Below are 72,089 nucleotides of genomic sequence, written 5' to 3'. Positions count from 1 at the left end.
AAGTGTCGGGCCTCAAATAGAAATCATCAACAAACTCTTCAATGGCCTGCATATGAAAGCAACAAATTATTATACAATAATCGGAGGTTATTAAATAAGTCAAACTGTCGAATATACTATATTCGGAATCCTATCGGTTACCCAAAACACCCGATTTATGCAAATGAATGTACACAGTTTACTGAGTGCAAAAAATGATATAATCGGAAGCTAAAATATATAGTAAAACAGCCGAATATAAATAACCGGGAGATAACTTTAATCGATAAACATCCGATTTTCAAGTTTTCGGAAATTTTATTTTGAGGCCACTGTTATATTCGGCAGTCAAATAATGTTAAACTATTACCGATTGTAAAGGATAAGAATACTGAGTTTTGAAATTTTTTGGGGAATTCGTTTTTGGGGCCATTCGGGGGTAAATAACTCTACATAACTACCGAATGAAGATTTTTTTGGAAAACCAGTTTGGGGTTTTTTCTCATATTCGGCAGTAAACTACTATCTTGGAACTACCGAATATACATATTTGGTACTCGTGTGTTATATTCGTAAGTTTATTCGAGAAATTATCTACCGAATCTGGATAGTTCATGGCATTCAATGCATGCAATAATCGGTTTTTCTTGTTTACAAAAGCACACAAACGCATGCAAATCGAGTATTTGAGTTTCTTAACACAATACCTGTGTTTTACATGCATCGTTAGCTTCAATATCAGGCGATTCTCCATTTTCTTGCATGAAAGGGTCGTCTAGGTTTTCCTCTCCACAAAAGTTTGTATCATTCAACATATACCCCAAATCGTCTTCTCTAAACGGTCGTGAACCCTCAACATTTTGTTCTTCGCCATGATTCTCACCTTCTTCTTCATATCCATCCATTTTTGTAGTGATAAATTGGGTTTTCCCTTTTTTTCTTCACATTCTTCTCTATAACTCTAACAACTCAAAAATGAAAAAGAAATGGAAAAAATGAAACAGAGATCATTCTAATACTGCACCGACTACAATCGGAAGTCAGGGTAATATTTTGGCTTCCGATTACAATCGGAGGATAACAATGTTATCATATCCTCCGAATATATAAGGGTAATTTCTCCATTACGAATTACGCGAGATAAGGGCTGGCTACATTTTCCCTTTGGGTGACCTTTTTTGTTTTATTGTTGGCCCCTAAATCCTTTTGAGTGGCCCCTAAAAACGGGAGGTTTTTTTTGCGATGAATTATTGAACCAAAAAAGGTGAAAAAGATGATTTTTATTGTTCTTTTGTACATTGTACATCAAGTATGTAATCTTGACGGATTTGATTTCAATCAACATTAATTTGCAAAGCAGTTTATTATAGTTGTTTTGAAGACGTTTTATTCCCTTGTTATTATCAGTATAAACTTATTAAAACCGGGTTTTATGGAGCTTTCCAAGCTTTTTCCAGTTCACTTCTCACGTCAGTTTGGGAAACGCCTAGATCCAGTGGTTGTTCCTGATTTTTATGTTGGACTGAGAAACATTATCTAGTTTTTAAGATGCACAAAAATGACCAAGGGTGTTTGATGACGATGGTGTTTCATCATTTTCATCCTCAGGTGCACAAGAATGATCACTCTTTTGTCCCAAGGTTTTTAAGCTAAAAACGAAATATTCAATATTAATTTTCTACTTTTTCTTTTTTCTAAAACGGGCAATCATTATCGGTCCAGTACATTTTTTCCGAAGAGATTCCTAAATGAGATGGAACGTGAGCGGGAATTAGGACTTTAGGCCTCCATAAGAAGGAAGATAATTTTTTTAAGCAGTCAATTTGAGCAAATTTACATGATTAACTTGATCCCTGATTAGCAAAATTTGGTCTCCCCGTAACAATCCTCTTTACTTTTATAGCATTGATTTTGTCACTGTCACTAATAAAATTTGACCGTCTGATTTTCTTACATAATTTGTAAATGGAAAATATTTTGAATTTTTGCACTTGCTGCAGGGCTGGGCCGTTTGTACTGCATGCTTGTCATGGTTGCGGTTAGATTGGCTCTATATGGTTAGGCCATTGTACAGAGTTCATGTATATTGTATGTTTAGCCCCCTTCTGATTTGGTTTGGTGTGTATGAATTAGGGTGCTATGGAATTTCATGAGAAAAAACTTGAGTAAAAAGAAAGAAAGAAAAAGACAACTAAATAAGATGAAACCGTAAAGAACTGGATAATGTTTCTCAGTTCGTAAAGAAACTCGCTTGAACGGGATAGCTTCCCGCAAAACGGTGCGGTATAGTATTTGTCTAAGATAAATCCACATATAAACTAAATAAAATAGATCGCAATATAATTATTTTTTCTTTAAAGGAAAAGGGGAAAGCTCAATATTTCATAATACATCAAAATTGAAATACATGAGATATTACACACTAATAAATGGGTCGGGATTGGGTGCACAACGGTCGGTCGGTTCGGTTATCAGGAAAAACCGCCGACCAAACTGCATATACCGGTTTTGAATTTGAAAACTGAAACTGGACTGTTGAAAAGTCGGTTCGGTTTTTTCACGGTTTTATGGTTTCGCCGATTTAAAACGGAAGAAAACAACAACAAAATTAAAAATACAACCCGAAACTTCCTCAATCTTATTTCACCATTCATATACAAACTTGGAATTTTATTCAATCTACGACTACAACAATTAAAAAAACAAAGTTCATACACATAAACCATCTCAATCTTATTTTACCAGTAAAAATGTTTGAACTTTCAACTGTTCAATCTGTGCCTTCAATCTGGTTCTATCATAAGCTTCTGATTTTCTTTAAAACCATCTAGATTTGTAACAACATATAAACACAATTAAGTTCTCTTATAGAAACCCCGTCTCTATAACAATATATAACATCAATTTGAGAAACTCCCAATTAAACCCTAGGCTTTAATTATCGTGAGAAATCCAAAATTGATTTTCGTGAAAGAACTTCATCAAAATTAAAACAGAACTGAAATAGTAAACTCAAAAATAAAAGTAAAGAAATCGATTTACATTTAACACTGAATCTTCTATTAATGGTGATTATTTAGTAAAACCCTACTTGCATGTCAACTGATTTATGTAAAAAGAATCATCACTAAGCATCAAAGTAATCTGATAATGTTATTTATTTGTCTCGTGATGATCACGGTGAATGGTAAATCGTGACGGATGATAGTGGTTTACTGGTGTGGTGGTGGTGACTGCAAATGTGAAGAAGAGAAGAAAAAAAGAAAAAAAGAGAGAGTAGTTTAGAGAAAGGGGGTAGTGACTGCTCTGTTTTAGGGTTTAGATGAGTTGATATATAGAGTATGATGGAGAGCCAGGATTAAAAGAAAATTATAAATCAAGGATAAATATTACATCGATTTATGCGATCGGTTCGGCTCGGTTTGAATACTCAAACTGAGGATTGGACCGAATATCCTACGGTTGCTATTTCAAACTGTAACTGACGGTTAGATGGACGGTTCGGCTCGCTTTGGTTTAAATTTGACCGATTTCAGTCGGGTCGGCTCGGTTATGTGTATCCCTAGTCGGGATCCCTTTAGCAAAATCAAAATTTGTAAACCGCCAGATTTTGTATATCTAACAGTTTTCATTTTTGAATGACATAGCAGTTAATTTCTCTTCTAATGAGTGTTTGGCTGATACAATAATAACTTGGACCAAACCTAAATATATTAATTAAAGGAAAGAAAAATCGAAAAATACGTAGGAAAAAACCTAAATATATTAATTAAAGGAAAGGAAAATCGAGAAATACGTAGAATTTTTTTTTACCGTATCTGAATATACTCCTTCTAGTTGATTGGATCGAACATCTTCTTCTCATACTCTAAAAGTATGGAATTTATCCCCAAGTCCGTTTTACAATGAACGACAATCAATACACTCATGGGTATTATCTTGTGGATGGTATCTATCCCAAATGATCAACATTGGTCCAATATTACTGTCAGCCCCCTGCCAGCGAAATGGTTCATTCATACCAGCATTCTGACAATCGTCAAATGGCGTTGAGGAAGGAGGAACGGGATTTTGGAATTTTGAAGAGGAAGTTCGCTATCATTTGTGGGCCATATTATGGTTTAAGTCATCGTAAAATGCACATGACTATGCTCACTTGCATAATTCTACATAACATGATAATTCAGAAAAATCGTCGTGATAAGGAGTGGACTAACTATGAAGACGGAGATTTCATTCCTGAGATTCAACCGGAAAGAGATTTTCCTCCAAGAAACTATGGGCAAATGACTAATTATATTCAGAATCAGAATCTGTATGAGATGTTAAGTGAAGATATGAGAGCAAATCTTTGGGTAGAGTATGGAAGAGTCGGTAGGCGTAAATATTAAATTTTATTTTATGTATAAGATTATTAAGTTTTATTTCATGTATTAGTTTAAACATTTAGTCGTTAATTTATTTGTAGTAATTATTTTTAAGAAGAATGTAACAACATGTCAAATTAAGCAACTTTTCATCTCAAATCAAAATTAAGTAGAGGGCAACAACATTTCAAATGAAAATTAAACATTTCAAATTATAATTAAAACTAATATATCATTTCAAATTAAAACAAATACATACTCATCATCCTCATCATCATCACCAACTGGGTTGTTATTAATTTCAACTCGTTGTTCAATCTGTACTTGTAGCTGGTCAAATTCGAGTTGCCACAAATGTTTTTGTTGGGCATTATAATTGAAGTGCCCGCTTGAAAAATGTTATGCTTGTCATAGTCATTGATAAATTTTTCTTGAGAAAGTCGACTTTTTTTCGTCTCTCTGTTTTGAAATTTTCTATCAATCTCTCTTTGCTTCTTGACGGTCTTCTGATGTTCCATAAACTCCACCATGTTAAAACTATCGGAGCTTCCCCATTCTTAAGCTAATTTTCTAGCCAGTCTTGTTATGTTTCTTTCTAATGTTTTTTCTTAACATCATCACTATTGAGAAATAAGTTGACATTTGGGTTTCTTGGGGTATCTGCTGAAGAATTTGATGGATCTGGTGAATATAATGAAGAATTTGGTGTTAAGGGAGAAGAATTGTATGATGACCTTTCAGGTACTTTTTAATTAGCTGCTAAAATGTCTGGATTATATTTGTTCAACACTTTCAAAATATGATAACAACTTTCAAATTCAAATTTGTTTACATGCTTGCGTTGCCAATTTGTATGACACTGTTTTTCCATATCAACATCCACAAGACCACTCTGCTGGCCTCTCTTGGCTTGCATTATTGCAACAATATAAGATGCGACTTCCTTATTGATCGTCATGAAGCATAGTGTCAACCTAGCATCACGGTCATTAATATTCATAATTTTCTCTTGATATCTCAAAAATATGTTTTCCGGCCCACATGGTGTTACCATGTCGTTGTGCACCATCGATACAATCTTGGGTAAAATAAACATAATTACAATAAATACATATTCATCTCATTGATATTGAATTTTTCACCCCGGTTTTTTTTCTTTACCTTTGCCTTGAGATTGAGATTGAAAATCCATATTACAAGAAATTAAGAAGTGTAGAGAAGGTGTGGTTAGTTTATCTTGTTTTAGATTAGAAGATTATTGAGAGATTTAGAAATTCTGGTGTGATTTGAAATGATTTTGAAGTTTGGTATTTATAGTGGGGGAATTTCTAGCAGTTAGATGCTGAGCTGTCGAACTATAATGAAACTGATGAGCGCTAGCAAGACGAGTATTGGCGTTATTCTGACCCTCGAGCAATGGACATTTTATCACTCGCTAGATACTCTGTCATGTATGCTTACATGGTGTATTTGACACTTGGCACATGCGTTGGCCACTTTGCTATACCCATAGTGGGTGCTAAAGTGGCAAACTATAGAGTTTGACATGTGCATAGGAATAACCCTTATAGAAGTTATCAAATTACACGGGGTTATTAGCCTTTATTTCCAAATCCCAACCATCCTTCATTTATACAGAGTTTGGTAACCCTCAGTGAAATTACGTAATAAGCACATCTATCAATGTGCATGGTAGCTTAGTGGATACAATCTCCGTCTCAGGAAAAGTGATACTTTTATTTTTCAATTTTACCATTTTCCTGGATGCAGGTAGTCTTAACTAAATCTTTTGGAAATATCGAAACATCATTTGAGCTTTGCTCATGAATTGAAGGTCTGAAACAGGGAGACAAAGAAAGGAAAAAAGGAAACATGAGAGATGGGGTATCGAGGACCAAAAGAATTGACCGGACTCTGGAGAGATAAATACTTTGGTCAAACTTTATATGGGTCACGGGTGATCCAAATTTTTTAAAGTGCATTGATCAGATCACCACCATCAAATTTGACAGATGCAACAACTATATTACACTGTTAGAATTATAAAATTTAAGCTTGTCAATCGATCCTTCCTCACAAAAAGGATAAGTTCAAAAATATTAGATTACATATAAGTAAATTTTAGCCGGTCGTTTTGTATATCATAATGTCTTGTCTAATCGATCGAAATGGGTAGCTCCGGCCGACCTCAAGAAAAAATAAAAGTACCTTAGATGTAAAACAACAATGATCCTCACATTACAAAGAGAAAATATTATCAAAACTATGCAAGAGACATGGAGGGCCTAACATTTATAGTACCTGGATGGATTGGGATATAGCCAGATTAATCGGGATATACAAAATTTAAACCCATTCAAGGTAATGTGCTAAGGGATGTCTAAAAGATGCTAAAAGATCAAATTGTCCTTATTATTTTCATTAAACCGTAAAACTAGGTAAAACTCTCATAACTTTCCCACTAAATTATAATTTTAAGATTTTAATTTAATAAAACCAATAACTAATTTTGTTTTTATCTATACCATTGATTCAAGTAAATGTGGACGACCGAGATTCTTCTTTCTCTTTCACTGTATTTCTTCCCCACCAAAAACCGGCGACTATATTCTTCTTTCTGTACATCATAAAAATCTCGAAGCCCAAATCTTGTTCTTCCCCCCATCCAATCTCTTCAAACCCATTGAAGAAACAATCCATCGAAGTGAAAACCATAATCGCGCTGGTGGATTCAGTATCGTATTAGTTGAATCTGAAACAAACATCAATTGAATTTCTGGATCTGAATCAAATTAGGGAAAAAAGGGTTCTCTGCCATTGATATTGATGGTGAAGGCTGGTGATTGATGAATCGTTTCTTGTTTATATTAATTCAACTCAAAAATATTCATATAATAAAATAATAAATTTTACATAAAAACTTCATGATCATTCATTAAACTGAGCAAGTTCAGCTTTCAATTGCTCAATCTTTAATCCCATTGATCTCTGCAAAGCCCCCTTTCCTTCTCATCCGATTTCGCCATTAACCTATCAAATTTATCCAACATAACTTATACAGCATCACGATTCACGAGCAGCTTCAGCTTCATCATTGAAATAAACAGTCTCTTTTGATTCTAAATCTAATTCTATATCTTCTCTAACATCCGAAACTTTCAGATTTATCTTATCAATCTCTCTATTCTAATCGGAACTTGGTTCATGAAATGGGTTTTAGGAATTGAACTGAATCGAGGTATATAAGTGTGGAATTCTGAAATCGGGGATGAATTTGGGTTATCAATGTTCGAATCTGAGAGTAATGAGATGGGTTTTGATTGTTTGGAAAATGGGGTTCTTAAAAAGAGAAAGTATTGAAATTTGATTCATTTATTTTCAGAAGAGAAGGGGAACTGAGAAAGACGAGTTTTGTTTTAGCGTTCATGAATGGGGTTTCTCATACGCAGCCGGAGGCAGAAGAAGAAGAGTAGAGTTATGCCGGTGGGATATTTAATCATGACCATAGGATTATTAGTTTCAGTACAGCCGTTGGATTATAAACTCAATTTTATTTATTTATTGTATAAAATTAATTAAACGTCAAACCCAGTCAATTACGGTCAACGTTGGTATTTAGACCAAACGCAAAGGCTGGATAAATGTCAGACCAAAATCAGTTTAGGTCAAAACTTGAGTACCAAAAACCAAATAACCCACTAAATTAACCACAAGAAAGTGATCAATTCAATCGGTCATGCTCAACATAAGAAAACACAACTAAACAAATCATGGAAATGATCAGTTCAATTGATTATGCTCAATCATAAGCAAACTTATGGAGCAACACAGTACATACACATAGATATGGTTCGGAGATCGACCAATACTGCGTAAAATACAAGGATTCATTTTATCTTTCATCACTGTTTGCATGATGACATATATCAGACTTTAATCTTTGTGAAACAAAAGTTTTATCCTTTCTTTTATCAAAACAATGACAAAAAGGATTTTAACTTTTGTAAGTCAAAAGTTCATTCTATTTTTTATCAATAAATTCATATCAACATAATATAGATAACTTTTGAACGGGTACGGGACAATCATAGTTCACGGATGCAAACACACATATCCCATAACAATTTGCATTATATAAAACCATAAAGATTAAAATTGCAAACATCATCTTCCAACTAACTTAGAATTTAAATTAATAAATCTAAAAACATTGAAGATGAAAACGTTTGGAACTAGCTATGTATAATCACAATAATGGCTATTTCAAACCCTAGTTATTCTTCTAAACAAAAACAAGAATAAAAATTCTTATAAGAAGATTTACTATACATAATCACAGCTCTTTGAGAACCTCATACCTTTCAATGAATCCATCATAGAAGGTATCACTAATTTCCTTAATTCTATTGACTGTGGAAACTTCATGTTGGTGTGTTAGGACACAAACTTATCAACAACCCGAGCAAGTTGTCTAGCCTTGACACAGTCCATGATGAACTTCTTCTGATTCCGCATCAGAATGTTCTGATTAGCAAGGATTTTGTCCTGACCATCTAAGAGTTGGTTTATTTGCAGTTGAAGATTTGCAAACTCGACCTTTGAGTCATCATTAAAACGAGTTAAGTCCTTGACAGATTCATCAATCCAGGAGTTGTGTTCTTTCCTTACAAACATCTTCTTCAGAACCAGGTCTTAAACAGAATCACGTCCACGAGTGTCCTCCTCCATGTCAATACACACAACCTCTTGATATTTTGTTGATTTCTCCATATAATTTTTGAAGGGATGGAACAAAACAATGTATATGAACATATATATGTAACAAGGAGAGACTTCTTGATAAGGAAACTCTATGAACTCGTTTAAACAAATGGAGGGACACGGACGTTCGTGGACCGGTTGCAAGGTGAGACGGATTAAGGGAAATCCAATAAGGGGAAAACAAAAAGATGTCTAAATAATTTAAAGAGAAAAACTTCAAATTAGAGCCTGAGATTGATATCAAAATCAAAAACTCGGAAAGTTAATGAAAATACATAAAGTACATACAACTAATCTTGAGATTCCCACAATTATCATCCTTGCATCTCTCAAGATAGATTCAAGGATGAGATTACCTCGATTCAGGTAAAGGAGTGAGACGTAATCCCACTATGAATCATGAGAGAAGAGTTGTACATTTCTTTAGAGCGTTTAAATTGTGTATTCCTTTCTTTCCGTATATTATAACTTATTCCAGAAGAATTTGTCATAAACTTTTTTAGATATCCATCAGAAGGATTTTTCTGAGGGCCAAGTCTAGGTCCTCTAGAAACAGGTTCCAAAAGAGAATAGAAAAAAGGTTTCCGTCTTCTTGACTTAGACTTACCAGACACATTCTTATAAGTGCAGGAGCTATGTTCGTTAGTGGCATGGGAGTTTATACCAAACAGAGGAACATGCATCCTGTGATGATTTCTAGAAGGGCGATCATCCTTATAATAATTCTGGTTTTCTGTAGGAAAGAAAATCACTGACGAGAATATCGGACGACTTAATCCATTGACAGTATAGAGAAACAACTTTCGAATATGTGAGATTTGTTTCTTTCTAGCAAAGCAATGAAGAGATAGTGATTCCTTTTCCCACAGAAGGAACAACATTGTGGATTAGAGATCAGCATGTCTTGACCCTTAACTTCTTCTGTCACATGCAAATTTTGCAAGTGATTCACAGAGGAAAATTCTTTGGAAGAACTTTTCTTCTCACTAGGTAAATCTTTGTGAATATCAGAAGAAGGTGTAGAAGATGACTTACTCATCAAAACAGAGTTTTCCTTTTTCAATGTGTTACACTGATCTTGGGTATGACGAAGACATGCAACAAGTTTCTCTTTTTCAACACGATAACTGTTTATTTATGATGAATGATCCTTGATTAGACGTTCTTCTCTAGTCGAGTCTTCTTTAACAGTATTTTCAAGCATACTAATCTTTTCACGCTGTAGAGTAGTTTCTTGAGCCAGTTTATCGATACTGTTAGAGAGAGATTCAATGAAGCAGTAGAGTTCACGTTCCCTTTCAAGAGTTTTCTCAAATTCATCAATAAGATGATCATTCGTTTCTTCAAGATTCTTGATTTTAGAAGTTTGAACATCAATGACTTCAGCAGATTTTTTTAACGTTCTGGTGAGTTCCATTTCTGATTCTGACATGATCTCACAAATCTTGTTTTTCCCTCGGGATTTGGAAGAATATTTTAAGGAGTTATCCTTTAAGGCAAAAACAAGATTTTGGTGAAATCAGAAACTTTGGAAGACATATCAATATGCGTTAACTTAAGAGATACTTTTTAGGTCCTCCGAACAAAGATTGCTACAAACACATACTCATAAGGTCTTTAACGTGTTTGCCTGCTCTGATACCAATTGAAAATGCGGGGGTTTAACAACCACACCCAACAATTCGTTTGGCAATCTGAGAGGAATTACTCCAATACACTTTCTATAGAATCAACAAAACAGTCAGACTCAATCTAGAGTAAAGTATATCAAAGAGTATAATATCTCTATCTCTCAATTACATTCAAGCAAATGGAAATCTGCGAGTCTTGATTAAATCCTAGAGAGATAACTTGGATGGTACCAAAGACCAATATCCAAGTGTCAATCAATGTAAATAAACAACCAAAGGTTGGATATTCTAATTGATTGATCTAACGCACAACCTGTGATATTTCAATTATATAATAAAATATAATGCGGAAATGAAATAACACAGACACCGGAATTTTGTTAACGAGGAAACCGCAAATGCAGAAAAACCCCGGGACCTAGTCCAGTTTAAACACCACACTGTATTAAGCCGCTAAAGACACTAGCCTACTACCAATTAACTTCGGACTGGACTATAGTTGAACCCTAATCAATCTCACACTAATTCAAGGTACAGTTGCCCTCCTTATATCTCTGATCCCAGCAGGATACTACGCACTTGATTCCCTTAGTTGATCTCACCCACAACCAAGAGTTGCTACGACCCAAATTCGAAGACTTGATAAACAAATATGTCTCACACATAAAAGTCTATAGGAATGAATAAATCTGTCTTCCACAGAAATACCCAAGAGTTTTTGTTTCGTCTTTTGATAAATCAAGGTGAACATGAACCAATTGATAAACCGGACTTATATTCCTAAGAACATCCTAGTGTTATCAATCACCTCATAATATTCTAAATCGTATGATGGCGAAACTAGATATTGTGGAATCACAAACGATGAGATGAAGTTTGTTTGTGACTACTTTTTTATCTTGCCTATCGGAGAAATAAATCTCAAGCCAATTGTACAATTGTACTCATATGATAGAAAAACCAAGATCAGATCACACAACTACAAGAGAAGTAGTTTCGGTATGGCTTCACAATCCCAATGAAGTCTTCAAGTCGTTAACCTACGGGGTCTCGACAAGAAACCTAAGGTTAAAGGAGAACAGAATGTAGCTATACAACTAGTATCACACATGAGGTGTGGGGATTAGGTTTCCCAGTTGTTAGAGTTATCTTTTATATAGTTTGCAATCCAAGTTACCTTGGTAAGAAAGCATTCAATAATCACCGTTAGATGAAAAACCTGATTCAACCAAGCTAATATCTTTCAACCGTTAGATCGAACTTAGCTTGTTACACACAAATGAAATGTACCCTCATTTAGGTTTATGAACCATACCTAAACGTGTACACTCATCTTGGCTCATCAAATAGTTAACCGAGGTTAGCCACATGGTTACTCTCATATTAACCTTATTCATCTTATCCATAACTAGTTCAAATGATTCAAATGAACCTAGTTAATGAGTTGTTCAATTGCATATAAGACACAATCGAAATCAAATCTATTTGATTAACTTGAATTAATCATGAACATTATAGGCACGATTTGCAAAGATTGCATTCCTTAAGATTTAAATGTTCAAGTTCATGAACTGACCGATTTAAGAAAATAACCAGCTTAAGTATGTGTATAGGTATGCGTACTTAAGCAACCGGATTTGAGTTTGTCAAGTTTCCAAACTCAGCAGAAATTTTCGGTTGGAAAACTTACGCCAGAATGCGTACGGGTACGCACACTTAAGGTGGCCAGTTTAGGAGTTTGTAGTTCCCAAACTCAGCAGATATTTTCAGTTCGAAAACTCCCTCTAGTATGCGTACCGGTATGCATACTTAAGGTGACTAGTTTAGGAGTTCGTAATTCCTAAACACAACAATTATTTTCAGTTCGAAAACTTCTACCAGTGTGCGTACGGGTATGCATAATGGTCTTGTCCCCTTCACCAATTTTGTATGCACACATATGCATACATTCGGTTCCCGGTTTATGGATTTATACACTAATGTGCGAGCACGCTATATATGCTTATATCCAAGGATGGTTATCTCATTAACTCTTAATTTCAATCATTGAAACTTTCTTAGAGGACGTTATATATTTGTTGTTCATAAACTACTTTCGTCAAAGAGATTTTCAAGTTATTGAAATTATCAGAATGAAACATTCCAAGGAAAAATCAAATGATTGTATCACACAAACCATGTTAGATGTAACTCGGCGATTTTCATATGATCTTATTCGTACTTTCATCACGAATGTAAGATGAACATGGCTAAAACGAAAGCTTGCCAACACATATTTCGAGAAATATATAAGCGAGATAAACTCAGCTCGAGATCTCGAATGTGTATAATAGAAAACTATATCGTAACACGACTTATGTCTCAATATAGGAGATAGAGAAGAAATAGACTTTCCAAGTGATAGATGAGTTTAAGTATCCACATACCTTTTGTTGATGAAGTTCCACAAGCTCCCCTTAGTAGTTCTTCGTCTTCAAATGATGAATGCCGAGAGATCTAAGCTCAACTACACTATCTATGTCCTAGTCCGAGACAACTATAAATAGGCTAGAAATCAAGACTTATAATTTTGATCACTAACATTGACAAACATGCTTGAGATAGCAAGGCATGCGAGTTCCACCGAGGAATGCTCTAACAGATAGTATGCGTACTGGTTAGTTTTTAGAAAGTCCGGGAACCTTGTACGCATACCGGTATGCGTACTGGCGTGAGGTTCAGGTCCTCGAATTTCTGCTGAGTTTGGAGGTGTGTGTACCCGTTTGCATACTGGCGAACCCAAACTTAGTCCGGCCACTAAGGTACGCGTACCCGTTTGCATACCTGAGTGGATAATGTTCTAAAATCGATTTGTTCATGAACGAATACATTTATATAATAAGGAATGAAATCTTTTGCAAACCGTGTCTATAATGTTCATGACTTGATTCGAGTGAATCAAAATTGATTTGGCTTCAATTGTATCTTGTATACTTCTATGATAATATAAACAATTGAACAACTTTATAACTAGTTTCATTTTTTTTATTTGAACTAGTTATGGTTAAGATGAATATGGTTGATATGAAAGTGTTCATATGGATAACTTCGGTTAACTATTGTTGAGACAATAAAGGTGTACACGTTTAGGTACGGTTACCTGTATCTAAAGGAAGTCACTTTTCATTTGTGTGTAACAAGCTAAGTTCGATCTAACGATTGAAATATTAGCTTGAGTCTAATCAGGTTTTCATCTAACGGTGAATATTGAATGCTTTGTTACCAAGGTAACATTGATTGTAAATCCTGATTTGAAGACTATATAAAGGAGAACTCTAGCAACCTGGAAACCTACTCCCCACACCTCCTGTATGATACTAGTTGCGACTAGAGTCGATTCTCCTTTAACCTTAGGTTTTTCCAAAACCCCGTAGGTTAAAGACTTGAAGACTTCATTGGGATTGTGAAGCCAGATCCAATTATTTTCTATGTATTTGCGTGTTTTGATCTTGCTTCTTTCTATCGTGATTGAGTACTATCTTATCTAAGATTTGCTCGAGATTAATCACAAACATCTTCATCTCATCGTTTGTGATTCCACAATATCTTGTTTTGGTACCATACGATTAAGATTATTGTGAGTTGATTGATATTTCTAGGATTTTCTTCGGGATTATAATTTCAGTATACCAATTGGTTCATATTCACCTTGATTTATCAAAAGACGGAACAAAACTCATAGGTTTATCTATGGGAGACAGATTTATCTATTCTATTGACTTTTCTGTGTGAGACAGATTTGTTTATCAAGTCTTCGACTTTCGGTCGTATCAACTCTTAGTTGTGGGTGAGATCGGCTAAGGGAATCAAGTGTGTATAATATTGTTGGGGTTCAGAGACTAAGGAGCGCAATTCTACCTTGATCAGTGTGAGTTTGGTTAGGGCTCAACTACATTCCAGTCCGAAGTTAACTTGGAGTAGGCTAGTGTATGTAGTGGCTTAATACAGTGTGATGTTCAAATCTGGACTAAGTCCCGTGTTTTTTTTTGCATTTGCGGTTTCCTCGTTAACAAAATTTCTGGTGTTTGTGTTATTTCTTTTTTGCATTATATTTGTTTATATAATTGAAATATCACAGGTTGTGCGTAAGTTCAATCAATTGTGAATCCAAACTCTTGTTGTTGATTAAATTGATTGACACTTGGATATTGGTTTTTCATACCGTCTAAGTTATTTCTTATATTCAATCTGGCTCGCAAATTCCTATTTGCTTGATTGCATATTAAATTGAGAAATTGAGATAGAACTCTTTGATATACTTTTCTTAAGATTGAGTCAGACTGTCTAGTTGATTATCTTGAAAGTGTATTGGAATTGGTCCATACAGATTGCTAAGCGAAATATTGGGTGTGGTTGTTAGACCACCGCTTTTTCAATTGGTATCAGAGCAGGAAAACACGTTTAAGACCTTATAAGTTTGTGTTTGTAGCGATCTGACTATATGGACAATATTGTTATCTCAATAAATGCACCACCAGATCCAGGGATTTTAGAATTATCTTCCATGACTGATTTGATAAAATCTGTAGAAGAAATTCTTTCTAACCTCCTCCGGGTTTAAAATCCCTAAAAGTGGTTTCAGGGCTTGAAAAGAAACTTGAAAGCTTATCTCTTGATGTTGAGTTATATCTCCAGAAAGAGAAATAATCTCTTAATAAGCTTAATCAAGTTATGATGAATAATGTTCATGTTGAGGTTGATGTTGATCTTCTTATCAGTAAGGGTATTCCCTCTGTCGCCTATGTCTTTGACAATTTGGATATAATTCAAGAAGTATATAAACCTCATCTATCAGTTAGATCCATCTCTGAACTTAACTGTGTTCATCAGTCAAACCCTGATGCACCTTCTCAAGATAATGATGCCGACTTCTCTTATGAGAAAGTCAGGATGTCTCTTTTTATCAAAAAATTTTCCCCGTACAGTACTGAACATTATCTGCAGAGACTGTCTCTTACGAGTTGTACACGAAGAAGTCAGGAATACAAATTTTCTTGTGTCTTCTTAAAGTTCTTTGAAAAACTTGTAACAAATTTTCCTTGGGTGTGCCTCAATACTGTAAGATGTAAGAGAAGTTGGAAAGAAGCTCTCTATTGGTGTCATGGTGTACAAGACTATTTCGTCTTATGAGATCTCAAAGAGTTTCTCATGAGATACTTGTTGTGTTTTGCCTCAAATCTCTTTTTCGTATTTTGGTTAAATCAAAATACGATGTAGTGCAAAATAAACGAGTCCTAGTCTGCACACGTTTGGTTCACATTCTCTGAACTCATAACCGTTATTTGTTTGAACCGCGTTCCAGAACTTTCTTAGTCGGTTCATGTACCACCATTTGAAACGTAAAAAGAGGAATAACTCTATTCGTTATTTTCACCTCTTCCATCTCAACAGTTCGAGAACGAAAAAGAAAAACCCAAGGTTCGGATACCATCATCTACCCTTTTCTCTCGTTTCTTAACCATTGTGTGTTTAGTTTGTTCCATTTAAATCAGGAGAAGCTTTTATGCTATGGGTTAAGAACGAATTTTGTGTTGGTCATCGTTTCGGAACTTCAGCATTTGCAACAGTTCAGTTATCCAAGTAAGTCTCAAATAGCTAGAGTTATTTATTTTCTCTTTTCTATATCAGCATGTCTAGAAGGAAGTATAACAGTGGTGCTAGATCAAGTAGAAGAACTGCGGATAGTGATGATGAATTTGATGATGATGATGATGTTGGTATAAATGCTCTCCAACCCTATTATGATCCATCCCTTCAAATTAGCTTTACTAGTCTGTTTCTAGGAACAAGTATGTCAAGTTTCTTAAAGGTAACTTCATTACAGAAGGAGTTTATGATCGAACTTTTCAAGAACTAGAGACTCACCAGTTCATGAGTCAATATCAATGGGCTTATATTCATGTTGTCCTTGGCTCGTCTCATCCTGAGATGACCTGTCAATTTTATGCTAACATGCGTGCATCCGACAAGAACAATTATTGTTTTAAAACAATTGTTGGTGGGACATCGTTTAAGGTAAATCGTAGCGTGATTGCATATTTTCTAAATCTATCGCTTGATCGCTCTTTTATCATTCCTCAACCTGATCATCTCAGACCATCTCAGAGACAACTATCTGAAATATTGCTAAACAGGAGTGGTTCTTGGACTGGAAGCAAGTTGTCTGTCGATAGCATAAGCTTTCATTTGAAAGTTTTTAGCAAATTGGCTGTTGCAAATTTGATTCCAAGCACGCTTGATAAGAATCTGTGGAGCAGGACCCTTGCCGAGATGATTCGCTATCTTGTCTCTAGTGAAGAGATTGATTTTTGTGGCCTGATTTCCGTCAAATGATTCATATGGTTTTACAGAAGAAAAATCTTGGGTTTCCATATCTCATTAGCAGAATCTGCAGTCACTTTGGAGTTCCTCCTGTTAGTACCTGCATTGGTCGTGCTACTCCTCTGTCTCAGACAGACTTCAACAAAATGAAGAAACCTTCCAACCCTGAAACTACCCTTCATGAAAGAATTGAGTGCTTGCAGGAACAACTGAACTGTGTTTTGGGAGTTCATCCTGAACTGACTGAACCTGTCTTTAAGATTGCTGAGAAATACAATCGCAATCATGCATGGTTAAGTTTCTTCATTTTGTATTAATTGTCTTTTAATGAACTTCTTTTGTTGAATCTATTAAGCTATTATTCTTAATGGTTGTAATGAATTTGATGGTATTTTAGCCTTGAATGATTTTATCTTTCAATTAAACTGCTAAATGTGTTAAATCCATAAGAAGTTCAGCTAAATATTGTCAAAAGTTAAGTCTTTCATATGTCATTATGCAAATATTGGTAAGAGATTGAATGAACTTTTGTTAACAAAGGTCAAGCCTATTATGTCATTATGCAAATATTGATGAAGATAGGATGAACTTTTTTCTACAAATATTAAGTCTATTATATGTCTCTATGCAAACATTGATGAAAAATAGATTGAGTCTTCGAATATTCCGTAGTATTGGGCTTTCCCTGATCCACATCTTTGTGTAAATGCTGTGCGGCTACGTAAGTTCTCTTATGTGAGCATTTCCAATTAAATTAATCATGGGTTCTCTTGTGGTTAATTTAATTGAGTATTTTGGATACAAATTAATGTTTCATGTGATTTGTTAATGTCCAAAGAAATCCTTCTTTTCTTGTGAAATTAAGGTCGCTCTTGTTGTTCTTTCGAGAATGACATTTTATGGGGGAGAGTTCTTAACTGAACTTATGTTTAATTGCCAAATCTTTGTGGGGAGTGCGGTTTTGGAATATTGTAGGAGTTTTCTTGTATCTTTATAAACTGTTTGATGAATACACTAGTTTCGGCTATGTGAAATCATCGAAACAAAGTTGATATGTTCTCTTTTGGTCATGAAGTATCTTTATGGAAATTTCATTAGGATCCCAATAGTTTTCGTACCTTAGCCAATTTATATTGACAAAAGGGGGAGAATTAATGTGTGGTTCACACTACAAATACATATGGTTTACGGATCATTATGTAAGGCGGAGTGTTTTTCATGTGAGATGAAGTATTGACTAAGGGGGAGTGATACATATCACCATAGTATTGTTGTCAAAGTTGTGATAAAATTGGACTTTGATGTTGTGTAATAATACTATGAAAACACTGTATAACAATGATTGAGAGCAACTTTTTTCTCATTATCATAGCTACGGATCTTCAACAACATAGATGCTGAGTTAAACACGTTCAGAATCACTACAATACTTGGAAGTGACGAAGATTTTGAGTAATGTTGAAGAACCAAGGAGATCAAGTATTTGGATGAGAAGCTACAAGTTTATTTATTTTTTAATCCATATGTATTGATAGTTTTCTCAGTAAAATTGACAAAGGGGGAGATTATTAGAGCACTGCTCGGTCGAACTCGCAAGCGTTGCTATCTCAAGCTTGTTTGTCAAGTTTAGTTGCCAAAACTATAAGTCTTGTTTTCTAGTCTACTTATAGCTAAGTTTCGGATTAGTAGTAAGTGTAGTTGAGCTTTAGACTCCACGGCGTTCATCAAATGAAGACGAAGAACTACTCAAGGGAACTTGTGGAACTTCATCGAGAAAAGTTATGTGGAGACTTGAATTTATCTATCACTCAAAAGTCTATCTACTATATCTCTTATTTGAGACAAAAGTTGTATAGCTATATAGACTTCAATTATGCACATTTGATATTTCGAGCTGAGTTTAACTCACTTACATATTTCTCGAAATATGTGTTGGTAAGCTTTCACTTTAACCAAGTTCATCTTATATTCTTGTCGAAAGTCAAAAGATGATCATGTGAAAATCGCATTGTAACATCTTCCTTGATTTGTGTGAGACAATCATTTGATGTAGACTCAGAAAGTTTCATATTGATCATTCGATCACTTGAAAATTGCTTTGAAGCTAATAGTTTGTGTGAGACATCTATCGTCGTCTTCCAAGAATGTTTCAATGGTACGTGAAAATGAGAGTATAGAACAAATGGATTTAAGCATAGTATGCGTACTTGCATATATGTAATCCAAGTCCCGGAACCATAGTATGCATACTTGTATGCGTACTGGTTGGTTTTGAGAAAGTCCAAGAACCTTGTACGCATACCGGTATGCGTACTGGTGTGAGGTTCAGGTCCAGGAATTTCTGCTGAGATTGGAGGTATGCGTACCCGTTCGCATACGGGCGAACCCAAACTTAGTCCGACCACTAACGTATGTGTACCCGTTTTTGAGTGGATAATGTTCTGAAATCGACTTGTTCATGAACTAATACATTTATATGATAAGGAGTGCAATCTTTTGCAAACCGTGGCTATAATGTTCATGACTTGATTCGAGTGAATCAAAATTAATTTTGCTTCAATTGTATCTTGTACACTTGTATGATAATTAAACAATTGAACAACTCTAGAACTAGTTTCATTTGAGTCATTTGAACTAGTTATGGTTAAGATGAACATGGTTGATATGAAAGTGTTCATATGGCTAACTTCGGTTAACTGTTGTTGAGCCAACAAAGGTATACACGTTTAGGTACGATTACCCATATCTAAATGAAGTCACTTTTCATTTGTGTGTAACAAGCTAAGTTCGATCTAACGGTTGAAAGATATTAACTTGAGTCTAATCATGTTTTCATCTAACGGTGAATATTGAACGCTTTGTTACCAAGGTAACATTGATTGCAAACCCTGATTTGAAGACTATATAAATGAGAACTCTAGCAACTGGGAAACCTCATCCTCACACCTCCTGTGTGATATTAGTTGCGACTAGAGTCGTTTATCCTTTAACCTAGCTTTTTCCAAAACCCTGTAGGTTAACGACTTGAAGACTTCATTGGGATTGTGAAGCCAGACCCAACTATTTTCTCTGTAGTTGTGTGTTCTGATCTTGCTGCTTTCTATCGTGATTGAGTACTATCTTCTCTAAGATTTGCTCGAGATTTAATCTCCGATAGGCAAGATAAAAAGTAATCATAAACATCTTCGTCTCATCGTTTGTGATTCCACAATATCTTTTTTTGTTACCATACGATTAAATTAATTATTGTGAGGTGATTGATATTTCTAGGTTGTTCTTCGGGAATATAAGTCTGGTATATCAATTGGTTCATGTTCACCTTGATATTTCAAAAGACGGAACAAAACTCATAGGTTTATCTGTGGGAGACAGATTTATCTATTCTAAAGACTTTTCTATGTGAAACAAATTTGTTTATCAAGTCTTCGACTTTGGGTCGTAGGAACTCTTAGTTGTGGGTGAGATCAGCTAACGGAATCAAGTGCGTAGAATCCTGTTGGGTTTCAGAGACATAAGAAGCGCAATTGTTCCTTGATCAGTGTGAAATTGGTTAGGGCTCAACTACATTGCAGTCAGAAGTTAACTTGGAGTAGGCTAGCGTATGTAGCGTCTTAATACAAAGTGGTGTTCAAATCTGGACTAGGTCCCGGGGTTTTTCTGTATTTGCGGTTTCCTCGTTAACAAAATTTTTGGTGTCTGTGTTATTTTTTTTTCCTCATTATATTTTTTTATATAATTGAAATATCACTGGTTGTGCGTAAGTTCAATCAATTGTGAATCCAACCTTTGGTTGTTGATTAAATTGATTGACACTTGGATATTGGTTTTCGATACCGTCCAAGTAATTTCTTATATTCAATCCGGCTCGCAAATTCCTATTTGTTTGATTGCAGATTGAATTGAGAAATTGAGATATTACTCTTTGATATACTTTTCTTTAGATTGAGTCTGACTGTCTAGTTGATTCTCTTGAAAGTATATTGGAGTTGGTCCTTAGTAAGCGAAATATTGGGTGTGGTTATTAGACCCCCACTTTTTCACATTTTTCCTATTAGTCGGCATGGTTGTTTATCTGTAACCGTGACGACCCTGTTTATAAGATTTTTAGTCGTTGGTGTTTGGAATTCTCGACCTTGAAGACTATAGTTTAGTCGGCTGGTTTATGAAATTAATACCTTGCCGACTAATCATGCGTTTGTAACACCTTTCTTTGTATGTCAAAAATCCTATAGTCGTAATTATGATTTATTATCAGCATGCCGGCTATCAATGGTTGTTATCTTCCAAATTTGTCGACCTTGTCGACTTTTCACTTTCAGAATTGAAAGTGTTGATTCCTTCTGTAACTTTGAGTATGAAATCACTCAGCAGCTTTACAATCCCCTTTGCAGAAGTGTTTGACTAGTGTGGTTTCATTTTTGTTACAAAAAAAATCTTTAAAATTTTTTTCTCAAAAATCATAGCACATAATCCATGAGTTCAATCTGAATAATACCTAATTTGAGAATTTTAATTCAACTAATTAACTAACTAAATTAATTAAACTAAACACATTATTATTGTTAATTGAGCAAGAGTGCATCTGGTTAAAAGGTGTTGTGTGTTTACTTCATAATGTTCCGAGTTTTGTTTTATTAGGTATACCCCAATTAATCTGGGTATACCCCAATCTAATCAGTTTATACTAAACACCTCCTCCAGAAAGAAAAAAAAATACAAATAATAGCCAAAAACATGCAAGTCTAAAATGGTACCGATTTTAGTGAAGAATATGCGGCTAAAAAAGACTTTCAAATTAAATACGACTACTATATCTGAGATCAATCATTCTAAACGTACCGAGCGACTGAATAGATTAAAAACCGGGCAGACACATCGATTGGACCCCGCCTTTCTGGGATTTGCGGAGGGCCCTACTTTGTGGGACCTACCTATGTCTAAGCGGTTTTTAAAATGTCTAAATGCCGGGTTGGTTAAGATTTTTTGATCTAAGATACAGTTTGAAGAGCCTCATGTGATGTGGGACAGGATCCCAAATGCTATCTACCTACCTATATTATTGATTGGAGAACAATAACATTCTCTTCTCAAATGGCATCACAGGTTTTACAGTTTTAGTGACGAATAGCTGCAGGCAAGCATAACCGTACAGATATGTTCTGGCTTCGTGAAAAACCCTGATCCCTGATGGTGTATTCCCAAATTTTCACCACTTTAAACTTTTGTGGGAAACATTGAAGTATGTTAGGCTGAATCTATGGGGGATCTTTTCCGGTTGCGAAAAGCTATGTCGGGAGACCTTAATGTTGAAACTAGGACCGTACTTGAGGTCCGTAGCCAACAGGAGTTGGAATTGGCATAATGTTCAATTAATTTTCCTCTACTATGTTTAGACTCTTTAGAGGGAGAAATTAATGTGGAGTGATGAGCATAATAATGGCGTACAAAGTTTAAAAAAAAAAAATACGACCAAATGATATAAATTCACATAGTATAAATTACGCAAAAAAAAGAGTTCCATTGCCGGGATTTGAACCGGGTCGCCTGGGTGAAACCCAGGTATCCTAACCGGGCTGGACTACAATGGAGATGTTATCAAACCGGCTACGTCAAACTATATCATCCCTCACAGGCTGATGGTGTTCTTTAATTAGTTTAATACTATATCATTTTTCAAGGTTTAAATATATTTTTTTGGTTTGAATTTAGAAACCGGATGCAAACAATGATCGTAAGATTACAGTGATGCTCCATATGATCAGCTAATATATCACGAAAGTCCTCTTCTAGAAAGGGGCTGAAATTCTGGCAGCCATATTTTGCATTTGGTATGCCATAGGTCCATAGCTAACGCGGGTTGATGTGGGCAGATTGTTCAATGATAACTCTCCTAATAAAGACGTACCAAGTTTCACTGACCTGTAGAGTTATGAGACAAATATGCTTCTTGTTTGTATGTGGAAGACACATACAACTGTTATGTCGTTGACCTGTTGGAAGTTTTCAAGTTCTGTAAGGCTTAAAACATCCTAAACAAAAATCTTAGAAACGATACTTGGAATATATATAGAATCTGAAAGTGAGCCCTGTGATGGTGATGATATGATCGAAACATGTGACATTGTTAGACCCACATGTGCATGTGAACTGTTATTATAAACCTTATTGATAAAAACATGAATGGATCTTTCGTCCTCCAAACTCCAAACAACTCATCTTTACTAAACAAAAGAAAAGAAATCATTCAATGATGACAACAAACAAAAAGCCAGAAATGGAGAGGAAAAAACTCACATAATTGACGAATTTTAAAAATGTTGGAACACTGCAAATGCTCATGGCCAGTGTAACCTTTATCATTTTAACCATGTAAAACCATTTAAACTGAAAGAAAATAAGCATGCATTCATTTAAGCAAATAGAGTACTGCATTAACCAAAATATAGAACTGTGCATTCTTAGTTCACAACATCGACTTTTCAGCTAAATAAACATCCTCCAAACTGAAACCAGTACTAGTTAACATTTCATGGATTAGTAGTTGGGGCATCTGCACCATCTTGACTTGTGGCTTGCCTTTTACAGGCAACCTGTGATGGTGAATCTTCTCCAGGATTATAATAAGATGGTTCATGTGGCTGGTTTGATGTTGATCCGTCCTCTCTGTGTTGGCCAAGTGCAAGTTGACGCTGACGGTCTCGTTCAAAATGAAACTTGTTATAAACAATGTGATAAGCACACCACTCTTCAGCAAGTTCTTTCCATTGCTCCTGCAAGAAACAATAATTATTAAACAAAAACTTAAAACATATGGCAGTCAAGGAGTTAAAGCAAAAATTACTAACCCTTGTTCCCCAACTAGCATCAAAGTGAAAGGGAGGAGGGTTGGGTGGTTCTAAAAGCACATTGACAGGGTTGCCATGCTTGTCCGAGACTTGCACATTCCAATCGATTGTAGGAATTTGCGGTGCTGGTGGCACATCATTGCCAACCTCGTCTTTGTTATCTTGATGTTCCATCTGATTAAATGTCCGAAAAATCACACATGTTCATGCTTTAATTTGATCACACTATCTAGACTAAAACATATTCCCTCCGTTTATGAAAAAAAGATACTATCACCTTCCCAGGAGCAGTACTTTCATGAGATTTTTATTATTATTATTTTCTACCTCCAACAAGGTTTTATGAAAAAAAGAGAATATAAATAAGCAATTACATCCGATTTTGTAACTCTAAAATTTCATGTAAAATTCGTCATATGCATGTCCAACAATCATATCCGACTCTCTAAAACATGCTATTTACATCAAACTATCAACTATTTTGGTGAAATCATGAAAATTTTCAAAATGAAAGGAGAGATGCAAATTACCTCACTTTTGTAACCTTGGAATGAAAATAAGCAATAGTAGTATGTAGAGAATCCTTATCAATCCAAGAACAAACTCATCAAAGCACTCGAAGCGATCTGATCTATGGAGGTTATAAATCGAAAGGGGAAACTTTAGGTTGTTTTCTCTTATTCTGAGGAGAGAAGAAGAAGAGTGTTTAGACTTTTGTGCGAGAGGATGAACAAATGAAGTATAGAAACCCTAGTGAGATTCTGTATGTTTTTTCACAAAAACGCTAATCAGATTGGCGCCCAGCTAAAGGACCTAATGGTCAAAAAAAATTATAGTTTAGTTATATGGAGATTGAAGTATTGTAGCTCATCGGAGGACTTTGTAATTTTTCTATCTTAATTCAAGGTTGTATTAGCTATGAAATTTTAGGAACCACCTTGCAGGACGAGGTTTTCTGCAACCTTTTGCACAGGACAGTTTCAAAGCTCAAAAATTCTTAATAAACAGCCTTCTCACATAACTTCTTTACAAGTGAGATCAGGGTGACAGTTTTTAAGTTTTTTTTTGGTTTTGCACGACCTAACCAGAATCAATCATCCCATTCAATAACTAGCATTCATAAAACTTGAAATTCACTCTGGGCTCATGTATGATGGTCTTCAGCATCTTATGCTAGGAATTCAAACAAGAAACTAGGCGCATGAGCTGCAGAAACAAGGGATAGATGTACTAGATTTAGGCACATGAGAAAACACCTCAGCAACACGAGTACTGTAATCTTTATTACTTTCTGCAGACAGCAATAGCTATAACCATGCAGCAAATCAAGTACTTGTATCAAAATTTTCAGGTTCTGCAGGCTTAAGTTTCTTTTGATCTACAAATAAATGCAGAGTTTGCACAATGCTTTTTCTGCACCATATGAAAATCACCATTAACTGACAATTCTGATTTCCTATTAAGTTACATGGTTTCTGAGAGAAGTATGAAATACCATTTAGTCCTAGTAATAATATATTAGAGAGAGTCTAGTCCATTTGACTCAGTCAACTGTCTGTTTGGTCCTTTTTGAAAAAATGTATTATAGTTTAGTCCTAAAAATTATGGTTTGGTCCTAGGGTGGACAATACCCACACGGGATAACGTCATGAATGATGTAATTTTCTTTTTAAAGTGGCAGAAATAACCTTTTTGGTGGACCATATATATACTCAATTAATAAGAGAAAGGGAATCATTTCTTTTTTTATTTTCTCTCTCCTGTTTCTAGATCTACTTTTTCTCTCTGTTTTTCTTCTTCTTTTGTTTTGATGAAGATCTTTATGATGAAGAACGACGATGACGATGACGTTGATGAAGATTTATTTACAGATCTATAAAGCTTGATTTTCACGATTACGAGATTGATTTTGCTGTTTTTAAAGATGATGAAAATGATGAAGATTTGTGTATTTTTCTTCTCTGCTGCTGTTGAAGATGATTGAGACGATGAAGATGATTGAGACGACGATGATGGAGACGATGAACACGATGAAGATGAAGATGAAGAAGAAGACGATGATGGAGACGATGAAGATGAAGATTATGGAGACGATGAACACAATGAAGATGATTCGATGAAGACGATAAGATGATGATTTCTTGTAGATCTATGTTTGTTTTCATCATTTTTTTTTGTTCTTCGATCTGATTTTTGGAGTTCATTTCTGGAATAAACTCTGCTTTTTTAGGTTTTTATATGGAGTTCATTTATGGAATGAACTCTGTTTCTTTAGGTTTTTATATGGAGTTGGTTTTTATATGGAATTCATTTCTGGAATGAACTTTGTTTTTTTAGGTTTTTATCTGGAATTCATTTCTGGAATGAACTCTGGTTTATATGTTTTTTGAAAAAATAAGTAGAAATTAACAGGAGTTCATTACGACGAATGAACTGTACAAGAAAACAAGTAAAAATTAACACGGAAGGGTAATTTTATTTGTTTTATATTTTTAAACTATTATGGACCAAACATTAAAGGTGTTTTCCCAAAGGACTAAACAGACATGGGACCACATAAAAAAAGACCAAACGATATTTTTCCTTCTGAGAATGTGAGCCAGTAAGGAACCATAACCGGATGGTAACTACTAGGATATTGTTCTACAGCAACTCTATGTTACACCAACTAGCACATATTTCTTTACCAGTGGGAATAGTAAGTCAGTAACTAATGTGAAATACGGTTGTCTAGACTCTAGAACAAAGAAGTAAAACTTTCCAAGTGAACAAATCTTCCAAGAGGTTCAAAGCATAATAGTTCATGGTCACAATAACAGAGATATTGGTTGGAAGGGAAAAAAAATTAAAAAATCATGTAGATCATTACCAAGAAAGAAAGACGAGCATACAGTTATTGGCATAAATGGGTAAGTAGGGGTGTGCGTACAATCCGGAACCGCGGATTTCATCCGCAACCGTCTGCAAAATTGCGGGTGAAAACCAATTCGCAAGAGTCTATGGGCAGTCACGGATGAATTCTCAAATCCGTAAGGTTTAGCGGTTTGGTTGCGGTTGGTTTTGTAAATCCGTGGATTTATCCGCACCGCAGGGTAATAAAAGAAATTAATAAAAAATAGTAATAGCTAGTCTAAGCTCGAGCACTGATGTATTTTTAACGAGAGCCTGATGACTAACAGATAATGAAAGACTTAAAAAAAGTACCTGAGCTTATGCTTTTCTTTGTTAGGGTCTTCACTCCTTGGGGTGTGAGGGGACTTAATGACAGCACACACCCAATTACTAAGGTTCACCACTAAGAACTCAATCATGTCTCTCCCACCTTCCACACCATTACTATCATTAACAAGTTAGCACGTTATGATGTACTTCGGTACTTGCAGTTCCTGGAAACCAAGACATTTAGTAAATGGATGTGTCATCGTCATTCTAAAGGACCTTGAGATTATTAGCTGAACCCACATAGCATCTTGGTAAATGGGTTTCACAACTTGAATTATGATAAATGTATAACGACGTTGAAGCACGAACTGTGCTTATGCAGAGCCAAAGTAAGGGTCAGAATAAAGCTGAAAAATTCTAAAACAAAAGCAGGAAGAAAGAAGGCAAGGGACTATTTTGACTAAATCCATGGTTAATCCGCAACCGGCCCGCATCACCCGTTGATCCGCGGATGATCGGGCCGGTCACGGTTGAATTTCTCAAATCCACAACTTTGACGGTTTGGTTGCGGGTGACCCATAATCCGCAACCGTCCGTCCGTTGCACACCCCTATTAGGGTAAGTAATGCAAGAAAATCATGCAGAAGAAGGCCCACATGTCACAAGATACCAAACCAAGGTTAAAAAACAAAGAATCCAAAGCATGAACAACTTCACTTCCGGAACAAATACATATTATGAAGGGAAGGGAGAAGTAGGACAATTGAGTTGCATGTGTATACCTGGCTGTCGAAATCGATCTATCTATGGAGTGGTGGTTAAGCATCATGTGTGGAAAAGAAGTGTATCCATCAACAGGGATATATGGCACTACACTATATTTGGTAGCTTTTGAGAGGAATACCACTACTAAGTCTAATACAATATTTTCAAAGCCCACTTAACTGTAGTAGGGACTCATTAACTAACACAAGAGCTTCCTCAAAGCACCATTTTCCTTTCAACCTAATGTAACGTTGACCTATATAAAATTATAAAAGGACCTTCAAAAATGCTCCCAAATCTGCTCTAAAGATACTCTAAAAACTCCATCTGACTCATCTTTCTTACAACAGCATTAAAAACTTCTAGGTAGAAACCCCATTTGGGATTTCGGCTTGTAATAGCAGGCTGGCCAAAAGGGTGTTGCTCCACATATTGCTGGACATTTCCAGCCAAAACCAAACCTTCTAGATAGACCCACAGATCTCCTCCTGGACCTGGCTTACAAATTACAAATGTGAGAATTATTCTGACAGTATGAAAATCTGGAAACTTGTTAAGCAGTTAGCCTTGTTAGAAAGACTGAGAAATTCAGAATGGCCTTCAGCTTTGAGACAATTTAAGGCCATATGGACCAACCATGGAGAAAACAAGAGAGATTATATGGCCATGTCATATGGTCAGCTAATGTGGTCCAATTTCCAAGTGGCAAATGGTTTACCTAGATGTAAACATGGGCAAAATCACTAGATTATCGTTTGCTCATATGGTCAAGGACCACCACTCATTAACCCCCACAATAGCTAGGGTGTTGTGGTGACATTACCCACTTCCTACAACTGGATGTGCAAAATCCTTCTTCATTGAACTCATGTAATTTCTACAAACATATGCAGACTATGCAGCACATTGTCTCAAATTAGTGCAGTTCAAAGTAACACATTGTCTTGAATCAGAGAAGTCTAACCTAATGAGTTGTCATTTGGAGCCTCTCGAGTATATGAGGATGGAAAGATTGCAGTGTACAGCTACACATCCAAAGAAAATAAAGTTACAAACAGTATCAACTATTCAAAACAAAAAACATGTAACAACCCGATATCAGAATATGGTTTTGTGTAGAACGCGGATAACTTACAGGATTGCATAGGGCTTTGTAGGGGGAATCATCCAACAATAATGTGTTTGATTCATTGAAAACCCCCTTTTGCCATGGAAGATTTGGTTCATGCTTATTCCATAGTTTCTTCAGCTCTTTTAGAACTAAAGGCTTATACCAGTCCCCTAGAACTCTGAAACCTGTTTCTGTACAGTGAGATACATCCTGCCAAGGAAGAAAAGTTAGTCAGATATGACAAGGTATCAGGATTATAACAAAGTGCATATAGATTCAATCAAAATGATATTCTATATGGGAATCCAATTTTAGTTTTTATGTAATGCAAACAGCATATCACTATCTCAACTACATTGCGTAAATTGGTTTTAGTAAAGAACCAATATAATTGAAGCAAGAGTACCAACGACCGAAAAGAAAACCTGAACGCGGACTGCATTAAACGAATCAACTAAGAAACTTATAAATTGAGAACTACTTACTTACCCAGCAAAACAGAAGGTTTTCTTTCATATCTCCCATGAGAAAGTTAACTACATTAATCACATTACTCCTGCAAGTTGCAACAACAACATCTGAATCAATAAGGTTATCAAACGTCTCAGCGTTTGCACAAAGCTACATCCACAACTCAATCAAAGAGAGCTAATAGATCAAAGTACTCAGACATATAAGTAACATAGATTGGTTGGATATAGTACATTTTTCTAGAAGACCAAACACCCACATGAAATCTTTCAAAGCAGAATTTAAGAAATTCATCACAATAAGGTCTCTTAGTACCTACACCAATAACAAAACAAAAATGAAATTAACCCAAATTAACCCTTTAACTCTAATCAATGAAAAAAAACATCTAAAGTTAACAATGGTGGCAGAATTCTTACGTGCTTTTCTCCCAAGGTCGTTAGAAAGGTCAGCAAGCAATCCATTAAGATCAAGAACAAGAAGCTTCTTATCAGTACGAGTAATCACTTCTCTCACTCTAACAACAGCACCACCATTTGATGAACATTTTTTACTTGTTCCATTTATTTTAACCTTCTTTTCCTCCCCTAAACAAAATAAACAACAGAATCATCAATACAAAATAATGAATTCAGTAATTAGGTCTAAGTTATGTGCTTATTATACTCACTTATGAACTTCGAAGTTTCAGAAACTACTTTGCCTTGATTAGAAAAGTAGTTTTTCCGATCCCTTTTCTCCTCGCAAGTCCATCTTCTCTTGATCTTCTTCTTATTACTAGATTCAGTTGAAATTTGACTATCATTAGTATCTCCAGAAATCTCTTCTTTTGTATCGCTGACTTGAGTAATCAATGGAATTTCTTCCTTATTCTTCTCATTCAGTGAAATTTCTTCAACAAAATTGTAACCCTTTTCCAGCATAATTTCCAGTTGGGTGTTCTCATTACCATCACTTTTCTTCGGAGCTGCATCTTCATTTTGACCGAGCTGAGTCTCTTTCACTTCAATTTCCATTTCTTCTTCCTTGTTCTTCTCATTCAGTGAGATTTCTTCGACAAAATTGTTACTCTTTTCCAACATAATCTCCATTGGGGTGTTTTCATTCCCATCATTTGTCTTTGAAGTAGCAGCAACTTGTTCTGCATCTTCATTACCGAGCTGAGTCTCTTTCACTTCAATTTCCATTTCCATTTGAGTAATCAATGGAATTTCTTCCTTGTTCTTCTCATTCGGTGAAATTTCTTCAACAAAATTGTTACCCTTTTCCAACATAATCTCCGGTGAGGTGTTTTCATTACCATCATTTTTCTTCAGAGCATCTTCGTTTTGTTCTGCATCTTCGTTTTGACCGAGCCGAGTCTCTTCCACTTCCATTTCCATTTCCATTTCCATTTCCAATTTGGGTTCTCCTTTATTTGAACAACTCGGTTTTGGAAATAAACTTAAATTAGGTTTTTAAGGAAAGGAGTGACGTGGGAGTCGTGGGACAGTAAAATCCGGCTTCTTGAAAGTGTGCGTGTTAATGGGATGGCTGCTATGGGACACCTACATTTCGGGGTGTAAAGTGATACCCGGAACCAAACCGGAACTGGTTGATGATAACTTTGGTTACATGGGAGCAAAAAGTTCGGAACCGCGGATTTCACGCGTATCTGTCCATAAAAATGCGGATAAAACCCAATCTGCAAGATCTATGGGCCGGATACGAGTGTAATTTTCAAATTCACACTTTTAGTGGTTTGGTGCGGTTGGACGTTGAAATTCGCGGATTCACCCGCACCGTAGGACAATAAGGAATATTAATAACAATATTTGGAAATAGCAGTTGTCCGTATAAACTTCTTATCTTTCTCTTCTCAACTTTGTTCTCGGAGTTCTCTCTGTTGTCGATTACTCCCTCTGTTTCTAAAAAATAGGCAGGTTTCCTTTTTTGGGTATGTCAAAAAAATAGCCTTGTTTCCATATGTGGAAAGTCAAATGTTATGATTTTACTACTATATCCATTGAGGGACCACTTCTCTCTCTCTCCATTTTCTCTCTTAATACAAAAAGAGGACCACTTCTCTCTCCTCTTTCTCTAATAACAAATGAATGGGGACCAAGACTAGGAAAAAACATGAAAAAATGGTTCCAATGATTAGTTTTTTTAATTTTTGTAAAAGCTAAACAAGCTTATCTTTTAAAAATGGAGGAATAATATTTTTATTTACCAATAGTGCAACAAGGTCTACTTCACCGAGACCTTGGCGATTGAAGAGTACAGTAAGGTTTCGAAGTGCTGAGTTTGTGGGGGGTGTTGTTGTTTGAGGCACTAAGGCCTGCAGTTCTTGTATCTCTCCTTCCTAATGGAACCTCCCAGTTAGGTCCACCACTTTGTTGCATCCACAATATCACATAATATTGCTAATTAATTAAATCTAATAGAAAGATACATAATTAACTTGCTTGTATAAATTGGTGATGGTTCAAATTCTATACATGTTTCACTTTATTGAGCCTCTAACAGCAAGTGCAACAATATCAGCATAAGAAATCGATTTGACGGCACGATTGTTCTAACTTAGTTCTGATTTCGTCGATAACTTAGCTAAATTATAGTTTAAATTTCGTATTTTTCTGGAATAAGAATAATAGAGAGAGAAAAGATAGAAGAACTTTTCATTAATCAGAGAAGGGAAGGAATCCCGTTACATAGATAAGTATTCTATTTATACAAGAATAAAGGATTAAACCCTAATATATTAATAGACCGCACATCCATGGGCCCTATAACACTCCCCCTTGTGCGGTTTAAAAGCGGAACTTCAGATGTGTTGCCTCATTAAAACCTTGACAAAGAAAACCCAGTGTGACAAAACTTTGACGAAGGGAAAATAGTACAACGTGTTGATAAAGCTGGCCACCTCTCTTCAGAAAAACCTAAAATATAAAAAAAACCCGTGGGAAAAAGATAATCTCAATCGGGGAGTCATAACCATGGTGTTGTAGTTGTCTCATTAAAAACCTTACCGAGTAACAAAACCCATTGGGACAAAATAAACTCGGTAAAGGAAAAAAGAGTTCAACAAACACTCCCCCTGATGTCGACATCATATCATTAAGTACCCTCCTCTGATGTCGCCATCTCCCCCTGATTGCAATCAAGGGAGTTCAGACAATTTCCTTAGTCCGATACTCTTTACGTGCTTTTCAAATAAGGACTTAGGAAGTGACTTAGTAACTAAGTCTGCCATATTCTCATCAGACGGTACTTTGTTGACTTGAATATTTAAGAGACATTGTTGTTGCTGATTATAAAAAAACTTTGGTGAAATATGTTTCGTATTATCACCCTTGATATATCCTTGCTTCATCTGTTCGATACAAGCTGCATTATCTTCATAAATGCATGTTGGCTCTTCAGTGGTAGAATTAAAACCACTAGTCCCTCGAATATGTGTAATGGTAGACCTTAACCATATACACTGACGAACCGCTTCATGTAGGGCAATGATCTCTGAGTGGTTCGTGGAGGTAGCTACAAGAGTTTGCTTGGTCGATCTCCAGGATATCGCTGTGTTCCCTATGCTGAATAAATAACCAGTTTGGGATCGAGCTTTATGTGGGTCAGAAAGGTACCCAGCATCAGCAAAACCAACCAAAACTTTATTTGGGGTTTCAGTGTAGGGGGTTTCCTTAGCCATCCTCCTTTCGTCCTCATAGGGATAAAATAGACCCATGTCAATGGTTCCTTTAAGGTATCTGAATACATTCTTTATACCATTCCAATGACGCTGCATCGGCGTTGAGCTATATCTAGATAACAAGTTCACTGAGAATGATATATCAGGTCCAGTACATTGCGCTAAGTACAATAATGCGCCTATTGCACTTAGGTAAGGAAGTTCAGCTCCCAATACCTCTTCGCCATCTTCCTTTGGACGAAATGGATCCTTTTGTACATCTAAACTTCGACCAATCATGGGAGTGCTAGAAGGATGCACCTTGTCCATATTGAATTGCCTGAGTATCTTATGGACATATGCAGACTGGTGAATTAGTATTCCACATGCTCGGTGTTCCATCTCAAGTCCTAGACAAAACCGAGTTTTTCCAAGATATTTCATCTCAAATTCATATTTCAAGTATCTTGCGGTTTCTCTTATTTCATCAAGAGTACCTATTATGTTCATATCATCAACATAAACAGCTACAATTGCAAATCCGGAACTCGTTTTCTTTATAAATATGCAAGGGCATAACTCATTATTTGTATATCCCTTCCCAATAAAATAATCACTTAGACGGGTATACCACATCCGCCCGGATTGCTTTAATCCGTAAAGTGAGCGTTTCAACTTAATCGAAAACGCACTCCGTGGTTTAAAGTTACTTGATTCGGGAAATGGAAGGCCATCAGGCACTTTCATGTATATCTCTGAATCTAGATCCCCATAGAGATATGTCGTAACCACATCCATAAGCTGCATTTCAAGTCCTTCTGAAACTACCAAGCTAACTAAGTAGCGGAATGTTATGACGTCCATTACGGGAGAGTATGTTTCATCGTAATCAATTCTATGGCGTTGTGAGAAACCTTGCGCCACAAGGCGAGCCTTATACCTCAAGACTTCATTCTTCTCATTACGCTTTCTGACAAATACCCATTTATGTCCTACGGGCTTTACACCTAGTGGGGTTAGCATTACCGCACCAAATACTTGTCTCTTTGCCAGTGAATTTAATTCTTCCTGGATTGCAACTTCCCATTTAGGCCAATCTGTTATTTTTTGACATTTTGCAGTAGAGCGTGGTTCGATGCCATCGTGCTCAATGATCTCTTGAGCAACAATGTATGCAAATGCATCATCAATCTGTGTGGAGGATCTTTCCATCAACACGTATGCGCTCTCATAATCCATAGATATTTCTTTGTTCTCTGGAATCATTTCAAACATTGGAGCGTCCTCGAGTATTGATTCATGGACATAACTATAATCAGAGACAATTTCATGAGATGGATTATCTGTATTGATGATAAATGGATCAGGTTGTGCCTTACTCACTCTTTTCTTCCTTGGGTGAGTATCCATCGAACCAGGTGGTCTTCCCCTTTTCCTTTGGGGGGACACGACCTCAGCTACACTTCCACCAAGTGTAGGTTTGACACCTCTATATAGGGCGTCTTTTCCCGTATTAGAGATTTCTAACCTTGCAGGCACGTTTGCAGCCGGTATGTATGATCTCGTCACTTTAGCAATATCAGTGAATGCATCAGGCATTGAGTTTGCCACATTCTGAAGATTAATAATTCTTTTCACTTCACTTTCACATTGTGAGGTGCGGGGATCAAGATGAGATAGAGTGGGGACACACCACGACAATTCCTGTCATTCCCTTAGGAAATTCTTTTCCATAACTCCCTCTAACGACGGGAAGGTTGTCTCATCAAAGTGACAATCCACAAACCTAGGGGTAAAGAGATCGCCTGTCAAAGGTTCCAAATAGCGGATAATTGTTGGGGATTCATATCCAACATAAATACTTAATCGTCTTTGGGGACCCATCTTAGTACGTTGTGGGGGCGTAATAGGCACGTATACAGCACAACCAAAAATGCGTAAATGTGAAATATCAGGCTCATATCCAGTTACCAACTGGTACGCAGAAAATGGTTGGCTAATAGTGGGTCTAAAGTGAATAAGTAATGATGCATGCAATATGGCGTACCCCCAGGCAGTAATAGGAAGGTTGGAGCGCATAACTAATTCCCTAGCTATCATCTGTAACCTTTTGATGGTAGCTTCTGCGAGACCATTTTGCGTGTGTACGTGGGGTACATGATGCTCTATGTCAATTCCGATAGACATACATAAATCATCAAATCCTTTAGATGTAAATTCTCCAGCATTATCAAGTCTAATAGACTTAATTGGATAATCGGGGTGGTGAGCCCTCAAACGGATAATTTGTGCTAGGAGCTTTGCAAAGGCAGCATTTTTTGTGGACAGTAATGCAACATGTGACCAACGTGTCGAAGCATCTACCAAAACCATAAAATACATGAATGTTCCGCACTCTGGATGTATAGGTCCACAAATATCACCTTGTATTCTTTGTAAAAATGGAATGTATTGTTTCGTATCTTTAGCATAGGATGGTCTCGATCCTGTCTTTGCTAATGAAAAAGCTTTGCAAAATGAGTGGTGCGCTTTTGACAAAGTCCAAGAAGTAGAATGAGAGAGAGGTTGCACATCACTTTCTTTAGATGACAGTGGCTGGCAGACGTTGTTACTTTGCATTGTAACTGTATTTTGTCTCATTTTACATTTCACTCGAAAGAAAAGATGTTTGTGTGAGTTCTTTAAAACACGGATCATCATATCACGACCTGGATGCCCCAAGAGGTAGTGCCAAAGCTTGTATAAGTCATTGTTCAACAGTTCATCATTGGTAACAACATGTGATTCGATAATCCGAATAGTAGTAGTGTACAAACCACAGAGTGACTCATTAATTTCTCTAAAATGCGTTTTCTTCCACATGTATTAGAGATAATATGTATATATTCAATTCCATTTTCACAGTGAGTTTCCAAGTGATAACCATTTGCACGGATATCTTTGAAGCTCAACAAGGTACGGTTAGCTCTTGGTGCATATAGAGCTTCTGTGACTTTAATCATCGTGCCATTTGGCAACAAAAATTGAGCATTACCTCGCCCAATGATCACTTGTGATGATCCAATCATCGTAGTCACAGAGGATTTATAAGGAATTAAGTCAACAAATAATTGCCTATTTCTTAAAATAGTGTGTATGGTGCCACTATCAGCTAGGCACTCAATCTCTTCTGAGGATGACATTCCTACAAGTAAATGGTACTTCAGAGAATTCGGTCACATAACTCAATCAAGCAATAGATTATCACAGTAAAAATTAAATCCAAAGAATAATAATTAAGTACCCATGAAAATTAAAAACCACTGATCCAACAAAAAAAAACGATACTTTTAAGACTACCTAACATAGTTTAAGTCATCAAAACAAATATTTAAACCAAAATCTGCTAAACCACAAAGCAAGAAAATAAACAAGTTTTTAGGATCAAAGGATAATTAAAAATAACAACCAATCAAAGTCAGGTGTTTCCATAAGGGCATGGTTCTTTTTTCCCTGGAAGTCTGAAATAGTTAAGTTGACATATGGGGCATGATCATGTTCTTCCACACAGTGAGCTTCTTGATCTATAGATTCCCGATACTTTTTGTAGTTGGTTGCTACCTTGGCACTAGCCTTTCATTGCTGGTACCAATGTCCGGAGATTCCACACCTGTAACAAGGTGCACTGCCATTTTCTACCTTCTTAGGTGTGAGGTTCTTATGTGTTTTTTCAACAGTGTTGCCCCTACCACTAGGTCCAGAAGTAAAATCTCTAGACCAGGTATTTGAATGGCCTCCACTCCAATGACCCTTTTCACGATGACCCTTTTGTCCTCTTCCACGTGGGTTGTTATTCCCACGTGAGTATGGAGCATGAGAGTATGAATCAACATTTTTAACCCTCTTTTCTTTGGGGTGTTTTCCTTTGTTATCCTTGCCATAGTTAGCCTCGGGAATTTTCTTCTTCCCGGGGGCTCTAGCATTGTTGTTTCCTAGAACTTCATTGTGCTTTTCGGCCACCCGCAATAAGTTGATCAACTTGCTAAAAGTTGTTATTCTTTTATTATCAACCTCTATGCGGTATTGGTTAGCCAAAATAACAGATGACAAAGGGAAAGTAGACAATGTCTTTTGAATCAAATCTTTATCTGTGAGATTTATCCCATAGAAATTGAGTTGTGCTTGTATCTTAAGCATATATATTTGGAAATCATCTACCTTCACATAATCAAGAAACCGGATGTCATTCCACTGTTCATTCAACTGTGTGAGAAGACAATCCTCAATGCTCCCAAAATGGCTTGCTAGTGCATCCCACAGATCTTTAGGACACATATGTGTTGGTATCCCCAAAGGAGGTTAGGGTCAATGTGTGCCTTCAAATATCTGAGGGCTTCAGCCTTTTTTTTCAGTTGCTGGGACAACATCTTTGTCAGTAGAGGGTATGATGGTGTGGGTGCATTCTTTTGCCACAAATGCGATCTTCACATCGGCCATCCAACGGTGATATTCAAGTCCATCTATGCCCAACTGTGCGAATTCTTGTCGGATATATTCCGTCTTGCTCATCTACGTAAGGCAAGGTTAAAGGACATTAGTATGACTGATTCCGATACTATATTCCCAAAAGCCAAGTTTCTTTATGGATCGGGAAAACCAAGTCTCTTTATGGTTTTTATTATTGATCCAGTCAAAAAACGACTGACTATCGTCAACGTTACCCATTATGATGTCAACAGAGTTATCAAATTTCACAAAGAAATTATAAAGGGATAATAATTACATCATTTATACACATAGCACACACACAAAAATAAAAAATAAATAAATAAACGATAGTAATATATTCATACACCAAATCCATTCGTGACTAATAAAGACAAATTAAATAATGATACAAATAACATATGCATACGTTACACATAGCTTTAAAGACAAATTTATTATTTTATGACTACTTTCTAAAATTAAAGGACATTAATTATATTATTAAATACAAAAAGTTGCAGACAAAAAATAGTAACGGTTGCATGATACAGCTACATTAATTGAATCACAGTAAAGACAAGCACCAATTTATAATTTTATATCCAATTTATAATTTTATATACATATATAGCACCAAAATCTATTATTTTAATATTATTTTTCAAAATCCGTCAAAGACAACCATCGTCACATACATTCACTGTATACTCATTCATGTTAAAAAAAATAGATATTATAAAACTAGGCAATTTTGCAGTGGAAATAATAGGGAAAAGTAAGATATAGAGAAGGAGAAAAACTTGATATTGATAAAGAGGCATCAATCAATTACATACATATAATGTTCTCTTATGTACATGAAAGGGAAGAACTATTCATCTAATGGACCGCACATCCATGGGCCATAGGCCCTATAACACTCCCCCTTGTGCGGTTCAATAACAAAGCTTTATACATAGTGCTTCACATATAATGCTTTAAATGTAGTTCTTTCAAATGTTGTTCTCTCCTTGATGACTTGTGCCGAAATCATTTGCCTCATTAAAACCTTGACAAAGGAAAAATCCAATGGGACAAAACCTTGTTACAACTATTCACATGTAGTACTTCACATGTTGTCTCGTACTTTACATGTAGTTCATCACATGCAATACGATCTTCAAAGACCGACATGTCTAAGTTAATTTCCTCGCTAAAACTTCTTTAGGAGAATTCAGAGGGACAAAAACTGAACTAAATAAAGAGTACAATATTAAGAAAACTTAGAACATAGTTGGATGCGTATACGTTGCCTCATTAAAACCTTGAAAAGGGAAAACTCAGTGGGACAAAACCTTGATGAGGGGAAAAGAGTACAATGTGACAGATGTAAGTGAAGGTGATCCGTTACAGATGATCACTTTACTCCGTTGAAGTTGATTAGTTGCTTCACAACTCATAAGGCAGAAAATCCTTGTGGAAAAGAAAATAACCTTAGTTAGCAAATTACTTCCCGGTGTTCGTTGTTGTATCATTAAAAACCTTGCCAAGTATTAAAACCCTGTGGAAAAAAGCAACCTCGGTGAAGGAAAATAGTTCAACACACCATTAGATGCTCCCCCTGATGTCAGACAATTTTCATTAGTCTAATGCAGTCAACAGGAGTTTATCACACTTTACTTTGGTGACTTGAATGTTTATAAGACCCTGTTGTTGATTCTGGAAGTTACGTTGCTTAACATCTATCACCTTTCATTTCTTTGATTCAGATATTATCAGTAATATCAACACGATCTTTATGTCTTCAACGTTCAACATACTTGATGTTTTTAGTGTTATCTCGCTAAAAACCTGTCGAGTGACAAAACCATTTGGGAAAAACTATTCTCGATCGAAGGGAAAAAGAGTACAACACATATTCAATTTCGAAGTAAAATATGTCGACATCATATCCTTGGATCCTCCCCCCTGATGTCGACATCTCCTCCTGATTACTTTCAGAGTTGTTCCAAACAGTTTGTTTAGTCATGTATTTTTCGAAACTGAATATCGGTAATGACTTAGAAAATAGTCTACCATATCCCCCCCTGATTACTTTCGTTGGAGAAGAGATATTATTGTTCCTTCATAATCAACAACCTTTGGATTGCAGTTCCTTTAGCATTCCCTTTATGTCTTTGCAGGGATAAAACAAACTCATGTCAATGGTTACTTTTAAGTAAATGGTTACATTCACTGTACCATTCCAATGACGTTGCGTTGGCGCTAAGCTATATCTAGCTTATAAGTTCACTGGGGATGTAAGATTTAATCGAGTAAATTATTATACTAAGTACAAAAATGCGTCTATTGTACTTAGATATGGGAATTTCATCTCCCACATATCTTCGTCATCTTTCTTTAGACGAAATGGTCACTTACTCACATTTGAACCTCGAGTAACCATGGGAGTGCTATCAGAATGCATGTCTTTGTTAAATTGCATGACAAATTTAGACATATGCAAACTGGTGGAATAATATACCACAAGCTCAGTATTTGATCGAGCTTTCCCTAGATTTTTCATCTCAAATTCGGATGTCAAATAGCTTTTAAGGCCTCTTATTACATCAAGAGTACCCATTATGTCTGTACCATCGCCATAGATAGCTACAATTCCAAATCAGGAACTTTCTTGTGAATACGCAAGGGAAAATAACTTACTTGTCTATCCCCACCAAATCAAATAGTCACTTAAACGGGTATACCACATCCGCCTGATTGCTTCAATCTATAAGTGAGCGTTATATCTAACTGTAAACACACTCTGTGGTTTAGAGTCACTTAATTTGGGTAACAAAAGGCTATCAAGTACTTTTGTAAATATATTCTATCTCTTGATTCTTTCAGAGATACGTAACAACCACATACATATGCTGCATTTCAAGTCCTTTTGAAATTACCAAGCTAACTAAGTAGCGTAACACTATAAAGTTCATTACAAGAGAACAATTCCAGGGCTTTGTGAGAAACCTCTCGCCACAAGACCAGTATTTATACTTTGATACTTCTTTCTTCTCATTATGCTTTGTGACAAATAAATCATGTATATCCAATAGGATTTACACTTGGTTGGTTAGCACTACCACACCAAATACCTGTATATTTGTCAAAGAACCAAGTTCTACCTGGATTGTATAGGCCAAATATGCTCTTCATTGATATTAAGTAACAAGGAGATTGGTTCGATCTCATCTTGCTCTATTTCCTCAAGCAAGTGTATATGAAATTAATCATCTAAATGCTCGCATGATCTTTCCTTTAACTCATGCGCATTCTCATATTCCACTAGGGATGTCATTGTTTTCTGGAATCATTAAACTTCGGAGCGTCATCCAGTTTGATTCATGGACATATTCAGAGACAATCTTATGAGTTCTGATGATATAAACAAGTTGTGCCTTACTCACCTAAGTTCTTTCTAGGTGAGGATTGATCGAACCAAGTGGTCTCTCCAACTTCCTTTATGGAGTCACGGCCTCAACCGCACTTCCACTGAGTGTAGTTGCAACACCTTAGTCTATGGTGTATATCTCTTATTGAGTATTTGTAACCTTGCATGTAGGTTTACAGCTGGTATGTGTGATCTCATCACTTTAGCAATATCAATGTACATTCTGAAAATCGATTATTCTTTGTCACTTCACATTTACATTTGTGGAGTACAAGAATCAACATGAGACACAATGGGAGCACACCACGAAAATTCCCGTCGTTCCCTTAGAAAATACTTTTTCTTATCTCCCCCTAACGACGGGAAGACTGTCTCATTAAAATGACAACCCGCAAATCTAGCGGTAAGAGATCTCCTGCCAAAGGTTTTAAAATGCGGATAATTGTTGGGAACTCATTTCCAACATAACTATTTAACAGTTTTGAAGACCCATCGTAGTACGATGTGGAGTCGTAATGGCACATATATAGTGCAACTAAAAATGTGCAAGAACAAGAATGTCAGGCTTAATCTAATTACCAACTGGTACACATAAAAGGTTGACTAATATTGGGTTCTAAAATGAATTAAGCAAAGATGCGTCTATATTGCATATTCCCCAAGCAGTTAAAGATAGCTTTGTACGCATAACCATGCCTTAGACACCATCTGTAACCTTTGAAGATAGCCTTTACGAGACCTTGGGGTATAGGATACTCTGCATTGATCCTATTAAACATGCAATAACCATCAAGTCCTTTCGATGTACACTCACTAGCATTTACAAGGGGTGGTGAGTCCTTACATGTAAAATATGTGCTAGTAGTTTTCCGAACGCAAATTTCTTGGGAACTATAATTAGTCCAAAATGTCAAAACATTCACCAGAGCCATAAGTCACTTTAATGGTCCGCATTCTGCATGAATATTTTTCTGAATTTCACCTTATTTTCTTTGTAATATGTAAATTTTATCATTTGCATCTTAGGATGGTCTCGATCCTGTTTTACTGAAGACTTTGTAAAAATGAGTGATATGCTTTCTTACCTAAAAACATAATGGGAAGGGGGTGGTACATCTAGTACTTTAGAAAACACTTATTGAGAGATATGGCGTCACTTTGCATTTTGTCAATCTTTTTCCCATTGTCTCATCCACTCAAACACAATGATGTACGTATGATTTTTTTCAAAGTGAAACATCATTGTCACAACCAAAGTGCCTTTATGGTTATGCCAAAGCCTGTATGAATCAATTCCCAACACTTCATCGTCGGAGTCAATATGGATTCAATAATCCAAATACTATAGTGATTTACATTTCACTAGATTGACTCATTAGGTTCTCTAAGATATATTTCCTTCCAAATATATTAGAGACTATAAAAGATGCAATCAATTACATTCTCATCATTGTGAGTTTCCATATGATATCCACTTGCATGGTTATCTTTGGAATTTAACAAGGTGATTGGCTCTCGGTACATATAGATCTTTTGTGACTTTTAATCTTTGTTCCATCTTGGAAAAAAATTTTGAGCATTGCTTCGCTCGATGATCCAATATCGTAGTCACATTACAAAGAATTAGGTCAAAAAAACTAGTGTATATTCCTTAAATTAGTGGGAGAAAACCACTATCAGTTAGACGTTGAATCTTGAGAGATTTAATAAGTGGTGGGGCCTTATTCGTAACAAAAGTGGGATTTAACTCAAGTACTTTAGAGTGAATATATGTTACGTTTCAGAGGGGATGATATATTTTTCATCCAAATATATCTCAAGTTCATTAGAAAATTTATGTCTCTTGGAAATGATGTACTTTTAATTGCATAAGTGCAGACAATGTATAAAGTTCAACTGAATAAGATAGTCAATTGGCTAAGCATAGTTCTTCTTGCCAATAAATTTGATGTTTAAAGTATGACCTCCCTCTGGAAATCGGTTGTTATTATGGTACCCGCATTGCATTGCTTGTACCAATACCAGTAGAAATATTAATTCCCAACTCTTTCCTTTTGATGTGAGCTGGAATGACATCTTATCTTGATCCCATATCCGGTTGATACCTGTACTTTGATGTTATTACTACCTGGGACAATAATACATATTTCTCTCGTATATGTATATGTTTATTTTCACATGCTTCACATGAGTCGGTATGCCTAACCCTCATTACTTTTGAGTTTTTCATTTTCAATGTTGCTACGATTAGCTTACTTTGAGAAATTTCTTTATCTCAACAGGACAAAAGAATCTCACTTTGCATGTCAACCACTTACTTAGGTTGAATATATTACTGAAGATAGTGAATCTCTGATTAAATATTTTTCATGTGGTTGTAGTAATAGTGGTAAGGGGTATCGTTCAAACTCGAACTTGTGAAGGTAACTTTTTTTTAGATTTAAATAAATAAAATTATATGCACAATATTAACAAAATATGGGAGAGAATTTTTACTGGGGATCAGGATTCCACCATCCACCAAAATTTATGTGATTCAATAACAATTCTTATCATGCAATTCTAGACAATATAACTCCAATCAAAGGAAATTGTGATTCTAATCATTGCCTAAATTAGATTTTGAAAACATCCATTGTTAATCGCGAGCATGAAGTATCAAAAGCAATTTACTAAGCATACTCCATCAAGAGAAAACACAATTGATTAATAAAAATCATTTACTCCATATTTATTCGGTGCAATTAATCATAAAAGAGTTGCATAAATAAATTTAAATAAAATTTACCACATAACTTTTGAAAGAACGGCTTCCTCCGTCACCCCTGGGATTGGATTTAGCTACTCATGATGAAAAACCTCTCAAAATGATTCATTGATGCTCAAAAGTTGTTTACAATCAAGAGAAAATGTAAATATAATCGGGTTTGCAACGCATATAAACGTTACACACTGCTGTTACAAGAGCGACAGAAATGAAAAGCTGTTCCCTGGTTGAATGCGACCCACAGATGAGTGTCGCAGACGCTTGCGAATAACGACTGCTACTGCAAGTCTGTTCTTCCCGTTCTTCCTCTCTCGCACCAGCAGAAACTTTCTCTCTGTATGTTTTTGTTCTTTGATTCTCTCGACTCCAAACTCTCCCCCAAAACTGTCCAACCCTTCTATGAGTCTCGTAACCTCTTTATATAGCCAACAAGGGATGAAAATATCCCGTCATAACTCTGAATCCTCTCGGTTGAATGCAAGAATATTTTCTCTTTACTCTCACAGGAATCACCGAGATTTCCTTGTATATATTCTAAACATAGAATCCAACGTCGCAGTGAATATATTCTCAAATAACTTCCATATATCCGAACCAATCACCAGAGATATTCCCGGTCCCTGTTGTGAACAAATTCTCGAGAATATCTCCCAGAATATTCACGTATACCCTGTTTAGCTCTCCCGGATTTTCCAGCCACTTCTGGCCCTTCAACTCACCCCTGTTAGCTTCCTATAAGTCCATAGAATAAGCCCAAACATTTCCAGCCCTTTAATCTCTTTAAAACTACCCAAACAATTATATCGAAAATCTTCCAGGCGTGAGAACTAGTTTCCCGCCAAATTTTACGTTTCAAATGTTGAAGATGGGTTACCCCCTAACCAGTCCTGGTGTCCCTTTAGCAGCTGCCTGGAAATGGGTCACCCCTTAGTAATTAGGTTACCCCTTATCCAAAATCAAGCGTCCGTATAGCAAGTGTCCTCTGGGGCATTTTCTGCACTTTTTTCGGGGTTCCTCCGGGGCAATTATGGGGTACTTCCGGTACACTTCTGGGGCGCTTCCGGCACTCTATCAACGGAGGTCCAAACGCCGCATTTTCAGCCAATTTCGCTGCAAATCCTTATTCTTCTAAAAACACCTACAGGGACATAAAAATCCATAATAAATATAAATTCGAGCACTAATAATATATACAATTGAGATTATATAAGACACATAAATGTGCCTATCAAATACCCCCAAACTTATTATTTGCTAGTCCTCGAGCAAATCAAATAGAAAATAAAATCCTAACTCACTGTCGCAGGCATCGTCGATTGCATTTAGCGTATGCAATAAGCCTTTAAACCCCTAGATGGCCCTAGTGGCCGAGTTATAGTCTCGGGAGGGCTTACCAGAGATATACCCACAAAACCTTAATACTCCAGACCTTAGCTATCTACGCAGAACCTTGGAAGGAACTAAAGAATCTCCTTTGTTGGCATACAATTATTGACTCTAAGAGGAAGAACCCTGATGCGAAATTCCAATTGTTGTACACGAGTTTGCACTCAAGCATACTAAAATTCATATAAGTGACAGAGCTCTACTAAGATAGTTTCACGATGGACATCATACTCGGAGTCAGACTAATCACATGAAAAGATTAAGAAGATGGAAAGAAAAATGTAGATGGTTGAAAAGCGAACGGTGTTTCCCATATCTGTCTGAAGGCCTCTGCCAAGGTGAACCTAACCTAAATGACTGAGATACCGGTCTGACTAATATTAACGCACTGGCATATACAAGGGAACCAATGGTCAATAACTTAAATCTAGATCAACAAACTGGCAAATACAAGGGAACCAGCAGTTGACTACACATAACAATAACCATTTTTTTTTTTAACTTAACGGCATGAATAGATCTTTTGGATCCAAGCGCATGCTTCTTGTCAGCAGATTACACGATAGTTCCCACGGGTCCTGCATTCCACGCTTGCTTAGGCGACGGAAACAGGGAGAACACACGCATATTTCTATCCAAGTGTTAATACTTATTCCGATTGGTCTAACTGGTCCGAGTTCTTTTTTTTTTTGGGTAACTCAGTCACTCTATTTCACCCTAGAAATTGTAACAACTTGAATCGTGTGCCCCACCAAATCACTTGAAACAAAAGAAAACTAAAAATAGAAAGTGAAAAGGACTCGACGAGATATGGCGAAACTATCATGTTATTTCTAACACCTGAGCTCAGTGCTTTTATGAATAGACTCTATAAATGTTTCCATCTAGTCAGATTGGTTCCTCATCTCCTAAAACAAAAATGTTTCCATCCACTTAGATTGGTTAGTGCTATCCTTAATAGGCGTAAATTTCTAGGCTCTGGAGTTTATTTATTGTAACTAAAAAGTTTCTCCCATACCCCCAAACTTAAATATAACATTGTCCTCAATGTTCTAAAGATGAAATTAAAAGCATGAACAAGGAGAGACAGTTACTATTTGAAGCAAAAGAGTGAAGGAAGGATATTACCGGGTTGCATGAGATTGGGTTACCTCCCAAGAAGTGCTAAGTTTAAAGTCTTCAGCCAGACTTAGGAAAGGATTAGTCAACTCGAACCATAAAGTAACAGTCGAAATAACTGTGGGTCTTCAAAACTAAATAGAGCTGACCAAAGGAAACTACAATAACCCAAGAAAGTGAACAAGAATAACATGCCCTTATCTAGTTTCTTGATTAAGATATTTATATCTAATTGTGGTTCAGGTTCAGGTTCTATGAAAGGGTCTAAATAAAATATTTTCCTCGGATGCATTTCCTCATAGGTTGGATCCAAATTATTAGGTCCTAGAGTTTGGAAAAACTCAAATAAGAACTTAGAATCACAAAATAATAATAACCTAAATAACTGAGGATCCTCTAAGTCAATCAGGTTTGACTTACATAATTGACCACAGTGAGAGTAGTGGTCATTCTTAAGCAAATGTGTCGATTCTAATTTCCTAAGGCATTTAGGTTTAGTCTCACAACTTAATATTCGACACATTTGGAATATAAACGTTCCCACATTTGGAAGAAAACTATTTGGTGGGAAAACAAAATCAATCTTGGTATTATTGCCTGGGTTAACCACATCAACCAGAGGATGGGTTTCTAACATTTGAGACTCTTGTTGGATATCATTAGGTTCTGGAAAACGATTATGAAGATAATCTTGTAAGATGGTTGCGGCATTGATGTCAAGTCCCAAGTGAGGGACCTTACTAAGAGTTAAAGCACATGGAGAATGATACTCACCCCCAAACTTAGAGTTTTCGGCGTCTCTAGATAGACTGGTCATAACCTCCCTAATTTCTAGGTCGGCAATTGATTTTTCTAAGTCAGGTTCATCCTCGCTAATCTCTACGAGTTCATCTAAGACTATTGTTTCTAAATCGTTTGACTCGATCTCAAGATAAACTGGTTCCTCTAAACCATCATCGGTTTCGTAAACAGGACATACTACATCGTCTGAAACGGGGGTATCTCTAGTCAAATCCTCGTCCTTTTGAATAGGTGAATAATTTTTAAAATTATTAGGATCTGAACCAGAAATAATATAATCATTATAAGGCTCAACTGGGGTAACAAATTCCTGATCACTATTCCCACATATTTCAGATTCTTCATCATCACTATCCTCATCATCATGATACAATTTTTGAAATTCAAGAATTCTCAATCTTTGTTCCAAACTACATGGTCTATGTTTATAATATTTCTCATAGATCGTTAGAGGTGATTCCTCAATAAAAGTTGGAGTATCCATATATCGCTGCCCACACATATATTCACCAAGAGTCATTTCCGAAGACGTCTCTTGATAACGAGAATTTCTAGACATATATTCTCGCAACGTCATCGCAGGTGGCGTCTCCTCAAAAGGATTCATCACCGAAGAAATATAAACTACAGAGGGATTCTATACAATCACAAACAAGGCCGACTCGACTCCACCAAAGCAAACCTAAAGATTTCTAGCAAACAAAAAGCATGATGGCTCCACTTAGATTGTTTCTAGACCAGCTTCTATCTTTCGAAAGGGAATTCGTTGCAATTTGAGCAAACCCCTCTGGAATCAATCCGAGTCAAAGTAAGTTGAATTGAGGCGAGGGAAGCTGTGGAGCTTTGATACCCAAGGCCTCACCGCATCACAAGGCGGCGCAGTCACGCATTCAACTCACAGAAACCATCATGAACTTGGAGTGTGCTTAAAGAGCAACCAATATTTCGAACGAGTTTCCTACAAGCTCGTTACCCTATCGGTCTCGTTCTATCCAATTTTAAGCTTGGGTTCGCGTTAGGTTTTGTTTCCTAAGGCGGGCAAGAAGGGAGCGGTGATGAAATCCGAACCCTTATCTTGTTTAGGCCAGGCCTTGCCCTTTACTAGGAAAATAAAGACAGTCCGGTTCGTCCTCAAACAATTATCACCTTAAGGCAGACAGTAACCCGCTTGCAGGGTGTTTCGATTGGACTTACCTCCCGTACCAGACGGGCGATGAACCGTTGTCGTCGACTCGGGCCACGACTCCTATGCCGTGTGCGAACCCGAGGGGCCGAGGTGATATTGTAATCACCGTCCTTCCCTGCACACAGTTTATATAATAATTTTTTATTTTTTTTTATTATAATACACTTCCGTAGGGTTAAAAAAAATAATAATAAAGTCCAAGAGTCCAGTCCAAAGTCCAAATAAAGTAAAGTGCAAAAGAAAAAGAAAAATAACCTAAAAAAAATATAAAAAATCTCTCTTTTTTTTCTCTCTCTTTTCTATATATAAAACAAAAAAAAATTTCTCTTTCGCTCCTTTCGCTTTAAGCTTTTCCTTCCAAGGTCCTTAGTACTCCACTTCGAACCTGCAAATCAAAGACAAAAAGAAACGTAAAAAGGAAAAAAAAAAAAGATAATAAACCTAAAAAAAATTCTACCTAAGCACAGGTCCGCGTCGGCGGCGCCAAAATGATTAAATATTTTTCATGTGGTTGTAGTAATAGTGGTAAGGGGTATCGTTCAAACTCGAACTTGTGAAGGTAACTTTTTTTTAGATTTAAATAAATAAAATTATATGCACAATATTAACAAAATATGGGAGAGAATTTTTACTGGGGATCAGGATTCCACCATCCACCAAAATTTATGTGATTCAATAACAATTCTTATCATGCAATTCTAGACAATATAACTCCAATCAAAGGAAATTGTGATTCTAATCATTGCCTAAATTAGATTTTGAAAACATCCATTGTTAATCGCGAGCATGAAGTATCAAAAGCAATTTACTAAGCATACTCCATCAAGAGAAAACACAATTGATTAATAAAAATCATTTACTCCATATTTATTCGGTGCAATTAATCATAAAAGAGTTGCATAAATAAATTTAAATAAATTTACCACATAACTTTTGAAAGAACGGCTTCCTCCGTCACCCCTGGGATTGGATTTAGCTACTCATGATGAAAAACCTCTCAAAATGATTCATTGATGCTCAAAAGTTGTTTACAATCAAGAGAAAATGTAAATATAATCGGGTTTGCAACGCATATAAACGTTACACACTGCTGTTACAAGAGCGACAGAAATGAAAAGCTGTTCCCTGGTTGAATCGACCCACAGATGAGTGTCGCAGACGCTTGAATAACGACTGCTACTAGTCTGTTCTTCCCGTTCTTCCTCTCTCGCACCAGCAGAAACTTTCTCTCTGTATGTTTTTGTTCTTTGATTCTCTCGACTCCAAACTCTCCCCAAAACTCCAACCCTTCTATGAGTCTCGTAACCTCTTTATATAGCCAACAAGGGATGAAAATATCCCGTCATAACTCTGAATCCTCTCGGTTGAATGCAAGAATATTTTCTCTTTACTCTCACAGGAATCACCGAGATTTCCTTGTATATATTCTAAACATAGAATCCAACGTCGCAGTGAATATATTCTCAAATAACTTCCATATATCCGAACCAATCACCAGAGATATTCCCGGTCCCTGTTGTGAACAAATTCTCGAGAATATCTCCCAGAATATTCACGTATACCCTGTTTAGCTCTCCCGGATTTTCCAGCCACTTCTGGCCCTTCAACTCACCCATGTTAGCTTCCTATAAGTCCATAGAATAAGCCCAAACATTTCCAGCCCTTTAATCTCTTAAAACTACCCAAACAATTATATCGAAAATCTTCCAGGCGTGAGAACTAGTTTCCCGCCAAATTTTACGTTTCAAATGTTGAAGATGGGTTACCCCCTAACCAGTCCTGGTGTCCCTTTAGCAGCTGCCTGGAAATGGGTCACCCCTTAGTAATTAGGTTACCCCTTATCCAAAATCAAGGGTCCGTATAGCAAGTGTCCTCTGGGGCATTTTCTGCACTTTTTTCGGGGTTCCTCCGGGGCAATTATGGGGTACTTCCGGTACACTTCTGGGGCGCTTCCGGCACTCTATCAACGGAGGTCCAAACGCCGCATTTTCAGCCAATTTCGCTGCAAATCCTTATTCTTCTAAAAACACCTACAGGGACATAAAAATCCATAATAAATATAAATTCGAGCACTAATAATATATACAATTGAGATTATATAAGACACATAAATGTGCCTATCAATCTCTTGTTGGCATACTTCAAGATAGACTATTTTGTTAGTACCATGAATGAAGTAGAAAAATGGAAAAAAATAATTTCCGACTCATATCGCTCTTTGTAAGTGCTTCCACTAAAATTGGAATGCATGTGCTTAGAAACATAAGGTAAATTTAGCTCCACCTTTTAGACGGTGCTTTGTCATTGGCAGAAGCTTTTATGAATGAATATATTCATTTCTCACAAAGAAATGGTTTCCACATCAAAAAACATAATAATGGTTCTTAAGTACTTTTGGATCCAAAATATTATTTCTGAGTCGAGTTGGGACCAACCGTAAAGTACTATAATAAAGGACAATAAAATAAATAATTCCAGTATAATAATCCCCAAACCAAATTTCTTTATGGTCAAAATGGATTTTTAGAGACTAAATTTCTTGACGGTTCTAAAGGTCAATCGGTTAAGTCAGAAATCCAGTCAATAATCATAATTCAGTTAATAGTCAAAGTTGATAGTCAATAACCAACCAATGATAATAACCCCGTTAATGATTGACAATACTTAGTCAATTACCAACAATAACGTCATAACATTATAATAATGCAGACATTATAAAAAACAATGTGAAAAATAACACGGAACATGGAATGGTGCATAAGTTACAATTTATTTATTGATTTAATATAAACAAAATGAATGAACAAATAATAAAAACAAACGTTATAATTAATGAAACAAATAATAAAAGCAAACGTTACAACTAATTAAACAAATAATAAAAACAGACGTTGCAACTAATTAAACAAATAATAAAAGCATACGTTACAACTAATTAAAAACGTTGCGACTAATTAAACAAATAATAAAAGCAGACGTTACAACTAATTAAACAAATAATTAAAACAGACGTTACATTCACAAAGCACTTAGAAAAATATTAATTATTTTATTATTACTTTTCAAATCAATCACGACAATCACACACACAATATGCATGTATTACAAACAATCATGATCAGAAACTTTTCAAAAATTAAAATAAATTATTGGTTGAAAAATGCCATACAACTCTTCGACATAAATAATAATAAAAAAATCTTATAAAATAAAACATGTGAAGATGACCAAGCAAAAAGAATAAACAAAAAAATGAAACAGTCCAAAATTTTCTATTTGATGATGGCATATGAAAACATTTAATAACATTTGATGACATAACAATATATGAAAATATTAAATTTATACAACATCAAGCATATTAAAATCAAACTTTATCACATAGAGATCATTAACATGATTTTAGTATGAATAAATAAAATGACATCAAACATGTATCACTCATATCTATTAGATACACAAACAGATTTAAACATGTTATACAGTTGATTGAACAACAAACAATACAATATTATATTATAATAATCATAATAATCTCGAGAAACGAATATGAATAAACCGATTATGTACAACAAACAAACATCTCACAACAAACATTAGAATAATATATATATATGGGTAGATCATAGATTAGTACATGGAGGGATCATTAGAATAATATATATATATATATGTATAACAATATACACAATCATAAATTAAAAAATTCATTCAATCAACCAGAACATGATCGACGCATGTGATACAATACACATGTGAAGAATTTTTTTTTTTTTTTGCATACATATAACATGAGAACATGGAAGACAAGATCACATGTTAATTGATAAGAAAATTGAAAAAAAGTTTTGGTATACTCAACGTATTGCTTGATTGAGAAAAAAAATCAGAAATACGGATCCAACTAAAAGTAGCGCTTCCTTCAATGATTTGATAATAGCGCAAAAAGAATAAGAAAAAAAATTTAGTGGTCGAGCTCGTGCATAATAACGTTTTGCAGTGGAAATAATAGGGAAAAGTAAGATATAGAGAAGGAGAAGAACTTGATATTGATAAAGAAGCATCAATCAATTACATACACTAGGAGATTGGTTAACTGGTGTAAGTTGCGAAGTAACCGAACTACATATTTGGTGTTGACAGACCGAAGTTCGGTTCCCCCTTAGAAATTGCGAAGTAACCGAACTATATAATACCAAAGTTCGGTCACCTATATAAATTTATCGACTACACCGAACTCTAATTTCCCATGTAAAGAAGGAGTTTGGTTACGCAAAATTTTCTTGCGAGCTTACCGAACTACACAGTTCGGTTACCTAAAAATTCATAAGAATTGCGACATTGCCGAATTGTTCTTCATATTGAAAGTTAGGTTACAAAAAAAATAGGGTTTTAAAAATTCTCCAAGCCGAAATGTTTACTGTAACTACCATTTTCAATTGGTTTTGATGATTTCTAATCAATTTCTTCAACAAAAAACGAATTAAAATGAATGGGTATGAAGGATATGACCCGCGGATTTGCATTTTACTCGAATCAGACTTCTTTTTTGCTGTTGGATGATTGATTTGACCACTCAACTTTTCTTCAAGTTCTTTATCAATTTGCAATTCTTTTGGGAGATTCGCTATATTTACGAGTCCCGGAATCAATCCTGGAAATCTGGGTGTTTTCTTGGTACGCATTGCTTATAAAGATGGATTAATCGACGATGAATTTTTTTCGAATCGACGATTAACGTCGATGTCTACGAAGAAAAGGAGAAGAAAAGAAGAAGAAGATGAAGAAGAAAAGGGAAGAGAAACTGATTTTAATCAGTTTTGTTTTTAGGTTTTAATTTAGTGGGTTAGATTAGTGGATTATTAGGATTAGTTATAACCTTAATTAGGATAAGGACAGATTAGTCTTCACAAATCATTTAGGACACCCCTTAAAATGTAGGATGGACAATTGAATCACAAAGAAGTCCCCCACTAAAATGGGCTAGTGCCCAAAAAATCGTTCTTTCCCAACTCATGATCCTGCTCTGCTGCGGCTAATAAGAAAAATGCAATGAAGCCAAACATATGTATAATAAAATGTTCATTCTAATCTTTCACGGTTTGACCCTCCTAGTTGTCTTTTACATGTTACTTTGGAACATTATTTAGACTCCTTTTTAGTAGTTCATCTTCATCTCACTACTATTTGAATTTCTTAAATTTCACGGCATCCAACATTTTTTTTTCATGAGTTAAGATAAACATAATGGATGATTGATGGTTCATCTCGTTCTTTTTGTCTTTTTTGTTATCCCTATCCCTATATAGCAAAAAAAAATTGTAACACCCAAAATTTAGTAGCCATAGTTTCAGAAGTAAGAAGAGCCGTTATTTTCATCATCTAACATATGTGATGAGTAAAATTTTACATTGGGTTTCCCCGACCATCAAAACACCGGTCTAAGCTGTGAATCACTGTTTTAGAATTACTGAAATTACTGGCATTAAATATTTTGTGTTTGCACATCCTTTACAAAGATGAAAATTTCAGATGATCAGATTAGACTATAATTTTACCCCCAGTACTGCGGCACAGAAATAATGGTACCATGACCTTGAAACAAATATTCTTGCCACCAACATTAGGCCTTAGAATCGAGATAGGAACCGTTAATGTTTACTGATCGAATTCACAGCTTTGCTATAGGTGTACTCATGAGTCATAAATAGCAATCTGAATAATATAACACGCATCGATTTGTTGTCCCACTTCTGTGAATAGCCTTCGAAAGAAATGAGGGTATAATTTTGAAGCAGGGAGTCTGGTGACTGTCAATCCACAGCTGAATGTAAGATTCGTGAAAACCCATATAGCACCACGTCTTCTGCATTATCCTGGAAAATAAGGTAGTGTTAAATTAATCAATCATTTCACACTTTCATAGATAACAAATGATACACTCAAAATCTGGGAAATGCAGGTTCATGCTCCTCTTTGAAGTAAGAGTGAGATAACACCAGTTTCACTGTTGTTGTTTTTTGTTCTGAACAGTGAGTAAATTACCCTTTAGCTACCAAATGGGCTGCAAAACTCACCAGGTTAGTGGGGTTCCAGTTTGCAGAGAGCTAGAAATCTGCGAAAGTTTTTCTATATATCAAAATTCGAAATGTCAATAGGTGCTTTCCTTCTCCTCATGGGCAGTGTAATATCACGGGATGGTCTATCATCCGAACACCTGCCAATAATATAAGCATCAGAATTGTGGTCATCTAGAAAAAAACAAAACATTCCTTGCACATTTCACAAATTAAATATATACCAACACTTGTCCGCTATCACAGAAACAATAAAAAAAATCTGTAAAAAAGAAAGAGAGGTTGTATGTGAAACATAATAGCAGCATGTAACTGGTTTCATGCTTCAAAATATCATTTCCGTATCAAATCCTTCAATTGGAAGACCACTCAGAACCAATAATTTAAACTAATGGTTTCAAAGATAAAACACAAACGTAAGATTTGCTTCGAGCATTATATCGTCTCACATAGACAACATAATTCCTCTCATTCCTCTCAAATGACTTATATACATATTCACCTATCTATTCATGATTTCTTACAAACCATCGCATACAAATTAAATACAACCAAAATACTAACCTTTGTCATCACATTATGATGACGCTGGGTTCGATATTGGTGTAGACTCTGGTGGAATTTGTAGAGAAGGGGGTGAGTTGCCTACAACAATGTCATTCAGTGGTTATTCAATAATAGGTTGAGGAACTTACACGGTATAAGTAACAAATCAATTCAATGAAATAATAATCCAACAGTTTAACTAATCATACTGCAAATATCAATTCATACATCTATCTTATGAAAATCCCATCATTGTCAACATTCTGTATGAAATTAAAAATCGGAATCACACAAAAAGAAGAAACCTAAGAAATAACATTCTGTCCCATCACTCACCCTAACCTGAATTGTCCACACCTGTGAGACTTCTCTACCGATCTCTTTTCACATTGATTTCAGACAAATAACGGCCCTGACGTAGAAGGAAATTATTTTCACACTGATGGAGGAAATAGAAACGGATTCTATGTTGAACGCGAAGAACAAAATGCGTGGATAATTCTGAAAGGAACTGAATTTGGAGCCCCTAAAAAGAGAATTGAGATGTCTACACGCGCATTTTTAAGTATTTTGTAGTTGAATCATGGCCTTTATTTATGTACCCAAGGTATTTCTGCAATCTCACCTTTCATGGCCTACCAAACTCATTCAATACTTTGGTGAGAGCAGCTTCAACTGTATCCTAAATCTCCAATTATCCTAGGTATTTCTCTGGTATATAATGAACTCATAACTGAATTGCAGGAGGATAAAATGATAAGTTACTATCCATTACATCTATCCCTTCTTTCCAAAAGAGTAGGTTAATATAAATCAGCTTTCAATGTCTCAAAAAAAAAGCCAATCAAAACAACCGTTATAACCATATCTATGCGCACAACAGATACAATAGGATGCACATCTAAAGATAACGATTTAGGAACCACCAATCACAAAATTAGCAGAGCATAACTAAACCAAAGAAATATCAAACACAATGAACCACACTATAATCGGCTGTTGACAATCACTCATTCACAGATTTAGAATTCTAGACAGGAATCAACAAAATTAGAAACCCTAAAAAAGTCAATCGAATTCAATCATAAACACAATTGAATTATCAAAGTCCAGAAACCCAAAAAACAAATAAACCGAAAGCAGTCATAAACAAAATTGACTCACCTAAGATGTTTAGTACCCTGATGATTTTCTGAACACAACAAATAAAATTATTAGGAACTTAAATTAAAAATCAAACTATCATTGAAATAATTCACTAAAAAAAACTAACCGTGTAATTCCTCTGATGACCTACCAAATCGATGCGACTGAAACATGGTGAGATGATGACCTTGTCTAGGGTTTATATAGGGATGCTGCTGCATGTAACGTATGAGGAAATTATTAGTGGATCTTTAAAAAAAATCGTTTTTGTTTCCTTAAATTAGAGGAGCGAGGTAAGCAGAGAAGGTTAGGGGAGGGTTTTGAAATGGAAGACTGTAAAGAGTGTGAGGAGATTAATGCCCTAATTTAGCGCTGATATTATATATTGGAATTATAATGATTTTGTAACAAACGAAGAGGATAATAATGGATGGGCTGATCTGAGCGGTTGGATGTGGGAGCTAAACATGGGTTGATTTTGAACCACGATTTGTCTATTCACTCTGAGAGAAAATAAGAGCAAATGACGGCCGTCGATCACAATAAAACACTGATCCAGAACCGTCGGATCAGCAAAAACCCATTTGTTTTTGTAAGAATTGTAAGAATGATATAATGTTGTCTTATATACATGAAAGGGAATACCTATTCATCTAATGGACCGCACATCCATGGGCCATAGGTCCTATAACAAGGCAATCATTTTACAGTCATTATAACATGCAGAAGCAGACATAAAAGGATGAGAACAAGAAAACAGAAAATGACTACGTTTGACCATTTCTATACATATACAGTATAATAAAACAAAACACTAATTTTTTTATAATATTATATTATATTTCACATGAATAGATGCAGAAAACAAACAGAGAATAGATCTTATTACCAAATCTATGACATCTTATTATTTAAAGCACAGATTCAGAAACAGACAAAATATTATAATATTATATTATTTCTTCATATATATACTTATCATTCAATCAATCATATTAAAATTGGTGTAGTTTCACACAATAATGAAATATTATAATAATTATATATATTGTATTCTAGTAGACAAAGTTACATGGCAGATCACATGAAGCAGAACAAGACATACCCAATCATTAAACAAACAAAAATGAAAACTTGAGGACATGTATATGAAGATGAAGAATTTAACATCTAACAGCATAGCATACAACAGATTTCAAATCACATGTTACTAGCAAACAAAAAAAAATTGATTTCAAATCAGCATAACACCCACTGAAGATAGTCATGTGGACAAGATAGATTTAAAAATGCAAAGACAAACAAAACATTGAGAACACACACAGAAGCATAGACATCAAAGAGCTGTCAGTAGTATTAGACCCATATAATGACAAAACAAGATAGTAGATTATTATATAATAATTAAACACCAAATCTCTAGCAGACAATATACCTCTATAGAATTTTTTTTTTTTTTTTTTTTTTTTTTTTTTTTGCAGATCTCGTCAAAATAAATGAAATAAATAAGTAGGTTTAGATTTACCTTTCCAATTGATTAAAAGCAGAAAAGGATAAAACAGTAGTACCAAAATCTAACGGAGCCTTCTTTTGACGTTTGATTGGAGAGAACCAAAAAGGGACGGATGTACCGACGGAAAGTAGAATAAAATTCTTTTAGCAGGGTAGAGCTCGTGCGAGATAACGTTTTGGAGTAAGAATAATAGAGAGAGAAAAGATAGAAGAACTTTTCATTAATCAAAGAAGGGAAGGAACACCATTACATAGGTAAGTATTCTATTTATACAAGAGTAAAGGATTAAACCCTAGTATACTAATGGACCGCACATCCATGGGCCATGGGCCCTATAACATATTTTTGTTTCTTTACATTTTTTTCTTTAGCTTATAGTTTAAACTTCGTATTTTTGTTTCTTTACATGTTTTTCTGTAGCTAAATTCGCGGCTAATCCGTATCCGGTCTGTATCGTTCGCCGATCCGCGGATGTTCAATCCGCGGGTGATTGGGCCTGACACGGTTGGATTTTCCAGATCCGCGACTTTAACGGATTGGGTGCGGGTGACCCCTAATCCGTATCCGTCCGTACGTTGCACACCCCTAACTCTAATACTAGATCTTTTAGAGCATTTTTACTATGGACGAGGAAAAAATGGGGCAAAACTAATTATGATCAAAATATCAATCGCAATGTACAAGACCATAACCAAATTTGGTAGGGTTTTTATGGTTTGGGAGCATAATTGGTTTGAAATTAAGAGCTAAACTAAATTTGGTCGAGTAGAGATTAAATATGCGTCTGATATTAGTTGTCGGTTTAATAACCGTCTGGAGTGGACACGCATGTATAATAGTCGTTTGATGGTGAAGCGAACAATTAAACTCCACCCACAAAAGGAAAGGGTATGTACCTGTCCCACCAGGCGAACGTATAATTTTCACGTACTATCAGGCGCAATTTAAATGAGCTCCCCATGATAATGTCCGCCCCATCAGAAGATCATTTTTCATCCGCCTAATATCAGGCGTGGTTTAAATCTTCGCATATACGGGGAGGACGTTATAAGTCAGTCTGATGTACCAACAGTAACTTCAGTATTTTCCGATCGTTGATCGAAACTTTGACAATTTTAATACGATAATCTTTCATATATATATATATATATATATGAATTCATTAAGCATTGAGCATTCATATATATATATATATGAATTTATTGAGCATTTCTTCACAACTACTAATTCATTCCATCCGCACCATTATATTCATATCGTTTGTATTTTCAAATCGTTTAGAGTTATCACATCAGTACCACGATGTCCAAATTTTTGAACAAGTGAAGACATAACGATGTGTAACGTTCATCAATCAGAATAGGTATTGTGGAGTCGTATCAAACCTGATATGGAAGAAGCCCTACCTACAAAACCGAAGTGCCCTTGAACCTCCATTCAAAAACGATTTTATGGAATAATTAAAAATGTGGTGCTTTTTCTGCAAAGGAGGGGGAGTGGAATGTGAAAATCATACTGGATGAGGTCTTGTAAAAAAGGTAAGCAATTTTTATTTTTTGAACCCTTAGAGCAACACCAATGGTCCATATCTGATTTGATTGTTCTCTTGTCCACGTGGACGGGCAAACTTAATCTCTCACAATGGTCAATACATAAATTTAACTAGGAGACCCACTTTATTACATAAACAAATACTCCATTCGTTTAAAAAATACTGTCTGCTTTGACTTTGTCAAAATATTAAGGATACCACGGTATTTTACTTGACTACCCTTAGCTAGTTACCTATTTTATTTTAATAAATATGCTAGCAATAAAAACTACCTAAAATTATTAGGAGGATTATAAATACGAAATATAAAAGGAAAATTAAAAGATATCGAATTTATGGAGTATAAACGTTAAGAGTAAGATGGTGTTTGGATCAATAAAAAAGAAGATATGTCAGCTCTTTTTACCTCTCATTTCAAGAATATCAATACTTCCACTAATCCTAATATTGAAGAACATCATTACAATGTCATTCCTTCCATAGTTACTGAAGAAGAAAACAGGTTGCTTATTGATATTCCTTCAGATAAGGAGATATATGCAACGGTAAAGAGTATGGAGAACTTGTCTGCCCCAGGACCAGAAGGTTTTATGACAGGTTTTTATAAGTCACAATGGAGTATAATGAGTCAAGAGGTTTGTAGCATGGTCAAGCAATTTTTTACAACTAAGTTTCTTCATAAAAATCTAAACAAGACGTACATTTCCTTCATTCCCAAAAGAATAAAACCCTGTGATCCGGTTGATTTCAGACCCATAGGATTATGCAATATCTCTTATAGGATTTTTTTTCCAAAATTCTTGTTAATTGCATGAAGCCTATAATGGAAAGGTTAATATCTCCATATCAATCGGCTTATGTCTCGGGAAGACTCAATAGTGATAACACTATCATTGCTCAAGAATGAATTCATTCCATGAAAAAGAAAGAAGGAGAAGGAGATTTGCTAGCTCTCGAAATCGATATGTCCAAAGCTTTCGATCGTTTAGAATATCCTTTCTTCTCAAGGTTAGCAGTATTGGTTTCTATGAATATTAGTGTCAACTTATTAATCAGTGTGTCTGTTAGAGCATTGCTCGGTCGAATTCACAAGCGTTGCTATCTCAAGCTTGTTTGTCAAGTTTAGTTGTCAAAACTATAAGTCTTGATTTCTAGTCTACTTATAGCTATGTCTCGGATTAGGATAGTAAGTGTAGTTGAGCTTTAGACTCCACGGCGTTCATCGAATGAAGACGAAGAACTACTCAAGGGAACTTGTGGAACTTCATCGAGAAAAGGTATGTGGAGACTTGAACTTATCTATCACTCAAAAGTCTAACTACTTTATCTCCTATTTGAGACAAAAGTCGTATTGCTATATAGACTTCGATTGTACACATTTGCTATTTCGAGCCGAGTTTATCTCGCTTATCTATTTCTCGAAATATGTGTTAGTAAGCTTTCGCTTTTTCCAAGTTCATTTTTACTCGTGTCGAAAGTCATGTTGATTATTTCAATAACTTGAAAATCGCTTTGATGAAAATAGTTTGTGGATAACAACTATGTTAACATCCTCTAAGAAAGTTTCAATGTTTGAAATGTAAGTTTAGATCAAGTAACCATGTTTGGGTATAAACATAGTGTGTTCTCACATTTGTGTAAAAGTCCAACCGGAAACCTAAAGTATGCGTACTCGTACGCGCACCGGCGGTTGTTAGAAATTCGGGCAGGAAGTTTCACGTCCGTGAATTTCTGCTGGAGTTTGTAAGTGTGAATTGGTATGCGCACCCGTACGCGTACTAGCGTAACCAAACCCGGTCCGGCTACTTAGGTATGCGTACCCGTTTTGCATACTTAAGTAGGTTACTCTATAAAATCGGTTCGTACATGAACTAAAACACTTATATAATAAGGAATGCAATCTTTGCAAACCGTGGCTATAATATTCATGAATTGATTCGAGTGAATCAAAATCGATTTTGCTTCGATTGTTTCTTGTATACTTCAATGAGATCTAAACAATTGAACAACTCTCTAACTAGTTCATTTGAGTCATTTGAACTAGTTGTGGTGAATATAAATAAGGTTAATATGAAATTGCTCATATGTATAACCATTGGTTAACTATTGTTGAACCGACTAAGTGTACGCGTTTAGGTACGGTTACTCAAACCTAAATGAAGGTGCATTTCATTTGTGTATAACAAGCTAAGTTCGATCTAACGGTTGAAAGATATTAGCTTGAATCTAATCAGGTTTTCATCTAACGGTCAATATTGAATGCTTTGTTACTAAGGTAACTTAGATTGCAAACTATGATTTGAAATCTATATAAAGGAGAACTCTAGCAACTGGGAAACCTAATCCCCACACCTCATGTGTGATACTAGTTGTATAAGCTAGAGTCGATTCTCCTTTAACCTTAGTTTTTTTACAAAATCCTGTAGGTTAACGACTTGAAGACTTCATTGGGATTGTAAATCCAGACCCAACTATTTTCTCTGTAGTTGCGTGATCTGATCTTGCTGTTTTCTATCGTGTTTGAGTACAATCGTAAGATTGCCTTGATATTTATATCTCCGATAGGACATATAGAAAAGTAGTCACAAACACCTTCGTCTCATCGTTTGTAATTCCATAATATCTTGTTTCGTTAATCGATTGAGATTATTGTCAGGTGATTGATAATACTATGTTGTTCTTCGGGAATATAAGTCAGGGTTATCAATTGGTTCTTGTTCACCTTGATTTATCAAAAGACGAAATAAAACTCGTATGTATATCTGTAGGAGACAGATTTATCTATTTAATAGAATTTTCTGTGTGAGACAGATTTGTGTATCAAGTCTTCGACATTGGGTCGTAGCAACTCTTGGTTGTCGGTGAGATCAGCTAAGGAAATCAAGTGCGTAGTATCCTGCTGGAATAAAACTTAAGGAACACGACTGTACTTTGAATCAGTGTGATATTGATTAGGGCTCAACTATATTCCAGACCGAAGTTAGCTTTGTAGTAGGCTAGTGTCTGTAGCGGCTTAATACAACATAGTGTTCAAATTTGTACTAGGTCCCGGGGTTTTTCTGCTTTTGCAGTTTCCTCGTTAACAAAACTTTTGGTGTCTATGTTTCTTCTTTTCCGCATTATATTTTGTTATATAATTGAAATATCACAGGTTGTGCGTTGAATCGATCAACTGGTAATTCGAACCTTTGGTTGTTGATTGAAATTGATTGATCCTTGAACATTGGTCTTTGGTACCATTCAAGTTATTTCTCTTATATTCAATTAGGATCGCAAATTCTTATTTGCTTGATTGCAAATTGAATTGAGAGATTGAGATATAACTTTTTGATATAATTTTCTTAAGATTGAGTCTAACTAAATAGTTGATTCTCTTGAAAGTATATTGGAGTTAGTCCATACTGATTGCTAAGAGAAATATTGGGTGAGTTTGTTAGACCCCCGCTTTTTCAATTGGTATCAGAGCAGGCAAACACGTTTAAGACCTCACAAGTCTGTGTTTGTAGCAATATGATTTTGTGGACAAAATTTCATATATTATATTTACGAATACCAAAATGTCTTCCAAAGCTTTTATTTATGCCAAATGTCTTGGGATTGCCTCAAAGGATAACTCCTTAGTTGATTCTTCCGAATCCCGAGGTTGAAAGGTTGTTTTATCAGATTCTGATAACATTCCCTCAAATGAGACATTTGACATTTTGTCAGAAGCTGAAATGGAACTCACAAGAATCTCAAAAGAATCTACTGAGTCTATTTATTTTCAAAATCATGCTCAGCTCATTGATGAATTTGAAAAGTCTCTTGGTCGAGAACGGGAACTCTATAGTATCATTGAGTCCTTCTCCAACAATATCAAAAATTTAATTCAAGAAACTACCCTACAACGTGAAAAGATTAGTGTTCTTGAGAATATTGTTAAAGAAGACTCAATTAGAGAAAAACGTTTGATCGAGATGCATTCATATGATCTAAACAAACTTCGTGTTGAAAAAGAGAAACTGGTGCATCCCTTATTCTATCCTAGAAACAATCCAAATCCTTGAAAAAGGAAAACTCGGTTTTAATGAGAAATTCTTCTGTACCGATCACTAATTCTTAGACAAAATTACAGTACATGAAGAAAAGTTCTCCAATGGAAGTTCCTGCTAAGAAGTGTTTACATAACTTGCAGTCTTCTAATAGGACTCTGAATTTAAAACAAGTGCCTACCAATGTCTCTCTTCCACGAACTTGTTCTTTCTGTGGGAAAAAGAATCATCATGTTTTACATTGTTTTCCTAGAAAGAAACAGATTTCTGATCTTCAAAATCTACTTCTTTTCGCTGTCGACAGAGTAAACTCTTTAATGACCACTACAATGGGTTTCATTCCTACAGAAAAACAGGGCTCTCATAAAATGGATTTCAATGGTCACTTATCTCAAAATCCCCACAGGAATCGTGTCCCTCCGCAGCGTGCAAATTTTTAGACCACAAAATTACATATTCCCAGTATTTATGAGAATAAGTCTGGAAAATATAAGTATAGATGGTGGAGACATGTCTCTTATAATCCTATGGAACCAATTTCTAGAGGTCCTAGACTTAATCCTCAGAAAAATTTCTCTGAGGGATCACCTAACAAGGTTATGTTGAATTCTTCAGGAATAAGAAGTAACCGAAAGAAGGTAAGGAATACCAGGTTCAAACGTTCATATGGAATCTACAACTCATCTCTCAATACTCATAGTGGGATTACATATCACTTGACTACCTAATCGTAGGAAATTTCATTCTTGTATCTAACTTGAGAGATGCAATAATGACCATTTGAGAGATACTCAAATCTACTGTTGTTTTTCATTTGTAATATGTTTGACTATGCTGTTTTCGTTTTGCTGTGAAAGTTGAGTCACTTCTTGACTCCTTGTTGCTCTATATCTCTTTCTTATGCTCTGATTAAATCTTTTAATTATTGAGTCATGATGATAAGGGATATATGAAAACAGAGTGTATTCTATTCTTCTTGGATCTTTTCTGATCTGTTATCTTCAACTAGTCCACGAAAGTCCGTGTCTCTCTTGGGAGTTTTAGGGTTTCCATAACAAGGGTGTCCATCTCTTGTTTGAAAACATATATATATTGTTTTGCCTTCCCTAATAATAATAAAACAAAAAGGGCGGGGAGGATATGGAAAACTCCGCAAGACCTCAAGAAGTAGTGAATCTTGAGATGGAAGAAGACTCTAAAGGATGTGATTCTGTTCAAGAACTTGTCTTGAAAAAGATGATTGAAAGGAAAGCGTACAAATCCTGGATTGGAGAATCTGTCAAGGATTTAATTCTTTTTCAGAATGACTCTAGGGTCGAGTTTGCAAATCTTCAACTACAAACAAATCAACTTATTGATGGTCAGGCCAAAATCCTTAAAAATCAAAACACCTTGATCAGGAATCATAAGAAGCTCATCAAGGACTGTGTCAAAGCTAGGCATCTTTCCCGTATTGTTGATCAGAAAGTTAATGTTCTCACTTATGAACATGGGGTCTCTGCGGTCAAAAGAATCAAGGATATCAGTGATACCTTTTATGATGGGCCCTTTCAAAGGTATGATGTTATCAAAGAAACTTGATTCTTATTTTGTCTAGGAAACTTCTTATGAGAATTTATTCTTATGTTTTAAGAAGGATAAATAGGGTTTGGAATAGCAATTATTGTGAGTACACATAGCTATGTCCAACGATTTTCATCTTGCAATATTTTTAGATTTATTTATTTGAATTCTGAAGTTTATTTGGAATATGATTTTGCTATTAATTTTTATGGTTTTATATATTGAAACTTGTTATGGGATATGTGTATTTGCGTCCGTGAACTATGATTATCCCATATGTGGTCAAAAGTTAAGTCTTTCATATGTCATTATGCAAGTATTGATAAAAGATTGAATGAACTTTTGACAAACAAAAGTTAAGCCTATTATGTGATTATGCAAATATTGATGGAAGATAGGATGAACTTTTGTTTACAAAGATTAAGTCTATTATATGTCATTGTGCAAAGATTAAGGTTATTACGCAGTATTGATCTTCCCTGATCCATATCTTTATGAAAATATTGTGTGGCTCCGTAAGTTCTCTTATGTGAGAATTTCCTATTAAATTAACCATGGGTTCTCTTGCGGTTAATTTAATTGAGATTTTTGGATACAAATCATGTTTCATGTGATTTGTTAATGTCCAAAGAAATCCTTATTTTCTTGTGAAAGTAAGGTCGCTCTTGTTGTTCTTTAGGGAATGACATTTCATGGGGGAGAGTTCTTAATTGAACTTGTACTTAATTGTCAAATCTTTGTGGGGAGTGCGGCTGAGGAATATTATAGGGGTTATCTTGTATCTTTATAAACTCCTTGATGAATGAATTTAGTTTCGGCTATATGATTGCATCTAAAAAAAAGTTGATATGCGCTTTTCTTTTGGTCATGAAGTATCTCTATGGATATTTCATTAGGATCCCACTAATTTTCGTACCTTTGCCAATTTTATTGACAAAAAGGGGGAGAATTAATGTGTAGTTCACACCAAATACATATGGTTTTCGGATCATTATGTAAGGGGGAGTGGTTTTCATATGATATGAAGTATTGACTAAGAGGGAGTGATACATATCACCATAGTATTGTTGTCGAAGTTGTGACACAATTGAACTTTGATGCTGTATAATAATACTATGTCACTGTATAACAATGATTGAGAATTATTGTTATAGCTACGTATATTCAATAACGATGATGCTAAGTTGAACACATTTAGAATCATTGGAGTACTTGGAAGTGACGAAGATTTCAAATAATGTTGAAGAACCAATGAGATCAAGCATTTGTATGAGAAGCTACAAAGTTTATTTATTTTGTATTCCGTATGTATTGATAGTTTTGTCACTAAAATTGACAAAGGGGGAGATTGTTAGAGCACTGCTCGGTCGAACTCGCAAGCGTTGCTATCTCAAGCTTGTTTGTCAAGTTTAGTTGCCAAAACTATAAGTCTTGATTTCTAGTCTACTTATAGCTAAGTCTTGGATTAGGATAGTAAGTGTAGTTGAGATTTAGACTCCACGGCGCATCAAATGAAGACGAAGAACTACTCAAGGGAAATTGTGGAACTTCATCGAGAAAAGGTATGTGGAGACTTGAACTTATCTATCACTCAAAAGTCTATTTACTATATCTCCTATTTGAGACAAAAGTCGTATTGCTACATAGACTTCAATTGTACACATTTGCTATTTAAAGCCGAGTTTATCTTGCTTATCTATTTCTCGAAATATGTGTTGGTAAGCTTTCGCTTTTTCCAAGTTCATCTTTACTCGTGACGAAAGTCATGTTGATTATTTCAATAAATTGAAAATCGCTTTGATGAAAATAGTTTGTGGATAACAACTATGTTAACATCCTCTAAGAAAGTTTCAATGATTGAAATGTGAGTTTAGAACAAGTAACCATGTTTGGATATAAACATAGTGTGTTCTCACATTTGTGTAAAAGTCCAAAACCGGGAACCTAAAGTATGCGTAACCGTACGCATACTGGCGTAAGTTTCACGTCCGTGAATTTCTGTTGGAGTTTGGAAGTGTGAATTGGTATGTGCACCCGTACGCGTACTGGCGTAACCAAACTCGGTCCGGCTACTTAGGTATGCGTACCCGTTTGCATACTTAAGTAGGTTACTCTGTAAAATCGGTTTGTTCATGAACTAAAACATTTATATAATAAGGAATGCAATCTTTGCAAACCGTGGATATAATATTCATGAATTGATTCGAGTGAATCAAAATCGATTTTGCTTCGATTGTTTCTTGTATACTTCAATGAGTCTAAACAATTGAACAACTCTCTAACTAGTTCATTTAAGTAATTTGAACTATTTGTGGTGAAGATAAATAAGTTTAATATGAAAGTGCTCATATGGCTAACCATTGGTTAACTATTGTTGAACCGACTAAGTGTACGCGTTTAGGTACGGTTACTCAAACCTAAATGAAGGTGCATTTCATTTGTGTATAACAAGCTAAGTTCGATCTAACGGTTGAAAGATATTAGCTAGAATATAATCAAGTTTTCATCTAATGGTGAATATTGAATGCTTTGTTACCAATGTAACTTAGATTGCAAACCCTGATTTGAAATCTATATAAAAGAGAAATCTAGCAACTGGGAAACCTAATCCCCAAACCTCATGTGTGATACTAGTTGTATAAGCTAGGGTCGATTCTCCTTTAACCTTAAGTTTTTCACAAAACCTTGTAGGTTAACGACTTGAAGACTTCATTGGGATTGTAAAGCCAGACCCAACTATTTTCTTTGTAGTTGCGTGATCTGATCTTGCTGTTCTCTATCGTGTTTGAGTACAATCATAAGATTGGCTTGAGATTTATATCTCCGATATGCAAGATAGAAAAGTAGTCACAAACACCTTCGTCTCATCGTTTGTGATTCCATAATATCTTGTTTCTTTAATCGATTGAGATTATTGTCAGGCGATTGATAATACTATGATGTTCTTCGGGAATATAAGTCCGAGTTATCAATTGGTTCCTGTTCACCTTGATTTATCAAAAGACAGAATAAAACTCGTAGGTATATCTGTAGGAGACAGATTTATCTATTCAATAGACCTTTCTGTGTGAGACAAATTTGTGTATCAAGTCTTCGACTTTGGGTCGTAGTAACTCTTGGTTGTCGGTGAGATCAGCTAAGGGAATAAAGTGCGTAGTATCCTGGTGGGATCAGAGACTTAAGGAACGCGACTGTACTTTGAATCAATGTGAGATTGATTAGGGTTCAACTATATTCCAGATCGAAGTTAGCTTTGTAGTAGGCTGATAGATGTCTAAAACACCTAATTTTATATCTAGTATTTATGCTTTCTTTGTTATTTTTCTTGTGAATTATGTGTTTTACGATTTGTTTTGAGATTTTAGATGTTTTGGAGTCAATTTGAGTAAAAGGAGAAGAAATGGAAGCTCGTGACATCATATAGAAACAACCGATGTTCGTGGACTCAAAGCTGGCACGGGTCTTTAGTGTGTCGAAAACAAGAAATCAGCTGGCCCTTATTTAAAGAAGTGGGTGCAGATATCCGTTCTATGGTATTAGACCTCATCTAGGTTGATCATATTCAGAACAATACATTTCAGTTTCTCTCTTACAACACAGGCCAGAGGAGATTTCGAATTCATGCCGGCAGGTTTGATGGCTGAGTACCAAGGGTCCAGAGGAGATTTCGAATTCAGACCAAACTCAGTGAAGAACGGAAGACGATTCAGAGTATGAGAAGGATTTAGAAAGAATCAAAGAAGGAAATACATCTGGTGGTTGATTTAGGGTTTTTGTTGGTTTTGAAATAGAGCAGAAATTGAAGAGAGATTTGGGAGAAGATGGAAGAAATCTGAGATGGGTATGCTGAGATTATGAAAGAGGAGTTATGGGTTCGTTGGAAATGATCAAGACTGATGAGTTGGTGCCTTCGATTGGGAGATAGATGGACTGGATAGAGAGCAGTTTAGAATGGGGTTGTTCTGCTAGTATTTGAGAGATTAAATGGGAGACAGAGATGAACCTAGTTGGTTCTGTAATATTGATGGAATTGAAGGATGTAATGATGTTATGGGTTTGAGAAGCTGAGAAGGATTGTTTGAAGCAGATTCTGATATTTGGCACATATGCACCCATTATGGGTATGCCAAACTATCAAACTTATGTCCATATGTCAAAAATAACATATAGGCATATATGATGGAGTGTCTATCCTTCGATGGTCATAATAATGCTCGCTAGTAAAACATCTGCAGCTTATTGTTACTGGGATTGACATACAAAAAAATAAAAATGTAAACCTTTACAGATTCATGAAAATGCAAACATTTATTTGAAAACTGAATAATACTTGTTGAATTCTTATGAAAATGCAAAAGAAATAAATAGAAATTCTCTAGTCTCTCCTGAAAGCATTGCGGATTCTTCTTAAGGATACATTGGAACAGACCCAAATCAAATCTCTTCAAGTTCAATGTTCTCGCTTCATCTCACTAACGTTGGTGATGAGCTCCACAGAAACATAAAACCTTCACTGAACTGTCTTGTTGCATCTTGTTGCCTAATATTAAAACAAACTGTCTCTTGTGTGTTGAAATAATTTTGGCGATTGCACTCTGTATACATACAATTACATCCAGTATTCACACCTTCAAAAATTAATCATTGCACTCTGTAGACAACAGGGTATTGATGTTGTTGATCTGTGTATTACAGGGAAAGTTAGATAGGTCTTATGTTGCGAGAAGGATCGGAAGGTGGTGGTGTGCAGTAAATGGAGTTGAGTTGCTTGATGGGTAGAGTCAGGAAGCTGTAATGGGTTGTATGAAGTGCAGTGACAATGGCTTGTGGTGCCTGAGATAGAAGTTATTTCAGTCAAGAGCAGTTGCCTTTAGGAGCAAAAGAAGCTACAGAAGTTGGGTTTTGCAGTTGCAGTTGATGGAATGTGGTTCGCTTCTGAATTGAGCATGTTGAAGCTGCAAGATAACGGGTCTATGAAGAGCTAAACTACAAACTGAATTGCAATTGAAGGCGGTCATGGCGACTGAATTTGGCTGATCAAGACAGGGAATTGCAGGTGCATTGGTTGTGGTCAAGCTGAACTACGGTGCAAGACTTCGGTAGTGGTTGGTGGAACGGAGATTGCATAAGGGTAAATTGGTTGTGTTGTTGATGCAACCATCACGGCTGTGACTGAGGTTCTGGTGCTGTGTCTAGTGTGGCAGGGAAGACTCAGTGGAGATGAGAAGATTGAGATATGAAAGAGCTACAAGATTGAGATGCTGCTGACAAGGAAATGGAATCTGAGAAGGGATGGCAGAGTGGTGTGTTGGCTGGTATTGCTGGATCAGATTGCAGAAGATGGCAGTGATCCTGAGTGAATGAATGAATTGGTGTTTGAGCTCATGGCAATTGTTGCCTCCAGGTAATGAAAATGGCAGCGAAGGCATTGGTGATGAGTAACTGAAGCCGACAGGATTTGATGAAAAAAATTGCAGGTGGTGGTGTCATTAAGCTGGTGCTGTGCCCCATTGGTCGAATACAGAGAGGGTATGAATTGAAATAGATGTATGTTAGGCTATGGAAAAGTTGCAGTTGAGCTGGAAGTGCAGGTTAAGTGGGAGTGACTTTAGTAATGTGCTGTGCTGGTGATCAAATGGAAATACTGGTTCCAATGGGTATTGTGATGAAGATGGCGTCTGCAGGTGCACTAAGTGTGTGTGGTTGTCCATGGGTTCTGGTGCAATGGAGTTGGAGAATTGCAGTTGCATACTTGCATTTATGAGATGGTGGTACTGAGGTTGCAGGTTAGTGATAATATGATGCAGATGGTTGGAGTTGAACTGACAAGAGATTACAAAATGGTGAGATTTTGGCAAGGAAGCAAGCAATGCAGTGAATGGAGCAATGAGCAATGATGCCTGCCTAAATGTATCAGTGAGTAGTTGTTCATAGCCGAGAGTGATTCAGCTAGTCGTTGTCCTGGTTATGCTGGAATGGATTCAGTTAGCTTGTCAGTTACACAAAACTGACAGGCATATCAAAGTCATGGACCTGATGGGCTCTGAATTGTGGGCTTGATCTTTTGGGCTGTTTAACAGTTAGCCTATGTGTGGATTTGGGTGAAGTTCAGAAGTCGTTAGGAAGGGAGGATAAAAGAGCCGAGACTTCTTCCTTTTGGAATATATCATCTCTTCTTCTACTTCTATTCTAGGGTTTAGAAACATGATAGGTTTTCTCAGCCTTCTTGTTATGAACTCCTATGCTATGAATACCTAATTTTATTATTGGTTATGGATTAGTTGGATTTCCAAACATGGGTTTTTGTTCAATAAATTAGTTTTGTCTCCATATTATCGTTTATGATTCATTGATGATATTTTTACATGATTTGAATGTTTGTTTGGTTGAGTCTAGAATCAATTGAGTTTGTTTTCATCTCTATTGCTAGATAGGATTTATTATACGCGAAAGTGATATATTCCTGATTACAAGTAGCATAATTGTGATTATTGCTTGTAGTGATACATCGTAGCAGTCACAAGTCAGTCATAACCTTTGTTAAATCGGATTAGTGCTTTTACACGTTCAATTGCTTTGATTGGCCTGATTTCATAGAACTTAATGCATCTAGGGAATTAGACTTGATTAGTGCTTTTACACGTTAGGTTGTTCTCTAAGGTAGAATTCATACTCGCATCTTTTAATGTGTTTGTTGATGAAAATAGGAGATTTGCGGGATATACTTGCGATCAAGGTATCCTAGGGCTTTTGATAAAAGAGAGATTAAATATCAATTTTAGTTATTGTTAAAAAAACATGTTTGTGAATGAAGATGAATCCTTAACCAACATCTGCTCTATTTGATTTGCTTGTTTATTTCTTTGTTTTGTTTTTATTTTATTTTAGTATATAAAAATCAGAAAACCCTCCCATTGGTATTTATAGGAAACCGAAACAATTTGACAATCTTAGTCCTCTCTGTGGGAACGATCCTTTCTTGCCCTTTCTATATTTATATTTTGAGTAGTAAAAAAGTGTAATTTATTTTTGACGCATACGACAGCGATCAAATTTTGGCGCCGTTGCCGGGGAGGCAGCGGTTGTCACTTGTTTTTGGTTTCTTATTTTTGTTTTTAGTTTTGTTTCTTCTTTTTGTTTTCTTATTTTCTGATTTTGACATGGTTTTGAGAACTCTTGTTTCAGGTACCGATTTCTATGGACGGAGCATATTGGAACAATGCGTACAGTTATCAACCTCAACAACATTATGACAACTATCACCCTTATGGGGAATACAATCAAAACCAATCATTTGGTTATGGTCAATATTCCACGTATCCTTTGAGTTATTCTCATACATACCAACCTTCTTACGGTAGCTATGTAAGTGAGCAACCACAAGGAGGGGAGACTAGTTGTACTCCT

The 72,089-nt window shown here is 35.7% G+C and overlaps 2 protein-coding genes and 1 long non-coding RNA gene across 4 annotated transcripts; all 3 read right to left on the bottom strand.

Annotated features, from left to right (window-relative positions):
* Nucleotides 1-27,258: 27,258 nt before the first annotated feature.
* On the bottom strand, nt 27,259-30,858 carry LOC113282958. Of its 2 annotated transcripts, XR_003327260.1 has the most exons (8): nt 30,123-30,858; nt 29,872-30,039; nt 29,686-29,767; nt 29,471-29,537; nt 29,006-29,191; nt 28,835-28,895; nt 27,888-28,364; nt 27,259-27,329 (listed from the first exon to the last, which is right to left on the bottom strand). XR_003327260.1 is itself a non-coding variant. In XM_026532070.1 (7 exons), exons 1-7 carry the CDS (start codon nt 30,844-30,846, stop codon nt 28,174-28,176), a joined length of 1,479 nt encoding a protein of 492 aa, XP_026387855.1. In that variant the 5' UTR covers nt 30,847-30,858; the 3' UTR covers nt 27,786-28,173. The 2 variants fall into 2 exon arrangements, 1 of the variants encoding a protein (XP_026387855.1); XM_026532070.1 differs by lacking the exon at nt 27,259-27,329 and having other exon boundaries at nt 27,786-28,364.
* Nucleotides 30,859-36,731: 5,873 nt separating this feature from the next.
* On the bottom strand, nt 36,732-37,430 carry LOC113279724. The gene has a single exon (XM_026528395.1). The coding sequence runs from the start codon at nt 37,428-37,430 to the stop codon at nt 36,732-36,734; it is 699 nt and encodes a 232-aa protein (XP_026384180.1).
* Nucleotides 37,431-53,625: 16,195 nt separating this feature from the next.
* Nucleotides 53,626-56,330, bottom strand: LOC113277894. The gene is made up of 5 exons (XR_003325199.1): nt 56,151-56,330; nt 56,042-56,069; nt 54,896-54,976; nt 54,332-54,471; nt 53,626-54,130 (listed from the first exon to the last, which is right to left on the bottom strand). It is a non-coding gene; the product is annotated as an uncharacterized LOC113277894 (long non-coding RNA).
* Nucleotides 56,331-72,089: the final 15,759 nt, after the last annotated feature.

Source organism: Papaver somniferum, chromosome 5 (genome assembly GCF_003573695.1).
Source record: "Papaver somniferum cultivar HN1 chromosome 5, ASM357369v1, whole genome shotgun sequence".
NCBI classification, from domain to species: domain Eukaryota; kingdom Viridiplantae; phylum Streptophyta; class Magnoliopsida; order Ranunculales; family Papaveraceae; genus Papaver; species Papaver somniferum.
This window is presented reverse-complemented; position numbering and strand designations above follow the sequence as displayed.

Bases quoted from the DNA above. Each gene is read 5' to 3' on its own strand.
- LOC113279724 (XM_026528395.1), bottom strand. From the start codon at position 37,430: ATGTGTCCTAAAGATCTGTGGGATGCACTAGCAAGCCATTTTGGGAGC.
- LOC113282958 (XM_026532070.1), bottom strand. From the start codon at position 30,846: ATGGAAATGGAAATGGAAATGGAAGTGGAAGAGACTCGGCTCGGTCAA. The intron at 29,768-29,871 runs GTAAGAATTCTG...TTATTGGTGTAG, and splicing joins CGACCTTGGGAGAAAAGCAC to GTACTAAGAGACCTTATTGT. The intron at 28,365-28,834 runs GTTAGACTTCTC...TTTGTAAGCCAG, and splicing joins TCCAAATGACAACTCATTAG to GTCCAGGAGGAGATCTGTGG.